Source organism: Ictidomys tridecemlineatus, chromosome 4, assembly GCF_052094955.1.
Source record: "Ictidomys tridecemlineatus isolate mIctTri1 chromosome 4, mIctTri1.hap1, whole genome shotgun sequence".
NCBI lineage: Eukaryota > Metazoa > Chordata > Mammalia > Rodentia > Sciuridae > Ictidomys > Ictidomys tridecemlineatus.
The window spans coordinates 40986231-41058319 of NC_135480.1; positions in this window are offsets into that span (position 1 = coordinate 40986231).

Genomic DNA, 72089 nt, shown 5'->3' on the forward strand with positions numbered 1-72089 from the left:
TATAAAGTCTTTATTATAGTGAATTCTTATCCTTCTATATCTACTTTATGAAGAAATTTTATCATGAGGGTATGCTGAATTTTGTAAAAGATTTTTCTACATCTATTGAGATAATTTGTGATTTTTAACCTTGATTCTATTTCTGTGGTGTATCACATTTAATAATTTGTAAAAATGAACCAAACTTGCAACATTGGAATGAAACCAGTTTGGAGTATAGTCTTTTTAATGAAATGTTGAATTTGATTTGTGAGTAATTTATTGAGGAATTTTGCATCTACTGCTCATCAAGGATATTGGTTTATAGTTTTCTTTTTCTTTTCTTTTGCAGTCCTGTGGATTAAACCCATAATAGTTTTATTTTATTTTTATTGTTGTTGAGTTCCTATCAGGTTTGTGTAGCAGGATAATACTAGCTTTATAGAATAAGTCTGAAAGAATTCTTTAACTTTCTACTTTAAGAAGTAGTTTGAGAAATAACAGTACTAGTTCTTCTTTAAAGGCTGGGTGAAATCCACAATGAATCTAATGGTATTGGACTTTCCTTTGTTAAAAGCTTTTTTTTTTTTTACTTCTTCAATTCACATTGCTTGTTATTTATCTATTTAGACTCTTTATATCCTTTTGATTTAATTTGAGTAGGCTATATGTGCCTAGAAATTTTCTCATTTCTGCCAGATTTACCAATTTATTTTCATATAATTTTTCAAAGTATTCCCTAATGTTTTTGCAGCTACTGAATGAAATATTCTGCAATGTATTCTGTATTTCAGCAGTATCTGCTAAAACCACCTTTTGCATCTGTTATGTTATTTATTTGAGTTTTCTGTTTTCTTATTTTAGTTAGTTTGGCTAATGGTTTGTCAATTTTGTTTACTTTTTTCAGAGAACCAACTCTGTTTCATTGATAATTTGCATTTATGTTTTAGTGTTTATTTATTTCTGCTCTGATCTTTATTATTTCTTTATTCTACTGATTTTGAGTTTGGTTTGTTCCTGATATTCTAAGGCCTTGCGATGCATCATTATTTTTTTGAGATCTCTCTGTTCTCCTAATATGGACATACAAAGTTATAAACTCTCCTCTTGTAACATTTTCACTGTGTCAAAAATGTTCTGCTTGGTTCTGTTTTTAGTTTCATTTGATTTGGGGGATTTTTAAATTTCCCCCCTGATTAATTCAGTGATCCACTGTTCACTCAATCATGTATTATTTTGTTTGTATATTTTCTGCAGATTTTTTGCATTATGGCATAAATTGATCTATTTAGGAGATAAATCTATGAGATGATTTTAAAAAATGTTTTTTCAGCTAATGAATGAAATATTCTGCAATGCCCGTTAAGTAAATTTGATCAATAGTGCAGTTTAACTTTGAAGTTTCTGTGTTGATTTTTTTGTCTGAAAAATCTATCATCAAGAGTCAGGTATCGAATTCATCCACTATTGTTTGGGGGCTATATTTCCCTTTATGTTTTGCACTTTCATAAAAGTGGATACTCTGGAGTTTAGTGTGTTACATCTTACTGTATTACATATTACATTTGGTGTATTACATCATTACATCTTCTTGATGGATTATTCCCCTTTGCAATATATAGTGATCTTCTTTGTCCTTCCTGACCAAATTTAGCTTGAGATCTACTTAATCTAATATAAATATGGCTATTCCTGCTTGCTTTTGAATTCCATTTGAATGAAATATAATTCTCCATTATTTCACTTTCAGTCTGTTTATGTCTTCTTTGGTGAGGTGAGTTTTTCAGATAGAAAACAGTAGGGTCTAGAATTTTTTTTTATCTAATCAGCTTGTCCCTGTCTATTTATTTATTTATTACCAGGGATTGAACTCAGGGGCACTTGGTCACTGAGCCACATCCCCAGCCCTATTTAGTATTTTATCTAGAGACAGGGTCTCAATGAGTTGCTTAGTGCCTTGCTTTTGCTGAGACTGGCTTTGAACTTAAGATCCTCCTGCCTCAGCCTCCCATGCTGCTGAGATTACAGGTGTGTTCCACCATGCCCAACTATGTCTTTTAATTGGAAAATTCAGAGTTTATTAAAGGTTATTATTGAATGCCATCTATTATTTTCTGTCATTTTTTTTTCTTTTTCTTTTTTGGGGGGATTATCTGTGCTTTTTCACCATTAGAGATTTGATGGTTTACTAAATGACTCATGTTTTATTCCAACTCTTATTTAGTAGTCCAATCTTCTACTAGTATTTGTTCTTGCCCATGCTTTCATTATTGTGTATTTCTTGCTTCCTCTTGTGTGTGTAGGATTTTTTTAAGTTTATTGCATATGTTGGTTTAATGCTCATGAATGCTGGGTTAGTATTTACAAATTTTTGTAGATTTATTTATTTTAGAATTAAATATATTTCACCCTCAATTCCGAAGGATAACATTGGTGGGTGTAGTAATCTAGTTTGGCAGTTGTAATAATTCAGGGAATGAAATACACCATCCCATACACATCCGGCCTTTAAAGTTTCTGCTATAGAATCTGATATTCTGAGTAGTTTCCCTCTATCAATGACTTGGAGATTCTTTTCTGCAGCTTCCAATATTCTTGATTTATTTTGTACTTTGTGCAGTATAACAATAATATGAAACGGAGAGGCTCTTTTATGTTCATGTCCATTTGAGATTCTAAATGCCTCCTGCACCTGGATGTCCACATCTTTCCCAAGACTTGAGAAATTTGCTGCTCTTATTCATTGGATAAGCTTTCTCTGCCTTTAGCCTGTATCTTGGCTTCTTCCTCCAAACTAATTATTCATAGGTTTGGTCTTTTAATTTTGTCCTATATAGGTCTTGTATATTCTGTTTGGTATTTTTTTCTTTTTTGCTATCAGAATATAATAATCCATCAATCTTTTGTTCAAGTGTTGATGTTCTTTCTTCCACTTGACAGAGTCTATTGATGAGGTTGTTTTTTTTTTTTTTTTTGGTGGTGCTGAGCATTGAACCCAGAGCCTTGTGCATGCAAGGCTAGCACTCTACAACTGAGCTATCTCCCCAGCCCTATTGATGAGGTTTTCAACTGAGTTTTTTATTTGACTTATTGGGATAAGATTTTCATTGTCAAGATCTCTGTTTGATACTTTTTTGAATCTCTGTTGCTTTACTGAATTGCTTTCACATCCTGTATTGTCTTCTGTCATTCATTCAGTTGTTTATTTCTATCCTTTTTGAAGTCATTGATTGCTTTTTAAAATCAATTATTTGAATTCTTTGTTCAGCATTTCATCCCATTTGGTATCCTTGGATTCAGTTACTGAAGGATATCAAAGTTTGGAAAAGTCATGTTGCCTTGTTGCCTTGTTTTTCCTTATCTCTTGTCTTTCTGTGTGAAGACTTGCACATCCATTGGGATGAATCTTGGTTCCATTTTCATGTAAGGATCTTCCAGTGAGCATGTTTCTCTTTAGGGTTTGAGCCCCAGTACCTCTCATAGAGGAAGAAAATAATAAGATTGGGGGAAGTCTTGGTGATACCCTCCTCAGCTAACATCACTGTGAACAACCAATTTTTCTTTTCCCTATAGGTAGTTTTTTTTTATAAAAATAATATCTGATGTTGGATCTTATTCACTGTAGATTATCAATGACTTTCATTTTAGCTTAATCATCCATCTATGGTACTAACTCACTAAATGTTTAAAAAAAAGCATCAATTTTCATCAGTTTTTTAGACCTTGTCTTTGAAACAGGTGTACTTTTTTAAAATAGAAAATTAATTATCTCGTGATTTTATTAGTGTCACTTTACACCAATAATATAAATCATAACAGTAAGCAATTCCAATCCACTTATCTGCAGAGCATCAGGTATGCAGGTATTTAGTGTCTACTTCACACATAAACACTAACCATTAGGAAAATAAATTGGCTTTTTACTCCTTCCTTTTTATTCTCTTCTTCTAAGTGCCAGTACTGTAACAATTCTGTCAAAACAAGATGCATAATTATTGCACCTATGCTTTGGGAGGAGGTTATAAATGCAGACAAAACTGTTGACACATTGTAGCTAAGACTCAGCAAATGAAAAGTTTAATCAGCTGTAAAAATATCAAAGAACTGCATCTCAAATATGATGGGCTATCAGGAAAATGATTATTGATATAATTCTGAAAAAAAAAGGTCTTAGATGAGGAATCTTGCTGACTAAGGGAATGTCAGCTTACAACATTCTGTCTTAAAGGAGAGCAACTGGCTATAAAAATATTGGCTTGATGTTCATCTCCTCATAGAAATCATTTGATACTATGCCATGAATGGCAAGTTTGCAAAATGCACAGCGCGAACAAACACATCATAGCCTCTTGCCAGGAGCAGGATCAGAGCCAGAACTCAAAATTTGATGAAAGATAACCAAATGTTATATATCCATGGAGTACAATCAGTTATCATTTTGGACTACGTCCTCTTAAATTTATCATTATGCCAATAATGTGTGCTTGACACTTTTTCTTGCATCAGGGTTTTTTGCTCTTGATGCTGCTTCGGTGTGTGTGTGTGTGTGTGTGTGTGTGTGTGTGTGTGTGTGTTAATATATTCACATACATATTCTCTGTATCATTTGGATCTCATTTCCAATGTCATTTTCCCAGAGAAGGATTCTGTGACTGCTTGCTCTAGTCACACTAGAGCACATTACCTTGTTTCTCCTTTAGTTTATATTTGTCAATATTTGCCATTGCTATTCTTCTGGTGAATTGTTTACTGTCTTTCTTCTACAAAAGTGTAAACTAACACACACAGGAGGTTTGTCTTCCATATCTACTCTTCTGCTGCCATTGCTGCAATGATGACTGATCTAGAGCAGTTAATCCACCAATATCAAAGTGCAAATGCATGGACCTTATTTTGTATATCATCTTTCCCCAGTATTGTAATATCACTTTTCAGCTCATTAAGAAAGATCAATAATACATCAGCCATTTGCCTGCTGAGAAAATGACATGGAAAGATTCACTGTAAGTTTGCTCACAATATCGACTGAGAAATTTGACTGAGTTATCACATTTTTGGAAGGGAAAGGAACAAAGAAGAAGGTCAGAAATTGTCATTTATTGGAAGTATACCACATGCCAAGTAGAACATAAGAAGCTTCAGTTACACTGTTCATCATAAAACCATATTAATGATAAGAACCAAATGGATTGAACACCTACTGTGTGCTAAATGTTTAACTTTACTGCATTTTCCTCACTAACACAACTAACTTACAATTGTCGCGACCCCTTGCCTGCAAGGAAGACGCAACTCGGGTATCTTCTTTCAGCGGTTTATTCAGGCCCTTGATATTTCTTCTACTCTGCCCTCGGATGCCCCTCCCAGCCTTAATAAAGCATCTCAAGCCCCAATGCGAAGCTGCCACGTGGAACTTTTTCATAGGGTGCTGAAAAACCATGCGCCAACTCTCCCAAATAAGGAGTTGTTTGTCACATACTACAGCGGAGCCAGCGCCATCTTGTAATGGCGACCATAGTCTGCATAAGCGGCAGAGGCGGCTCACCACATACAATGTAGGTACTAATATTATCTTCATTTTACCATTCAGCAAGTGACTTCTTGTCAGGTATTAGTTTCTTAATTAAGACTGAAAAAACAAAGTTAAAAGTAATTTTTTCAAGGCAATAATAGTAAATAACAAAACTTGGATTTGAACCTAGATGTTCTACAATTTAAACTTTGGTTGTTCAATGACAGATTTTGTGTATGCCACATACTTGATTCAGGTCCACCTTCAGTCCAGGATTCTTCCTCGTCCTTCAAAGGCAAGTAGTGGAAAAATTATTCAATTAATGAAAAAAACAAAAAAACTGATCATTCTCTGAGTGTCTATCCATGTGCTGAAACCAAGTTTATTTTCTAGGAGTATACAAATGACATAAAAGATGGTATGAGCCACAAAGGGTTCAGTATTAAATGGAAGATTATGCTAAGAAATTATTAAAGAATAGGAATTGAATGTGGCATTGATTTTTAGGCATGCATACAAATTCAGGAAATTAGGGAGGCGACATTGCAGGTGAACATAACTTGGTTTGGATGGGTAAGAGCAAGAAAATCAAAAATAGAGAAATAGGGGAGATAGGGAAGAGGTGTGGTTGTGTTAAATAAAGGTAGAGAATTTTAAAGGAGAAAGGAACTGAGCAAGTTTCATGAGGACATAAGGGAGAAGGGAGAGGTTGACTGGGTTGGAACTGAGAATCTGACTCAGAAGGTGTAGTTCACACAGTTAAATAGGAGCAGATTATGGCTATTAAAATGCACACTTTCTTTCCTCCTTCTTTTCTACTGGCATCTTGACATAGGTGCTCTAGGGATGTGTAAAAAGAAAGAGTCTGAGGGGCAACTGTCTCCTTCTCTTGTAAAAATTGCAAATTTGACAATGGGAATATTAAAAAATAACCACTACCAGTAGTTTGATAAAAATGACACTTGCCTGGAGATGTGCATTATAGCTAAGAGCAGAATGGGTTTCTGCAGGGTGGAAAGGGAAATCTGCCATTCCAATTGTGCTTCTGATTGTTTTTCTGTTTATGGTGACAACTAAGTTCACTCTTAAAATGTAATTATGCATTTGCAAGAAAAATCAGGACAAGGGTAAGGGATACCCTTACCCCAGGAAATAGCATGTATGAACATGCAGAGATTTCATTAAAACCATGAGGAAAAAAATCTCACCTTTGCAAAAGCATGTGGAAAACAACCATCTCTGTAGTCATTCATAAATTCTCTCTTGGGTAATTAGCTTTCTGGAATATTGCCAAGCAACAGCAAAAGCAAATTTTCCTTTTTCAGCACTCCTGGGAATATCTGAAAGCAGGACAAATATTTGCATCACCAAACAATGTTAACGTACTTAATTTGCATGAGACTGCATGTAGCAACACCCACATTAAATGTTAAGCAAGTTGATTGCTTCCAGACACTAATTTGTGGGAATTTTCATTTTGAAGAACTTGCTAGCCTTATCCATAAATCTATTTTTTTTTTCCTTTTCTGAAAAAGCATTTGAGGCATAGGAGTAACTTACCCCTATTTGCCCTAAAGCATGAAAGACCAGAAAGTTTCTTTGTTCAAATATTCTTCTCAAGTAAAGTACCTCTTCTGGTTGCATCATGATTTTATTTCTTCCTCTCGAGTATCCAAAGAAGACGGCCTCACAGTTATTATATCCATTGACTTGTCAACCCTTCTTCCTCTTTTCAATTTTTTAAATTTATTCTAATTAGTTATACATGACTGTAGATTGCATTTTATCATATCATACATAAATATCACCCATACCGCTTCTCCTCCCTTTACTCCCCTCTCTCTAGTCTAAAATGCCTCTATCCCCACACTCCCTTATACAACATCCACATATAAGACAAAATATCCAGCCTTTGGTTCTTTGGACTTGGCATAATATTCTCCAGTTCCATCCATTTACCAGCAAGTGGCATAATTTCATTCCTCTTTAAGGCTGAGTGATATTCCATTATATACATATACCACAGTTTCTTTATCCATTTATCTGTTGAAGGCCATCTAGGTTGGTTACACAGTTTACCTATTGTGAATTGAGCTGCTACAAACATTGATGTGGCTGTGTCACTGTAGTATGCTGATTTTAAGTCCTTTGGGTATAAACCTCAGAGTGGGATGACTGGGTCAAATGGTGGTTCCATTCCAAGTTTTCTGAGGAATCTCCATACTGCTTTCCACTGTGGTTGCACCAATTTGCAGTCCCGTCAGCAATGTGTGAATGCACCTTTTCCCCCACATTGTTGCCAACATTTAATATTGTATTCTTGATGATTGCCATTCTAACTGGAGTGAGATGGAATCTCAGTGTAGTTTTGATTCGTATTTCTCTTGGATAGGCAGAATTAACATTGTCAAAATAGCCGTAATAACAAAAGCATTATATATATTTAATGTAATTCCTATTAAAATCCCAATGACATTCTTCATAGAAATAGAAAAAGCAACCAAGAAATTCATTTGGAAAAATAAGAGACTCAGAATAGCCAAAACAATCATTAGCAAGAAAAGTGAAGCAGGAGGCATCACATATTAGACCTTAAATTATACTACAAAACCATAATAAAGAAAATGACATAGTATTGGAACCAAAAGTGATATGTAGACTAATGGTACAGAATAGAAGACACGGAGACATACCCACATAAACACAGTTATCTCATATTAGACAAGGCGCCAAAAACATACATAGGAGAAAAGATAGCCTCTTCAACAAATAGTGCTGGGAAAACTGGAAATGTATATGTAGTAATATGAAATTAAAGCCCTATCTCCCACCCTACACAAAACTCAACACAAGGTGGATCAAAGACCTAGGTATTAGACAAGAAATCCTACAACTAGTAGAAGAAAACATAGGCCCAACTCTCCATCATGTCACCTTAGGATCTAATTTCCTCTGTGATAGTAGAAGCAAATGTGACTCCATTTTGTTTTATGACTTCATCCTGTAAAACAACCATGCCAAATAAAAGGGTCAAGACCGGGGCAAGATATTCTTTTCCTTTTGCTATAGAAACCTTTAAGAACACAAAACTACCTAATGGGGGGTATTGTTTCTGTAACTAGGGTAACAGGGCTCTGTTTCTGTAACTGGGTTGATTGGGATAACTGTAATTGGTTAGGCTTCCTGCCACTTGACTGCACTCTCCTGCTTCTGTAACCTGGCTTGCTTGCATTAGCTAGACCCCCGAATGTCCCTTTTGTGGTTTTCAGGCTTATAAGGAGTGCCCTTGCAATTGTTTGGGGCTTATCAGCTGTTTATGTTTATGTTGTTTATGTTCTGGTCAGCTTCCACTAGTGTGCTTCAATAAAGGCTTGATTTGATTATACGTGAGTGGTCTGGAAGTCAGTTTATGAAACCCTGGGATGAAACTTTAACTATAACGCCTCAACAAGACTACTACAGTGCAAGAAGTAAAATAAAAAATTAATAAATGGGATGATATCAAAGTAGAAAGCTTCCTCACAGCAAAGGAAACAAGAGCATGAAGAGAGAGCCAGGAAATGGGAGACTATCTGTGCCACCTTTACCACATATAGAGCATTAATCTTCAGGATATATAAAGAAGTCAAAAAACTTACCACCAAAAAAAACAAATAATCCAATCAGTAAATGAGCAAAAGAACTGAACAGACACTTCACAGAAGAAGAAATGCACACATCAGTGTTTATAGCAGCATAATTCACAAATAGCTAAATTGTGGAGCCAACCTAGATACCCTTCAGTGGATGAATGGATAAAAAAAATGTGGCATATATACACAGTGGAATTTTACTCAGCAATAAAAGAGAATAAAATTATAGCATTTGCAGGTAAATGGATGGCTTTGGAGAATATAATGCTAAGTGAAGTTAGCCAATCCCCAAAAAACAAATGTTTTCTCTGATATAAGGAGGCTGACTCATAGTGAGATAGGAAGGGAGAACATGGGAGGAATGGATGAATTCTAGATAGGGAAGTGGGGTGGGAGGGAAAGGGAGGAGGCAGGGGATTAGCAAGGATGGTGGAATGTGATGGACATCATTATCCAAAGTACATGTATGAAGACATGAATTGGTGTGAACATACTTTATATACAAACAGAGGTATGAAAAATTGTTGTATATGTGTAATAAGAATTGTAATGCATTCCGCTGTCATGTATTTAAAAAATAAAACCCATTAAAAAAAGAAGAAATACAAATGGCCAACAAATATATATTAAAAAAAAAAAAAACATTGAATCCTTTCTTAGGGAAAAAGCCCAGTTTTAGAAACCCCAAGAGCCATTATTGTAAGAGGAAGACCTTTGACTTCATTCTGTTGGTCTCCATGTCTTTTCCATTGACATTTCTTAAATTAGCTACAGTGTCACTGAATCCTCCAGGAATCTGTCTATTCATCCCTGTGCAGCTACCCTTAGACAAACACATCACACAGGAATCCTCCTGAGCTGGTACAGATGTGTTCAGCAGGTGGCACACCTGCTGTCAAAAACAGGTTTCTAGAACAATAGCAAGGGTCTCATCCCTGTGGAAAGCACAAGAGAAAACTTCTGCATTGCATTAATCACCTCTGACTGCCTTATTCTGTTTGATCCCCACAATGAACAGACAAGTCTCAATTTAGACAAGATTGAGGTTTTCCAAACATTCCTGTCGGGCTGCTTCATTTGGCTCCCTCCTTGAGAAGTTTTGGGTTTGCTTCTCCCCTTTTAAAATATTTTCAGTGACCAGGATGGTTGAGACAAACTTCTTACCATGACTATGGAAGCTGCAGACAACTTCAGGGATTGTCTGCTGACCTCAGCTTCTGAGCTGCTCTGGATCTCCTTGGGAATGCCTTGCGTACTTGATAAACCCTGTTGCAAACAAAGAGCTGTGGTGTATCACAAACTCACAGTTCTAGAAAAATACCAAAGTGAAGGTAAACAAGAATTTGGAAGAGCAACATGATGGGCTATAGAGTCTAGTAGAGAGAGATTCAAGTTCTAGTTCCAGTCTTACTAATTCTTGGACTTTAGAAAAATTACGAATGGCAACTGAAGAATCAGGTCTAGTTCATTGAAGCCTTTATTCTTTATTTTATCCTAAAGAAAGAATTAACTGTGGAGGAGAAGGTGACAGCTATCATGTACTGAGAACTCATTTTGTGATGTCGCATATTTTAATAGTAATCACTATCACTTGGCATATATTAACCCATTTAATTGTCAAAACTCATGTGTGAGGAAAACATTTTCATTGCATCTATACTATAGATGAGGAAATTGATGCACAGGGAGATTGGAGAAAAAAACCCATTTGCTGGCATAAGAGGAAACAGATTTTTCCTTACCTGGAATGCACTTCTCTCCTGCCCTGCCCCTACCTGCTCACTGGAGTTGCTCCTAGGGTGGCTGGGCAGATGGGCCAGTGAACTTTCTGAAAGTGGAAGTGGTACTCAGTACCTTCTTAAATACCAGTTAGGACCTACTGGTGTCCCTAAATTGTGCTCTGGAGAGCCAGATAAGGGCATATGCTGTATGCAATGAAAAAAAATATTTAAATTGAGATGTATTAGTCAAGTCAAGAAACATGAATTCCCTTTTGAACATAATTACCATTCAATGATACATTTATTATTTTCTCAAAATTAAGGTTAACAAAAATCAAGTATAAAAGTTCTCATGAAGGGACAAGTATGTATTCTCAGTACCTAGGAGTTTTTTTAATAGGTGGATTCTTAGTCTATGTTTTAATCTGGATCATTTTTGCCCTTAAAATTACATTATAAAGCCATGCTCAAGTGTTATCTCAGAGACTGGGGAGGGTGAGGCAGGAGGATTAAAGCCAGTCTCAAAAATTTAGTGAGGCTAAACAATTTAGTAAGGCTCTGTCTCCAAATAATAAAATGAAAAACTTTCGGGATGTTGCTCAATGGGTAGGCATATTTGGTTTAATTCTTGGTACAAAAAAAAAAAAGATACATTATAATCCATTAAAAGCAAATCAACTTTAGATGCAAGCATATACACACATATGCTTACTAGTTTTTACAAACACATACTTCACTGCAAAATGATCAGTGACTGTTTTTGCCCAAATATAAAGCCTTATTTATGTATTATTCAAAAGACTTTTTTGCTAAATCCAGATTATCAGGATTAAAAGCAAAATATAACAACCAAAACACAAAAGTGTTCCCAAATCTATCCCTATTTTTCCTTTCCTAAACCCAAAGTTAAGTTCCTCAAGACCCTATGTTTCAAATATAGATTTGATGGATTCTCTTTTTATTTTTTATTTTTAATTTAGAAGGTGTGAAGGTGTGTGTCACATTTGTGTTTACAATACACATCGTGTTTGTGTTGTCAGTGGGTGGTGGTGGTTGTTGTTGTTGTTATTATTATTATTATTTTGTACCAGAGATTGAGCCCAGAGGCATTTGACCACTGTGTCACATCCCCTACCCTTTTTATTTTTTATTTGGAGAAACAGAATCTCACTAAATTGTTTAGGACCTCACTAAGTTGCTGAGGCTGGGTTTGAATTTTTGATGCTCTTGCCTCGGCCTCCCAGGTTGTTGGGATTATAGGAGTGCTCCAACATGCCCAGTCAGTAGGTTCATTCTAAAGCAATATTAACAACTCAAGATGACTTTGGAGCATACTATATCTGGGCTGGGACCAGTGGTCTATTTGCAGAAAAATGACCCTCATTTAGTAGGCAGAGACCTTTATCTTTGTCTATGACAAAGTGATAACTTTTGCTGGGGTTTCAACTTGGTTTGTGGCAAGTATAACTTAACAGGTACTATAGAGGGGAGCTCAAGGCAGTGAAATAAAGTGTTTGCTGACCATAAATTAAAAGTGAGCTTTGGGAGTCCTAGGCCACTGAACAATTGCTTCACAGTCACAGTAGTGGGATCTGTACAATGATTACTGCTACAGCTGACAGTGGTTGGCTTAAACACAGCCCAGAGGCTTGGGGCTGGAATTGAATTGTTTTTCTTATTGCTAGCATTCCAGCATCTCCCTTTGCACTGTGTGAGGGTCACCTCTATTAGAGTATGTTTATTCCCAGCAACTGCAATGAAAGGTTATAGCTCTGTTTGTCTGATCTCTGTCTCTATTTCCAGCTTCTTTGGGCTGATGACATTATATTTCATGTCAGCCTTAACTTGGTCAATCAAAGGGTCAAAATAAAATAAATGCCTAAAGTCACAGATGCCCAGAACAGTTCTACTTGTATAAAACTGCCAGTAGTCCTTAGGACCTTATCCCAAATATTTATCAATTACTAATGCCAATATACTTCACCTGAGAAACTTTTTCAAATATATAAATGTATGAAGTATCAAGAGAGATGACTTTATTGCTTCTCCCTTGGGCACTAAAACAGAAGGTGGATTTTAATTTTTATTGCCAATATCTTCGTTTATCTGCTAGTAGAGGGATAGTAATTGATCCTTTGGTCCACACTCTTAATGCTAATTACATTGACTTACTTTATATATCATGATGTCATGTAACTAGAAACAGAGAGTAGGAGGACAAGGTAGAAGTGAAAGCTGAAAGAATATTTCATCCTACTATTATGAGGTAGCCTTTTAAATTTTTCCCTAGCTTTTATACTTAAGACTTCAGGCTTCCATATTTTCATCTTGGAGTCAAGGCCATTAATTATGTCCAATAGAAATAAATGATAGTTATTCATTCAAGTGTGTCAGAAGACAGTTCTATTTAAACAGACCATGCAAAGAAAACTTTCAAGGTTCATAGATCCACAAAAGGAAGGAGAAAAATTCAGAAAGAGTTCTATAAATAAATGCATAGAGAAACAAATACATAAAGCTAAAATAAGAAGAGGAGAACTGAAGATGGTAAAGAACAGAGAAGGAGGGGCTGGGGTTGTGTCTCAGTGGTAGAGCACTCTCCTAGAACATGCAAGGCCCTGGGTTCAATCCTCAGCACCACATAAAAATAAATAAATATAATAAAGGTATTGTGCCCAATTACAAGTTAAAAATAAATATTAAAAAAAAAGAACAAATAAGGAACCAGACAAAATTTCTGGGCCATAACATTTCAGGAACTAAACAACTGCATTTAATGTGCTGCTCTTAGGCAGCCATATCTCTTTTTAGAAGAACTTACCTGATTTGAATTAAATTCCTGGAGTCTAGAATCTATTTCCTAAGATGACAGCTGATTGGACTAAAGCCGCTTGCATGACAAAGTAGATTGTCAGCCTTGGCTTCACAACATAATCAGCTGGTGAGCTTTACAAACATGAGAAAAGTCCAGACCCTACACCTACCAAATAAATCCAAACACCCAGACTGCTACTCAGTGTAAGCAAATAACATCCTCATCACTAGTAACTGAGCAAGCAGCATCAGGGATTCACTATAAGTTGTTAAAATGCAGATTTTTAGGACCAGCGCTGGGTTTAAAGAATTCTCCAGGGGATTTCCTTGCTTATTAACATTTGGGAAGTGGTGCTATATGTCAAGTGTCAGCAAACTTTTTCCTTTAGAAAGGAAGGATTTTAGACTTTGTGTGCCATGTATAATCTGTTTTTCAAGAAAAGGTGTAAGAAGTGTGAGAGCCATTCGTAGGTTGTGGTACACAAAAGTCAGATCATCACTTAATTTGGCTCACTTCATAGTTTATAAAGCCAATTTAAATTAAGAAATTAAGAGTCAGGGGTTCAAATTTCTCACCCAAGGGAGAATGGTAGAGTGGGAAACTAGAATCCAGAGACTGCCTCTATTCTTCGCACTTTTACATACTGCCCCTCATAACGATTTTCATCTCAGGGATATTTTCATTTTGACTGAGCCCTAAATAGAACAAAGACCAAACACTTAAATAGCAAACAATAACTCCACTTATTTACTGCATGCCACACTGGACTAAGCTTTCAACATTCATTAACTCAAATCTCAATAATCTTCATATCAGTGCTATGTGGAGTCACTATCATGGCCCCAGTTTTCACTTGAAAAATCTGAGGATTGAAAGGTTAACAAGCTTACCCAGATCCACCAAAGAGCACATGCCAAAGTTAGACTGTTAGACTGCAAGGGTCGTGCATGGACCTGCTGCATTGCATTCTCTTTTCCATTATTTTGGAAAGAGGTAAAAACTTGTAAGCACCATCTTCTCAACATACTTCTCTTAAGTGAATTTCAAAATCACCTATGGTGATTCTTTATTATTATTATTATTATTATTTATTTTGAATTAATTTTATTTTTATTTATTTATTTTTTTAATTTATTTTTGTATTAGTTGTTCAAGACAATACAATGATCTTGACATATCATACATTTGATTCAAATAGGGTATGAATTGTCATTTTTCTACATGTACAGATTGCAGGATCACATTGGTTATACATCCATGTGTATACATACAAATATAGACACTCGGGCACTTTTTCTTATGCTATAGGTCTGCATTGAAGCCTAGGCACTATCTGTGCTTTAATGGAACTTCATGAGTGCTTCTGGTGCCCACTGAAATCTGAACATATGAACATTATATTCACCTAAGACTTGATACCTTCACTTCAAGTGTTGAAAAGAGTAGTTTGTTATGTCAAAACACAAGGAGAAAGTCCCAGATGCTGGAGAACATTTAAGAGCATGTCTAAATCTGGTCCAGCTCTGCTGAGGCTCTGACACCTTATCTATACATCATGGGTGTCTGTGGAGAAAAAGACTGGGTTCCTGTTGCCTTGTCATCCCTCCACTGGATGTAGTCCTGCTATGGACAAATGACTTGGAACCACCGAGTTACCATCTGCATCCTGAGGCCTGAGGATGTACTGTTCTCATGTTTGGGACTCTCCACCATGGTGTTCCATCTGGACCACAGGGCACTATATGGACTTGCCAGCTGCTCTGGTGGTTTCTGAAGAGGGTTACTTTCTCCATATCCAAAACCACAGAGTTCCATCTTCTGTTCCTTTTCAAATAACTCACAAGCCTGACTTCAGTAAATAAACCTCCTGACTCACTGCCAGGCTGTGTCCTCATTTCTATGTCTCCGATAACCAGCCTAGCCCACTGAAACTTTATAATCTACTTACCAGTGCTCCAGCACCTCCAAAGTTCCCTCCCAAACTGTAAGTTTGTGCAGCCAACCTTTCTACCTCTTGCTCTGAGGTATTAGTTTTGATTGTCTCTGGGTTGTCCTGCAGACTTCTCCCAGCCAATCTCTTCCTGCCCAGGGAGTTAAGCATCATTCTCCTTCCCTTTGCCATGGCTTGTTCAAATGGCAGGGAGCCTGCAAACCACTGGGCTTTCAACCTTCGCTTGCTGGTCTGCAGCACTAAGCTGTTGGCCATGAAATTTATAGAGCAGTTGGTTAAAAGCCCTTAAATCAATCTGGCTGTTTAAAGCTGGAGACTGCCTTTGGCAGCAACATTCTTAAGCATCTTGCTTGGCTGGTATTTTTAATTAACACAGCTAAATGCCTTGTGGTATTAGTCCAGGCCAGCAGGACAAAATTAACAGAGACAAAGGCAGAGATGTTGACAGGGCTAAGGACCAACTTGGGAGGGCTCCGTCTTAATCTTATTGCCAGGTTAAATGAAGTTGCCCTAAATCTTTTAAAGCATTTCCCCCTTTCAGACCCTGAAACTGAAGTTTCTTACCTTTCATGGCAAGGTTCTCTGTAAGAAGTCTATGCAGGCTCTGGGGATTTGGAAGTGAGGGATTAGAGTTAACTTATTGGACACACCTCATAATCAAAGACATTTAGCACCCATTCATGTAACTTTGCCAAAATAACATTATTTTAGACTGATAAAATATTATTAATGCATGAACTTGATTTTATTCCAGGTTTTGAATGGGGAAACTGATACTCAAAAACTTTAAATAATGTTTTTAGGAATTAAAGATATATTAAGTCCTAAAAATGTACAAAAGGTGTAATGAATAAACAGTAGGGTCAAAATTTTACTCAGCCTTTGTGATTTCAAATTCCCTAGTATTATGATATCATGATTTGATTTAGTGAAGATCCTGATAAGCAAATTGCCAGTTGATACCTTGGGAAATATTTCCTCACTAAAGGAACAGAGGCAGCCCTCAGTACCACCCACGTGATCAATCTACCACAGATGCAGTGCAAGGTGCATGCTATCTGTGTGGTCCATTTAAGCAGGCACCAACAGAGACATTGGGAGCTGTAGCTCTTTTTGTTTCTTCCTAGTGAGGATTAACTTGGGTTATGATCCAACTATGTTGAGAAAGTATAGATACCTTTTTGATATACCAATATCATTTCTTGTAGTTGTATACCAGTAGTTGGATGGCTGGATCATATGGCAGTAATAATATTTTTAATTTTTGGAGGAACCTCCAGGCTATTTTTCCATAATGGCTATACTAATTATGTTATCAAAAGATTAATTTGATGATTAATTATGATAGTGTTTTCAAAAAATGTGAAGCTTACAAATTACTATGTAAAAACAGTTGACATTATTTGGCTATTTACTATGCATTAATCTATCATAACCATTATACATAGACAGATACACACACACACACACACACACACGTAATACCTTGGATATATATGAAGACTTTTCTCTTTATAAGAACAACATGAGATAGATAATATTATTTTATGTATGAGGAAAACTAAAACACAAAGGTTTTAAATGTACACAGAAATTGTTACCATTCACTTAATATGTATTTCATACAAACTTTGAGTCAAGTACTTGTCCTTTGTCTTTTTCTTCCCCTTCCTCCTCCCCTCCCTCTTTCTTTGTCTTCTTCTCCTTCCTCTTCCTTCTTCAGACAAGATAGAAAGAAAGCTAGACTCAGAGTGCAAAGACCTGTGCCAAGCCCCAGTGTCAGGGCACTGAGAAAGTCTGCATCTTCTTGATATTATTTTCTTCTACCTTCTAAGGCTGGTGCCGAGGATCAAATAATATGAAATTTGATTCCTCATCAAAAATCTTACACAGAGGTAGGATAGTTACTCTTACTATGACAAGTAGTAGACAATTCCTAAGATCCTCTTTCTCCTCTCACCTAAGGGTCTTTTCCAACTTCAACACAGCACAAAAAATTATGTGTAGGCTGATTACCTAGAGACCTTTTTGGTCTCAGAGAAAGTAGGTCAGTATTCGATTGATCAGAACACAAGAACAGCTAGGCTCCACTTACAGCTGCTGCTAGTCTACACTGAATATGTGCTCATCTATCTGGAAATCTTAGCAGGAACATAGGAGAGAGACTACTGAATATGAAAAGGTATATAAGACTTATGACAGCAATTCATCACATTTAATCAACAGAATTAGGTTATGTTCTCTTATCAACAAAAGAAATTGAAGCTGTCAACTCTGAACGAGCAGAGAATAAGTCAATTAAACTTGTCCTGTGAAGCACTTATCTGTTGAGGTGGTTGTTGAATAAATACTTATTGGTGCTGAGCATGAAGCCCTGCCTCTGGAATTAGAAGAATAGTGGTATACCTTGAAAACAAGGGTCAGAAAATCTTTGTCCATTTTCTAACAGGCTTAACAAATTGGTGGGGGAAAAAAAAGCCCTTGTGTTTTTCATTTAATTTAGCCACAGTTATTAGACCTTGACTTTGTGTCAGGCACAAGTCTGGGAACTGATGGTAGCTATGACAGCTGTTCTCAAAAAACTCTGTACGTTTCATACCAGTTGTCTTTGTTATGGCAGAAAAACAAAGCCCTAAAAGTAGTGGAGTCTGAAAATTAATTGCATAGTTAAAGATCATTGCAACAGAACAAGAAGAGAAACCCAGAAGACCCACAAGGGCCAGGCAGATTCTTGTCTTCTTAAGGTTGAGGTTTCTACAGAAGTAGGTAGCAGAAGGGTTCTTAGGTGGTCATGGTTTTCCAATAATTTAAGCATCTAAGTCTCATCAGTTGGAAGCAGATTTATTTCTAGTGACTCATGCAAGTTTTCCACGCATGTTTACGTATATGAAGAGGAAGGGGATTAAGACCATGTTTCCAAACTAGTACTCACACAATGCCATTATGCAGAAAGTCAATTAGGAGGTCAGAAAGAAAAGGTTCAATGCATATCTAAGTTTGAAAAATGTTATATCCAGGCACCACAGAGCTTCATGAAGACATTAATATGCCACTTTGTGAATTTCTGAAAAGGGAAAATGTGTGGAATCTAGAGTTGACTTACTTACGTTAGCACTGGAACCAGTAATGGGTGGCACAATTACTACTGGAATTGAAAAGGCTGAATAATGCAAGCATTAGGAAGTTAATCTGCAGAGTTATCATGTAATAATGACTACTTAAACCTTCCAAATTCCAAGTCTGATGGTTTAGATCACAATTTCTCTTATTGCATGTGAATCACACTTTGATAACATACACTTATACAATTCCACTTAGTTGTCATGATGTATCTGGTAGCCATCTGAGGAAAATATTAGGAGTTCAGTGTGCACATGGGCATGTGTATGTGTGTGTGTTCTCTTTTCAGAAGACATGTCAGCAGCACAGTTTCCTACCATTGTGTGCATGGTAAATTCCACAGTGCAGAGTCATTTATTGTATTTCAAATTGTTACTGGCATTAATAACTGTGGAAATATGGCTGTATTTGTTGTGTCAGCCAGACATATTCCTGCTATTAACTTTTGGATAACAGCAGCAGCTTGTCTAATGAAAAATAATGACTTAAAAACAAAGAACTCCAAATAATTTGATTCCACAGAAAAGCCAACAGCAGAAAGTCCGGGGATCCTCTCCAAGTTCCCACATTTCCTGCAGCACAAGTTCTGAATGACTTTATTAACCATGTTTCTGTAGCCATGGCAGAGACATAAAAATTAGTCTGAGTATCTTTCCCCTTTCATTCCTAAGGTCTCTGGAGATCTGAACAATGCATTTGAAATAGTTGATTATAACATTCTGCTGGATAAATTAACCTCCTAGTGTGTGATGCTTTAACTCAAAAATGGATCACAGCGTACTACACAAGTCTGATAAGCTGAGGAGGCTGGGCTTTGTGTGTGTCTGTGTGCTCCCACACGTGGAGGAAGATGCAGAGGAAGAGGAGAAAAGATTTCCTATTCTTCTATAGTAAGCTCTAAGAAATAGAAAACACATTCTCTCCCCATAGGAGATTTTGTTTTTGTTGTTGTTGTTGTTGTTGTTTTTGCATACTGCAGTGCCAATTCTAAGTGTGCAGTTGTAAAAACAGCATCCTGGTTCATAATACACACCAGTTTGAGTTGTGGATTATAAAATCATTTCTTTATGCACCCATTTGTATACAGTCTTTATCGCTACAGCATCTGGAAGTCTGACATTACTTAAAAAACACAATTAAATTTGAATACCTCATACTGGAACCTTATTATAAACTTGCTATTTCCCTTCCTTAATTTCATCTCATTACTCCTAATTATAGTTTTCTATCATAAACAGTTCTTCAACTATTTTTTTTTCTGATGGGGAATTTACAACCAGAGATGAAATCTTTCTTCCTTCATTTCACTTTTATTTCAGTCTCCTGAACAGTGGCAATGGGGTCCATACTACTTTCTATTTTTGCAGCATTCTTATAAGAGTGATCCCTTAAAGACCAAAGGTCATGCCTGGATAAATATAATTTATCTATAACTAAATGTAGGGCAAAAACCAAATGACAATGGCAGTGAGCCTGAGTATTATTTTTTGCTGGAGTATAACTAAAGTTGTTCATTATCTAAGACCCTGTTTCCTCATCTGTAAAATAGGCATTAAAAATCTGTTCTACCTATTTAGCAGGATGTTTTTAGGTAATAGCCTGAAGTGTGTTTTTAAACCATGTAGTCTTATTCAAATGTTAGGAAATATTATGACACAGCTAATGTTTATAGAGCTCTTTCTGTGTGCAGCTACATTGCTAAAGAATCCAACTACATTTCTTTATTTTTATCCTTCAATCACCCTTAAGGTATTATTTTAATCTTCCTTTACAGATGAAGAAAATGAGAACCACAGACATAAAATAATATGTCTCATGTGAAAGTAAACAAGCAAACATAAGGAAGTAGGAGGGCTAGAAGTTAATACATATCTTCCTGGCTTCACAATCTGGCTCATAATAGCAGATTGGGAGAATTGATTGAAGGTATGCATTGTCTGTATGGGAGCGTGAGAGGGGAGTCAAAGCAGGAAAATTATCTATACTTGAGTAATGAGAAATATAATGAGAAATGTGCTACTTACCTGCAACTTCAATAGTAGGGTTGACTTTGGAACAAGCAGGGGATCAGCTGTGGGGGGTAGTCACAGATCTGCAAATGATTTAATTTTGTGGCAATACAGGATGTGCAAAGGAGTTAATTGGGAAGTAAGGGAAGCTGGGCTTATGAGAGATCTATGAATGATGAGTTAAGAATTTAGGGTTTTCTTTGTTGGAATAAATCATAAACACATTTTTGAATCAATATTTGAGAAACTAACACAAGAAGAAGAGGAAGAGGTGGAAGGAGGCTACAAAGGGAGAAAGGGTAAGAGAAACAGTGACAACAGCAAGAACCAATATAAAGCTTGACATAAGTGAGGTTTGCTGTGCTGGAGAATAGAAATTCCTTACCCTGCCCACTCCCACCTGCAGCACCACAGTGGAGTACACACAGGTGAACACATGCCTAAGCACCCAAACCCACATAGACACCAAAACCCGATGCTGGGCACTGAGTGCAGAGGAGTGAGCCTCCAATTAGGTGGCACTCCATTTGGAGAAATCATTACTTGGGCATGTTTATTAGGTAGTAAAAATTTCTGAAATCTCATTTAGAAGATTTAAATGGCTCTATGTAATGAAGTACTAGAAATTGTAAGTTTATCTTTTATGAGCAAAGAAAACCGAAGTGATATTTCAAAGCATTCAGAGAAGAGAAGATTTTGGGATGAAAGAAGGAAAAGGAAAAGGCAGACCTCAGAAATGTAATAAGAAGCTATGGTTCACAGAAAGTGATAACTGAAAAACGTCAATTTCCTGGACGTCTGATGTTCAATTTTAATATATTTTTTGATGGTTCCTGTAATTGTACTTTGTTTTCCTGAGTCTTCAGCTAAATTCTTTTTTTGACAAGTAGGTGACTAACATTGAGAAAATACAGTCTGGGAAAGGGGTAGCATACTCAAGTGGAGGTACTGCTAACCAGAGAGAGTTGGAGCAACTCTCAATCAATCCTTGCAGGGTGGCAGGGTGGCAGAACCAGTCTGAGAGGCGCCTGAGCTAGAAACTGGGATTATTCTCAGGGTGGTAAATCAGGGTAAATTTCATCCTTCCCTCACCCTAGGGATTCTCAGAATCCTGACAATGCATTAGACTTTGCACATTTCGTGAGGCTAGGATCTGCAGTTCTTTATTTAGATGCTAAACAAAGTGTTTTTGGAATGCATGATGCTTAGGTCATGCAAATGGTTCTGACTAGTATGTACAGTCCTCCCTGGTCACCATGATTATTCACTTATTTTTCTGTGAATAGGGATTTAAACAGCTTCCTTTATCATCAAAGTATCTTAACTGTTGACTCTTGACTGTTGATGGCAGCATTTCTCTCTTTCAAGTTATTACCAATATCTCCCTCTGTACTAAAATATAGGTTAGGCCATGGGTTACTAGCTTAAAGCTGGAAGTAATCTGCTTCCTCTTACCATAGGAAATTTTGTGTCCTGAAGCTATTCAAAGTCTTGATTCCTTTGTTGATTTTCAAAAGCAATTTGGAAGATTTTGATTGAAGATCCCCCCCCATGAGGTTAATTCTACAGTCTTAATAAACGTGCCATTCTCATGAACAGAAAACATATTTATAGTTTAAATACATTACTGTAAACCCTTGCAGAATGTGGGAGAAAAATTGTTCTTTTCCTGGTTGGTTTTAGGCAAAAAGTCCTGATGGGAGATGCTTAGCCTAGATAGCAAAGGTCTAATTTCACACAAAATACAATATGTACGTGTTGATTTAGACCTTTTGTTATATCCTGTACCTAGTCTTCACACCCTTGTAAAATACCTAATTATTTGGTAAGTGCAGGGTTTGAACAGTCACTGAGACTCATAGCAATTAAAACTAATTTGCTTTTCAGGAGTGTGCTCTCATCCTTCAAGTTTTCTGAAGATAAATCATCTGACCTCAGGCTCACAGAAATGGTTAGTCCAAGAGAAGTATGATTCTGAAAAAGCACAGACTCAGCAAGTGCTGAGTCACAAGAGCTATTTGAGTTCAATGATGGGAACCCAAGATTATATATGTTAAGGAGCTTTCTTAAAGTGCTAATAAGTGGCTGACACATCCAGAGTAAGAATCTTTATCTCTTAACAACTTGGCTATATTTCTACTACAACATTTTGAGCTTTTAATAAGCTCTAAGAGTCAAGCAGGATGATTAGGCAATATGTGTCTAACCTGCCCTACACTAATGCAAAGATCAGCCTCCTTCCCTCAATCCTTCCCTTAAGTAGATGCGTTTCCTGTCTTTTGTCCTTGCTATATTAATTTATGAAAGAAATACTTTTGTATCTTAAAGTTACTTTTCTGTTCATGGTCTTTCATGGTCCCCTCAATATCTACACAGAAAAGTTTCCTAATTTCCTTCTGGTTGTCAGTTTCCTATCGTTTAGCAAGCTGGCAATTCAGCTTCATCTTCCTGTGATAAAAAATAGCACCTTCCGTTTTGGAACACAATATGACTATTGTATCAATTATCTCATTTAACCTTATGAAAAAAGCAGTGTTTTTGTGCTCTGACATACTTGTGACCTGCCCTTTGCTACTTCCATGTTTTTATAGTGGAATCCTATTCTCCAAAGAGAAAGTAACTACTGGCTAGAGTCTCCTTTCAAATCCATCTCAGGTGTCATGTTCCCGATGAATTCTTACCATCGCTGAAGAACTGAGTTCTTCACACTCTCTGCTCTATCACGTTTGATGACTATATTTTGTTTGTTTTACGTACAATTCTCTATTCATAAAATAAGAACATTTTTATTTCATGCATCAAGTAAGATTTTTTTTTGCATCTCAGCCAAAACTGGCATTGTGGTGGAGAAAAAAAATATTTCCCTTTTAAATATTTATAAAGTATTTTACTCTTGCAGTATGTTACATGATACTTTACAATAGCTCTAGTAAACAGGCAAAACAAATATTAGCCTTTGTATAGAGATGAGGGAAACAAGATGAGCTTACCCCATTTCACACAGAAAATGATGTAAACTGAGTTTTCTCATATCAGTGGTGTACCATATATGATTCAGGATGAACCATTAAACAACTAGTATATACCATATAACATCTCAATGTGCCCAACTTGTTCTGTGCAATATAACAATTCAGATTAGTAAAGGGGTCATATAATAAACAAAACACACAGGAAATTAAGTCTCTATTAAGCAATATGATTAGCTATCCCATAAGAGGCCATAATTATATTTTATTAATAATTATATCCATTAAAAAAGAAAACATTAAAACATTATAAGCTGATCCATTGGTTAGAAATTAAATTATGAAAACAGACTAATAAACCTCCCAATCTCCAGCAATAGCTTATTTTTTTTTTTTTTTTTGATCCTGAGAATGATTAGAATGTCCTGATTTCTATTTTGGTAAGTAGGTTTTCAGCAGGGTTCCCATGAGGGGCCAGCAAGCTCAGACAAACACAAGAGCAGCTGCATCTGGAAAAGTGTTAGACACCCAGGAATTGATCTAAATTCCTTTTTCACAGCTATTCTTCAGTTTATTCAACAGCTTTTGGAGACCTAATCCATTAGTAAAATGCCATGATTTCATTTTATTCAATATCTGGGACTTTGTGTTAGAAATAGTGAGCTAAGATATGTTATGGTTTTGATATATGGTATCCCCCAAAAGCTCATGTATGAGACAATGCAAGAAAGTTTAGAGGCGAAAAGATTGGGTTATGAGAGCCTTAACCTAGTCAGTGCATTAATCCTCTGACAGGGATTAACTGAGTTGTGACTTTAGGCAGATGGGATGTGGTGAGAGGAGATAAATCATTTGGGGCATGCCTTTGGGGTGTATATTTTATGAGCTGAGCTTAGACCCACTCTCTGCTTTCTGGTGCCACGTCCCCAGCAGCTTCCCGGTGCCACACTCTTCTGCCATGGTGTCCTGCCTCACCTAAAACCCCAAGGCATAGAGCCAGGTGTCTATGGACTGAGATATATGAAACCATCCGCCTCAAAATAATTTTCTCCTCTTTTAATTGTTCTTGTCAGGTCTTTTGGTCACAGCAGCAAGAAAAGCTGACTAAAACAGAATTCTTCATCACCCACAGGGTGTATGATGAAGATTTCATTTGATAATGCTTTCTTTTTTTAAAAAAATATATATAATTTTTCATTGTTGATGGACCTTTATTTTATTTACTTATTTATATGTGGTGCTGAGAATCGAACCCAGTGCCTCACACATGCCAGGCAAGTGCTGTACCACTGAGTCACGAACCCAGCCCCACAATAATGCTTTCTTAATTCAAATCTAATCATAGACACTTTGACTTACAGAAGAATATAGATATGGGTGTTTCAGGAAAAAGTTACATTCACTCAAGTACATAGTAATTAATTTTAGGGATTGGTAACAGTATGAAAGTGGAGAAAGAAAAACCTACTCTTTATACTGCAGAAGCTTTTCTCTTCAACCATCTAGTAGAAACTCTAGACTTTATCATGGCTGGGTCCCTGGGGAGCAGGAATATTAATTGATACCCCTTATATCTTGTGCCAGTTAGGAATCCGTTTATTTTAATCAATAAGAATACTAGTTTAAAAAGCAATAAAATACATGTTATCTCACGTAATGGGAATATAAGAGACAGTGTGATCTTCAAAATAGTGTTTTTGTTCCGTGCAGAGAGCCATTAAAGACCCTGGTTCTTTCTGTATTTTTAATTCCATTGTTGGGAGGCTGCCTACTCAACCTGTGTAGCAAAATGGTCACAGGTCTTGTAGAAATATATCCAGAGAGGACAATATCCAGATGAAGGATGGAATGGTTTCTTTCTGCATCTATCTTTTTGGAGCAGCAAGAATTTCCTCAGACTAATCACCACCCCTGTGACTTTCCTTCATACTTCATTAGCCAGAAAAGTATTGCATGAACATCCTCTGCATAGGCCAACCACTGGTAAGGATATAAAGAGTGAGGAGTTAATCATAAAGGCCAACAGTTGCCGCATCTAAGGGACTTTCTCTGAATTAGTGTAGCACAACTTTTTATACAAAGTAAAATGGAGCAGATTCAAAAAAGCACAGGCTTACGCTGGGTATGGTGGCTCACAACTGTAATTCCAGCATCTTGGGAGGATAAAAGAGGAGGATTGCAAATTTGTGGCTAGTCTCAGCAACTTAGCAAGAACCTAAGCAACTTAGTGAGACCCTGTCTCAAAACTAATATTAAAAATAATAATAATAAGAGGGCTGGGGATGTGAATCAGTGGTTAAGTGCCTGTGGGTTCAATCTTTGGTACCAAAACAAGCAAAAAAAAAAAAAAGAAAGAGAAAAAAGAAGAAGGATCAGGCTTAGAATAGACCTGCAAGCAGAGCAGGGCCAAAGTAGAACACCTGAGTATGGCCCCCAGAAGCATGCTTGAATCCACAGTAAAGCTGTGGCACCATCTAGGGCAGGTACAGTCCACATGGGTGAAACTCAGAAGTCTAGCCTATCCCTGGGCATTGGTTTATTCATCAACAACTTGCAAAGCCATTTTGATGTCCAACAACATGAGAAGCCATCAATTCTTTCTTTACTTTAGGGTGGAGGCTTCATCTCTTTCAAATCATTTTATCTATAGGGGATAAGGAGCAGCATTACAAAGATCCTTTCTTTGATTCTTTTCAGCTTTGTATGCGTGTGCACCTGTGTGTGTGCATGTCAGTGTAAAGTCCCCCTCATTTAGTGAAAATAAAGTATCCTTAGTTCAACTTTAGAATAAGAAGATGCATCTTTGTCAGACAAACACAAACATAAGCTCTCATTGATAGCAACAAGGAGAGTGACTTACTGCTCTGCCAACTCTACCCACGTCAAATAACACAAAGAAGATCAAGAAAGTGACCTGAGGTTGCTCGTATTCTCTAAAAAATGGACTTACCTGAGACCTGGAATGCTGGTGAGAAAAGTAGCAGGTACAGATGTGGGGGTAAAGTATAATCAGAGATACCAAGCCCAAGATCAGAGGGCTGACACCTCACATAACAAAGTTACTCTCTGCTGAGTGTTCTGGCCACATAAATAAAGAAAATTTTTATGAGCCATCTGGATATCCCTGTCACATCACCAAATTATGTCCACTTAATTCATCGTATGACATGAATTTTTAACTCTTGAACAACTTACTTAAACTCAGCCTGGAATTATCATCATTAACCTGAATTCAGCAGCAAATTTTAAAAGATAAATTACTTTGGGGTGAATTTCATTTTTTTTTCTCAGTTTTAAAGCAAGTAGGACTGTTATAGTCATGATTATTTCAGAACATCTTAATAGAGAATTTAAGGTAAGAATATCCAACAATCATGGCCATCTCTTCTAGAATGATAGAATGTGATTGTGGATATCCATGTGATCGGAAAGCACAAAACTACAACAATGAAGAGTGCAACTATTATCACCATTATCGGATACTTGACTATTGAGTCATTCATCAGTTCTGGGAAGTAAGAAATTCTCCACTCTTATTCCCCAGAATCTTCTCTTAGAGCCCTTAATTATTGAGTCTCTGCTTCCCACTAGTTATCAGCTCTCCATTATGTTGGGGGGTGGAAAAAAAAGCAATAGGGAAGAACTCCACCCTTGAGTTGTTCAGCTTTATTAAGACGGATACAATTTTGGGGTGTGTCAGAGTTAAACAGGAATAAAAAGCAAGTAATGTGTTGAAAGTATTGCACATGTCACTGAGGACCGCCACTTCTTTCCCACTTTGTTTCTGGGATTTCAAGCATTTCCTTAAGGACATGAAGTGTTGTTTCTTTTTTTTTTATCACAAGGTCACATTTCAGAAGGTTTTGGTAGGGGTGGTTGTGCGATTTCATTATATAAGAAGAATGGGGCTGACTGTCTCCTTCTATGAAAGCTCCTGTTTTTACAAGGAGGTTATAGGAGCAAATTGAGACTTCTTTTTCAAGGAGAAAGTACTGAGAACTCCGTGATGATTACCAAAGGTACTACAGAGGAGGATTCAGGAGAGGCCTTCATGACTGATACAAAGCCCAAAGCCGTGGGGGCAACTCCTGTGGAGACACACAGAGCAGTTCAGGGAGGAGGAAACCAGAGAGTGCAGCCTGACAGGTTTTCACTGCCACAGTACAAAGGCACAACAGTAACTCTCAGAAGAGCATCCAATCCAAGAAGCTTCTGGAGTGACCACCAGGATACCTACATCATTTCAGACTCAGCCCATCCAAAACTAAACACTTGATTTGTTCCACCTCCCAAACGGTTTCATCTCTAAGCTTCATTTGAAGCTTGTTATTACAACCCCAAACCCCAGAGGTGCTCTATTTTATTTACTTTTGCATACATTTAAGACTTCATTAAAAACTTTTCTAGACCTGTCTTTAAAATATGCTGCGAATCTGGCCTCTATGAACCACTTCTGCTAATACAGCTAATTGGTGCCAACCATGTGGATATGGTTTGATTGTGTCCCCCCAGAAATTCATGTGCTGAAAGTTTTGTCCCCACCATGGCAATTTTGAGAGGTGGCATAGCCTTTAAGGGGGGTTGGTTAGTGGGAGGTCTTTGTAGACATGATTCTCAGTAAATATTCCTACTGATCCTAATAAATGAGTTAGTTCTCAAAAAGTGAGTTATTATAATACAAGTCACCCTCATATGCTCAATTTATTTATTTATTTATTTATTTATTTATTTATTTTTGTGGATAGGTGCTTATTCCCTTTCTGCTTCTCCACCACGTTGTGACCCAGCCAAGAGTATCCTCATGAGAGGCTGACCAAATAGGGCCACTTGATCTTGGCCATTCAGCTTCCAAAACTGTGAGCTAAATAAACTGCTTTCTTTTATGAATATCCAGCTTCAGGTATTTTGCTATAGCAACAGAAAATAGACTAACATACTGATCTACAACCTTCTCTCACCTGAATTATTTTATCCCCTGAATAACTTCTTTGATTCAATGCTTGCCACTTAGAATCAATTCTCCAAACACAATTTATTTTTTAAAAATGCATATAGGTAATAAGATAATTTCATTATCAGAATCATAATTTACAAAATCATGAGAAAATTATCAGAAGTTCTTAGAGGGCATATATTACTAATTCACTGCAAACAATGAGGGACAATTATATAATTATACCTAGCTCAGAATCCAGTAAAACTCACGGTCATTTACATTCAAAACATTCTTAGGAATGTAAAGAAGGAGGAAATCATCACCCATAATTAGAAGAAGCACCTATAAAAACAAAAATCAGCATATTACAATGATGCAGCCATATCAATCTTTATAGCAATTCAATAATATTTAAGCTCTGGAGCCAATCTTGGTGCTCTTTGACAGATGAATGGATAAATAAATTGTGATGTATGCACATATGGAATATTACTTAACCAATATGAAGAATGATTTCATGCTTTTTTCTGGTAAATGGATGGATCTGGAGACTATCATGCTAAGTGAAACAAGCCAGCTACTAAAAGCCAATGGTGAAATGTTTTCACTGATATGTGGAAGCTAACCCACAATAAAGGAGGGGAATAGAAATTCAGTAGGTTAAACAAAGGGGAATGAAGGAAAGGGAAAAAGATAGGAAGAGGAAAGACAGTAGAATGAATCTGACATAATTTTCCTATGTACATTTATGAATACCTCATGTACATCCACTAAAATGGGCCTTAATTAGAATAAGATATATTCCATTTGTATGTAGATATATTAAAATGGATTCTACTTTCACGTATAACTAAAAAGAACCAATAGTAATAATAAGAAAAAACAGCATGGATGGCATTCATAGATACTTATAATAAAACTGACATCTGTGTCACATGCATTGCTAAGCTAGAGAAAAGATTGAACGTGACATGCTCAGAGATATAAAATAGATATTAAAGAAACAAATAAGACGTTCTAGTGATGGAGATTATAATATCTGAGACTAAAAGTGTACTGGCTAGGATTAATGACACATTAGGCACTCCAGAAAATATATTACTGGTGAATTTGAAGACAGCAAGAACAAATTTCCAAAATAAAACACAGAGAAAGAATAAAAGAAAATAAAAAAAATAAAAACCAGAGCAGCAATGAGCAGTTGGACAACTTAAATCAGCCTAATATACCTTTAATTGAAATCTCTTAAGAAGAGGGAGATGGGGAAATTTGCTAGGTCTATTTGAAGGTATAATGCATGAAAATTCTGTAAATTCAATGAAAGCTATAAATATATAGGCTCAAGAAGTTTAGTGAACCCTTGTCACAAGATAAATGAATACAACTATACCAGGGACATCATATTGCATTTATTAAAACAAAAAAAATAAAGCTAAAATATTAAAAGCAGCCATGGAAAAATGGAAACATTTTATATAAAGGAAAAAGGATAAGAAATATGGAAGTTTTCACTGAAAACAATATAAGCGAGTTGACAGTCAACTTATATAAATCAGGAGCAAAGGAAGGAAACCTGTCAGTAATTCTGTGTAACTTCATTGGAACTGCTGGCCAGCAAAATCAGGTAAGAAAAAAAAAAAGAAGGTGAGCATGGAGGCACACATCCATACCCCAGTAACTCCAGAGGCTGAGGCTGTAGGATCACAGGTTTGAAGTCAGCTTCAGCAACATGAATGAGACCCTCAGCAACTTAGTAAGATCCTGCCTCCAAATAAAAATTAAAAGGGCTGGAGTTGCAGCTCAGTGATAAAGCTCACCTGGTTTCAATCCCCAGAATGAATGAGAGAGGAAGGGAAGGAGGGAAGGAAGACAGAGAAGATAAAGAAATAAAATTTTTTACATTTCAGATTTAAAATCTACAAAACAAAAAGCCACTGAAACAAGTGAGTTTAGCATGTTTGAAGGATATAAAATTGTGTAAAAAAATATTTCTGTTTTTTTATACTAACAAAGAATAATTGGAAACTTAAAAATATCATGACATTTACAATAGCATCATAAATGTGAAATAAATAGAATAAATCTAACAAAAGATGTGTGGAACTTGTATACTGAAACCAGCAAAAATTAGGTGACAGAAATGAAATTGCTTAAACGAAAGGATAGTTATCCATTTTTAAGATGCCAATAATCCCCTAATTAATCCCCTAATTAATTTATAGATTCAATTTAACCTCAGTTAAAATCCAAGCAGTATTATTTAGAAACTGATAAGCTGATTTTAAAATGCATATGAAAATGCAAAACATGTGGAATTTAATTTTTATCTATCTATCTATCCTATGTATCTAGTTATTTATATGCAGTGCTAGGAATCAAACCTGGGACTTTGGGCCTGCAAAATAATCACTCCATCCTTGAGCTACACCTTTAGCCCAAAAAAACAACTTTGAAGGATAAAAATAAAGCCAAAGAACTTATGTTACTGGATTTAAACTTACTATATAATTACTATAATCAAGGTAGTATGATACTGGAATTTAATACTTTGTTCAATGGAATAAAATAGAGTCAGAAATAGACATATATAGTCTATTGGGTTTTCATAAAGTTGCAGATAGTTTTGTTAAAAATATCTTTCAACAAATGGTACTGAAAAATCTGGACACCTCTGTTTAATGGTATGATATTTGACATTCAGCAATTAGCAGAACATAGATAAAACTAATACTTTTGGGAGAAAAACTTTGTGACATTGGATTAGGTAAAATTTCCTAGATATGACATCAGAAGCACTATAAATAAAGAATAAATTAATAAATTTGGCTTCATAAATTAATAATTTCTGTTCTTCAAAAAAATAGCATTAAGGGGCTGGGATGTGGCTCAAGCGGTAGCGCACTCGCCTGGCATGTGTGCGGCCCGGGTTTTATCCTCAGCACCACATACAAACAAAGATGTTGTGTCTGCAGAAAACTAACAAATAAATATTAAAAATTCTCTCTCTCTTTCTCTCTCTCTCTCTCTGTCTCTCTCTCTCTCTTTAAAAAATAAAAAGAAAAAAATAGCATTAAGAAAATGAAAAGTCAAGCCACAAATCCCAGGAGAATATTTGGACATAGTATTTTTGTTTTTTACATTTAGGTCTATGATTTATCTTTTGGAAATTGTACATCTGATGTATTTAGAAAATATCAAGAACTCTTGAAACAAAAATATAAAAATTCATTCAAATGGGCAAAAGTTCTGAATAGACAATAAAAGAAGATAAATGGATGAACACACAGGAACACACTAAATTTCATTTCTAATTAGGGAGATACAACTTAAGACCACAATGTGATATTATTATTACACATTTTTTAGAATAATGAAAATCAAGGACTGACCATACTAAGCATGTATTAGGATGTAGAGCACATAGGATCAGACTATTGTACTTCCAATTCACATTCCAATGTTTCATTCCTAGAATATAAAACTACATTGATCTTTCTATATTGATTTAGTTTCCTGTAATATTTGCTACATTTACTTATTATTTCTAGCAATGTTTTTTATAGATTCCATAAAGTTATCTACCACTACCTAGTATTTTGAAAAGGATTTTGAAGCTTTCTGTAGGCTCACCCGTAAAGAGAATCCTCTCTCATTAGTTATATCTGTCAGAAAAATTCATAAGAGAAGCAACCACTTATATTCCATCCAATTTACCCTAATTTTCCCTTTACATAAATAAGAAACTTAAGCCTCAGAGAGGTGAAGTAATACGTGCAAATGATGTGGTAGGATTAAATCACAACCCATAGATTATTTTTCCATTTAAACATAGGTTTTACTGTGCCTACCACTATCTTCTCATCAGAGCTTATCTGAAATCCCATTTCTTTCAGAAATCATTTATGCCAGATAGAATTCCTTTCTCCTTGCCTTATGGATAAATGGTCCTTAGATAACTATATCATTGCATATATCTTAGCATGTTTTTTACAGTTACTGCAAGATGATCCTCTTAAATGGAAAGTGAATTTACAGACTACTTTACTAGTGACCCCTAAATTTAAAGTTATCTTCCTACAAAGAGAGCCTAGAGGTTTAAAGAAAGTAAAACAGAGCTTAAAGGGTATCCACACACTATCTTATAATGTACTGGTTTTCATATCTTATCTCCACAATCTTTATAATCTCCATTTCTTTGCACTAATTGAAATGATTTAATATTGTATAAGCCTATTTAATACAAAGTTATTCTTAAAACTTTGGATTATACATTCTTTATAGCCAAAGGATTGAACCTCTGATATTAACACCCCCACTCTGAAATAGGCTATGAGGCAAATTTTGGGTCAGAAAGCTTCCCGATGACAGCAAACATGGGGTTTTGCAGATACCCATCTAGTTCACATACTCACAAACCTTTCTACTTCAGATCCTCTTCGCACCATGACTGGCTTGAGGTCTCATGACAAAAATAGACATTAGTCTATAACAGTGATTGTAGTTAAATTATATTAAAGGCACAATAATTAAGTTTATTTAAGGTTTAAGCAAGGGAATCATGCATAGCATAAAAAAGACTAGTAAAACTATATCATAGACCTACATGATCAATTTTACTGGCTTGTGCGGGAGAACTTTTTAATATAAACCAAAATCTATGCAATCAGAAAAAAATAAAAAGCAAGGGAGTATATGAAAGAGACCTTGTTGTATTATGTAAATGAAAAACCACTCAAAACTGACTAAAGACCACATGTTGTTGTACAAGATTACATATGCCTTGTGAAAGTAGAATACCCATCCAGACAAATGACAAAACTATACTCAAGTTGTTGCATTTTTTAAATGCAAGTGGGTGGTGAACTAATCTTTGTGTCAGGATATCTGTGCATTTATTTTTACTAAAGCCAGAAACTGACTTTGTGTGATCGCCTACATAACACTCTCAGAGAAAAATCTAGCTGAAGAATGCCAGTGAAGAGTTATAAAGTGTAGAGATCATTACTTTATCAAGGTTAGCCACCTTCTTCCCTCTCCACTGAGCTCTAGTTGTGCAGTCCTCCTACATAAAACACATGGAAATCAATTCCTCCACAGTTTAACTTGGTAGAAGGAAGATGGGTTTTGTTAATAACCAATATCTAAAGTCTAGTCTTGGGCTCACTGGCTTAATTAATACCTATGACCTGAACAAGTGACTTCTCTGCCTTCCTTATAAGTAAATTGTAGGTGACAGTATCTGTTTTGCATTCATTATGAACTTTATATAAATAATACAGATAAAAACCCCTGATGCTGGTGAACAAAAATAATAATACTGTAAGTTTTGTGCCTATGAGAACTAATGGAATGTTTCTAAAAGTCACCTGGAGAATAAGTATTTCATTGTGATTGCTATTTTACTCTCCCCTCTATGCCCTCAAATGCTACAGCATTTGATACTATTGGCCTTTGAATGGATGTGCAGTGTATGGTGCTGGCCTACTACAATGTTTGTGAGTTTTCAGTTACAGTGTAAATTTGCTCTTTTATAATGCAGGTGTCAATGTACAAGGTCAATGACCACATTACAAACTCCCTATATGAACACTATTGAACTATACTATCCATCACTGGGTACAGTAGGAAATGATTTTACCTTTACTTAAATAGTAGTTACTGGATCAAATTATTTTTCCATCTGAAAATAATCATGGATCTTAGATACCCATTTAAGATGCTGCCTCCTGAATTCACACCAATCTTTCATGCTCCTGTTGCTGCTACTGGTAATTCTATGGAGCAGCACATGCGGTGTGCAAAAGAAGAATGTGGTAAATTTAAACTCTGGATTTTTTTCTGTCTCACTAACTGTGTGGTGTCTGTTAAATTATTTCATTATACCTCAATATTACTATGATATTCAAAGAAAATAATATATTTTAACAATACTTTTGTTCAGTTTGCCTTAATGTGAAAAGAGGCTTGGAAGTCATCACTCCAAGTCTTTGCCACTAGAAAAATGAAACAAATTGAAATTAATCACTTTTGGGGGGAACCCATTAGAGAATATGTTTCTGGGTAAATTGGAAGACATGGGAATTCCAGAAAGACACAACTGGGAAATGCTTACCTGGAGCAGAACCAAGAGAGAACATTAAGAAATTCTCTGGGAAAATGGAAGAGTAATTATTGTGAAATATATGCAGAGGATTTTCTATCACAAAGACATATTTTCCAGTTAATACTGCAGCCAGGGAAGGGAGTTGAGAAGTGGGCAAGGGAATCTGTATTACTGAAGGAAAACATGTAAAGGTCACAGTGCTAAGACATAACCCCTAGAAGTCTGAGAATTGAGTGGAAAATTATAGAAACATCTCTCTCCTACATACTTAGAAGTACACAAAAAATTCTCCAGTAAAAATTACAGTGAATTATGGCTAAAAAAGATGAGATCACATAGGTATAATATTTAGGAATAAACAAAGCCAAGAGGAGATATATATATATATATATATATATATATATATATATATATATATATGACACTAAAAGATTCTGAAGCCTCTGGTATCTATGTCTACAAAAACCACAATAAATGCAGCCTGATACCTTGCCAGATTAACATCTTTCCTGACATTGAATTATCTACAGCAAGTCTTTTTTACCCATTATATTACAAAGCATGTCAAAGGTAGTGGTGGTGGTGGTGGTGGTAGTGAGGAGATCTAGAGAGACAAAGCAATTATTAGAGCACAATGCAGAACACCCAAATTAGAATTTTAAATAACTGTAAAAAAAAGAGTAAGGACTAGAATTGAAAAATTAAGTGACACATAGAGCAAAGGAATTATATAAGCAGAGAAAATTGTTAAGAACCAGTAGGAATGCTATTCCTTTATAATAAAATGAAAAATAGTATGAGAGAAACAAAGAATGTCTTGGACAGACTCAGCAGTAGATTGGTCAATACCTGGAAATATTCACCAAGCTTGAAGATAAGTCAATGTACACTTTCAAATTGAAATGAAAAGTGGAAAATATGAAAACAGAAAAGAATGTCCAAGAACTATGGAGAGATATCAAAATATGGAATGCACACCTAACTGGAATACCAGGATAAGAAAAAGATTAAGCATGAGAAATTTTAAGGTAACTATGGTGGAAATTTTCAAAAATTAATGATAGGTACCAAACTACAGATCTAGGAATATCAGAGAAAAACAAGTAACATAAATAAAACGCACACAGAAAGATAGGTAGACATACAAACACACACACACACACAGACAATGAGCCACATCATATTCAACCATAAAAACTAATGGAAAAGAGAAATTTTAAAAAGAAACCAGAGTTTGGGGTATGGGAATCTTTCCTATAAATGAACAAGGACAAGGATTACAATGGAATTATCAGAACCCATGTGAGAAAATTCAGAATGCAATGAGATATATAAAACATTGGGGGTGGAGAGAATCCCTGCCCATACTAGAATGACATAGTTAAATAAAGTCCAGGGGTATAATTCAATGGTAAAGAACTTGCCTAACATGCACAAGGCCCTGGGTTCAATCTCCAACATCATGCACATGAGCGCATGTATACTCACACGTACACACACACATACAAACACAAAGTTAAGTAAAGACTTCCTCAGAGAAAAGATTCACCAGTGAGAGACCTAACTTGCAAGAAATGTTAAAAGTTCATGATCAATGCTTTTCATGAACATAAATGCAAAAATCTTCAAGAAGACATTACTGAATTGAATGCAAAAATATATAAACTGAATTCTATACCACATGTAGAGTTTATCCCAAGTGTGCAATGCTGTTTTCATAGGCAAATATCCATGAATATAATCCATCAATTCAGGCTAAAAGAAGAAGAACTATATGATCATACAAACAGATGCAGAAAAAGCATTTGATAAATTTCAATAGCTACTCATGATAAAAACTAGGAATAGAGGAGAACATCCTCAATTGATGAGGAATATCTACAAATCAACCTACATGTAATATTGTACTTCATGGGGAATTTTCATGCGAACGCTTATTCCCAGAGATCAGGAGAAAAAAAGTGAAAATATCCTGTCTAACAATTTCTACTCAAAATTGCACTATTAATCCTACTTAATAGTCCTAGACAATTTTATTGTTAAAAACTTAAATATAGAATGGTTTCAGGATGCAAGGTTAATACATAAAATAAGTGATTTCAACAATGACTACAGTAGCTTCCTTATTTGTGGTTTAGCTTTTTGGAGTTTCAATTATTTTCAGTCAATGTGTTCCAAAAATGTTAAATTATAGAAATAAAGAATTAATAAGTTTTAATTTTCTCACTGTTCTGAGTATCATAATAAAAACTTGTGCCATCCTGCCTCATGCTGCCCAGGACACACATGATCCCTTTCTTTGCCCAGTGTATCCATGCTGATTATGCTACCTGCCCCTTATCTATAGCCACCTATGTTGTCAGATCAACTGTCATGGTGTTATGGTTTAAATATGTATTTCTCATAAACTGATGTAAGACAATGTAAGATAGTTGAGAGGTGAAATGATTGAGTTATGAGAGCCTTAACCCAATCAGTGAATTAGCTCTTGGATAGGAATTAACTGAGTGGTAATTGTAGGCAGATAGGATGTGGCTGAAGGAGGTGAGTCAATGGGGACTTGCCTTTAGGGTACATATTTTGTATCTGGAGAGTGGAGTGTTCCCTCTATCCCCCACCCTCTTCTCTGCTTCTTGGTGCAATGCCCTGAGCTGCTTTCCTCCTCCACAATCTTCTGCTATGATGTTATGCCTCTCCTTGGGCCCTGAGGAATGGAGTTTCCCATCTGTTATGGTTTGGATGTGAGTTGTTCTCCAAAGCTCATGTGTGAGAAAATGCAAGAAGATTTAGAGAGAAGTGATTGGGTTGTGGAAGTCTTAACCCAATCAGTGAATCATTCCCCCATAGGGATTACTGAGTGGTAAATGAAGTGGTAGGGTATGGCTGGAGGAGGTAGGAATTGGGGCGTGGCTTTGGGGTATATATTTGTTTCTGGCAAGTGGAAACGCTCTCTCTCTCTGCTTCCTGAGCACCATGATGTGAGCTTCTCTCCACCACACTCCTCTGCCATGATGTTCAGCCTCACCTCGAACCCCGAGGAATGCAGCCGGCCTTCTACAGACTAAAACCTCTCAAACTGTGAACCCTTAAAATAAACTTTTGCTCCTCTACAGTTGTTCTGATCAGATTCTTTAGTCACAGCAGGAAAAAGGCTGATTAAAACACCATTTGTGCAATGAGACCTCTGACACCATGAGCCCCCAAATAAACTTTTCCACCTAAAAGTTATTCTTGTCAGGTCTTTTGGTCAAAACAGAAAAAAAAAAAAACCTGACACAAAATGAATTATCACAGTACTTGTGTTCAAGTAAACCTTATTTAAAGTCCAAGAGCAGTGGATTCTGGTAATTAAGATATGCCAAAGAGAAGTCATGAAGTGCTTCCTTTAATTTAATGCTCAAAATTTATTTTACTATTTTACTAGTGCATTATAATTACACAAAATAGTGGGGCTCATAGCGACATTTTTTATATGCACATAACAACTTGCTTCATTTCAATCCTAAGTATTTTTCATTTACTCCCTCCTCCTTCCACCTACCACTCTTCCTCTACCCTACTGGTCTTCTATTCATTTTTTAAAAATTTTTGCATTATAATTATACATAAAGTGGGATTTATTGTGATATATTCTTAAATGTACTCAGCATCATTTGGTCAGTTTCAGTGTGCTGTTCCTCCCCTTTCCCTCCCCTCCTTCTTCTTCTTCCCCTAGATCTCCTTACTCCACTCGACACTTCTTTCATGTATTTGCAAGAGATCCTCTTTTTAAAATTACTTATTTCTCTCTAGCTTCTATTTCCATATATAAATTTTACCTAAATGATAAAATTTGTTGAGTTACTAAGAAAAAACATTAATTGAATGCTGAGGTTGCTAAGATCTATGATAAGTTACTGCTGTTAATTTCTTAGGGTACTTAGTGTTTAAATTAAACTTTATCAAAAGTATGTAAATGTAGGAAAAATCCGATATTTAGTATTATCTACAGATTTTGGGTTTATTCTGGAGATCATAAAGCTTATCCCCCATTGATAAGGGGAATTTGACATTTAAAATAATATAACTTACATTATAACCAAAATTACATAGATATAAATCTAAGAAAACATTAAAAGCTATGTGATGAAAACTCAAAGATATTTTAAAATTTGATCAAGATAGTAAATGGACAGATATTCCATTTAATAAAGTATAGTATGAAGACTCAATATTGCTAAGATGTCAATTCTCCTCAACTTGATCTATAGTAATAAAACAACCTTAATTAAAATGCCGGCATGTAATTTTGTGGACGTGGAGAAAATTTCTCAAGCAACTTTATTCACAATTACCAATATTGTTAGTATCCAAAATATTCTTCAATAGGTGAATGGATAAGCAAACTATGGTACATCCATATAGTGAATTATTTTTCAACAACAAATGAAGTGAAGTATGAACTCACAACAATACATGAGAAACTTTAAATCATATTGTAAAGTGCAAGAAGCCAGCCTGAAAGTCTGCATACTGTATAATTTCCTCTTTGTGGCATTCTGGAAAAGGAAAGCATATAAAGACAATGAAAACATAAGAGAAATCTGGAGCAAATTGTCATGGGGGGAATGACAGTGTAACTATCTGTATGATAACTACAATGATGGATGCTAGCTATCAAACATTTGTCAAAGCTCACAAAACTGTATGAAAGAGAATGTGAACCTAATTTAAACTATGGGTCTTGTTAATAATACTGAATTAATATGTTAATTAATTGTGACAAATGAACTATACTAATATGTTAATAACAGGGGAAATGAGGTGTGGATTTTGTGGGGATTCTCTATGCTATCTTTACAACTTTTCTGTAAATATAAACCACTCTAAATTATGATGTTTATTTAAAAATACCTGGCATGTAGTGGGTTTTCCAAAAGTATTAGTGCCTCTTCACGCTATTACCCATATAACACAGGGGCTAAATTCAGTTGTGTTCATTTGCTATTGTATGGGATGTTTTTGGAAGTGAATTTTCTACAAAATTAAATATAAAATTTAATAAAGTGTAGTCATGTAGTATAAAGAGATAACAGATTAAAGTTTAATAATGGACTCTTAAACAAATCTCTGTTGAGCACAGTTCAATTTCTTGATGATTCAGATGCCACCTGAGAAGCTTTGAAACATTCTGTTATCATAATGAAGATCAATTATTTCTGTAAGCATGACAAGAAGAATTCCACTAATAGAGTCCTCTTATGGGAATGCCAATTTTAATTAGTTTAAGAATATGGATTCATAAAGATCATCCCAGATTTTTTGAATTATACCAATCAGCACAAAAACAAAAATAAAGGTTGCTTCTAGGATACTCATTGGGAAGTTAACTATATTAGCATTTTTCTATATTAGTCAGTTGCCAGACAAAAAGAGCTGAACATAGGACTTCAGACCTGGAGACAGAAAAAAAAAAAAAAAAAAGGAATGCCATCCTTGTTACCTTTTATTTTTTTTATTTTTTTGAAACCTAATGATATTTTTTTATTGGTTGTTCACAACATTACAAAGCTCTTGACATATCATATTTCATACATTAGATTGAAGTGGGTTATGAACTCTCAATTTTTACCCCAAATGCAGATTGCAGAATCACGTCGGTTACACATCCACAATTTTACATAATGCCCTATTAGTAACTGTTGTATTCTGCTACCTTTCCTATCCCCTAATATCCCCCCTCCTCCCTTGTTACCTTTTATATAAGGATACATTTACCTGCAGATTTTGCCTAAGTTAAAACATACTAAATCATGAGGATGTTCTTTCCATTGCAAATAACAGTAGGATTCCTTTGAATAGCTCAATTGGTGGGGTAAGAATGCACTTTGAACTTTAGTTTCCTAGGATGTCTTGCTACTCCATGCAATAACCTAGCAAATCCCTGCTATAATGTAGGAGCTCATATATTTTTCCAAAGAAGATATTCTGCCCCCAGGTCCACCCCTGCATCCTCCTTTCTGGATATTGCAAGTGGAAAAAAAAAACAAGCAAAACAGAGCTAAAATAACAACAACAACAACAACAACAACAAAAGATTCGGAGATGGGTGACAAAACCAACTGAATAAGCATCAGGAATTAAGACCATGTAAGAGCTATCAGGACTGCATCTGCTGCTTTCTTTCAGACTTCCAAAATCCACAGGCATTTTCTTGGTGGGTTTAGGAGTGAGATTTCAGTTTAAAGGAAAACTGTCATAGAATTTTGCAAGACTAGGGGTGGGAAGGTTCAGGAAATATCTGAGATTGTGCAGATTTAACAGGACTTCTGTCAATTATAAAACCTTAATCCAGTTTACTAACTTCAATGCATTTGACCAAATATACTGATCCTGTAAAATGATGCTAGTTTCTCTTGTGTGTACCCCACCTCCCATCAGAAATTCCATTAAACGAAAACAAACTATTTCATAGCTCTGAATCAAATATTTTTAGTCCTTTAAGTTGCCCATTTAAGTGTGAAAGTGTCAGAGGAGGTAGTCAGGGAATGACCCTCTTCCAAAATCTTTTATTAGAAGACAGCTGCATTTCTTTCAATTAAAAAAATAAAAGAAAGACAGCAAAGAATAGTGCAGAGTACCTCCCCCTTCAGCTATGGGGAGATTCTGTAATAGTTAACATTCCTTTTTGCTCTGGATTGTTTTTATACTTATCTCTTGCTATCAGGAGCAAGAAAATAACTTGTAGACATTTTGATGGGAAAGCATTTCACCATAAAATCTATTTGGACACACAATTAAAAATATGAAGTCTTTTTAGCTCAAAGGCAGATAAGCTACTCACCATAAAACCAATGCTCTATGAACCCACAGACACTAAAAATAATTATTTCCTAGCCACTAAGCCAATATTTAAAACTGTTAATAGATCTTTCTTAGACTCCCTTGCCATTTTAGATGAGATCTGTGTCTTCATCCAAATTAATGTTGCAGATGCTAGTTAGATCAACAAATTACCAAGACCCATTTTTACTGGTCTAGTTAGGAATTTGACCTGTTTATGTTTTGAAACCATTTGCAATAATACAAAAATAATTTTAAAATCTTCATATTTGTACAGTGAGATTATCTTTTTCTATTTTACTTGGATAGTAATCTGAAATGCTCTGAAAATTTAGTATCATTTGATATACTTGGCAGATGCATTTCCTGCATAATGTATAATAGGCCCCCTGATTTTATTTTATTTTGGGATTCTCCATTATGGAATATCTATACCAAAAGAAAGAATATTTTATAGTGGTAGAAGCAGAAATTGGGGTTTGAGTGGGTGGGTTTAATTACTGGTTTAATTACTGGTGGGTTTAATTACTGCTTAAGCTCTTAGACTTTGGGGAAGGATGTCTCCTCATCCACAAAGTTGTGATAGTATCAATAATGTCCATACCTCCCTCAAAGGATGAACATGAGGATGAGCTGAGTTTATGCATCATGTTTGCCAACACCTGACATGGCAGACACATCCAGTAGATGGCAGTCATTAATCCACTCCAGGCAGGAATGATATTTGAAATATTTCACATTCGAAGGATATAGGCATGCTTCCCTTGGTGTGAGTACTGACCTAAAACAACAGGGACAAGAGACTGAGCTTTGCCATACTGAATGTCAGTTCCAAGTAATAGGAAGTCGAAGGGAATAAAATTGAAAGAGACAATTGGGAGAGAGTTGAGGAAAGCCACACTTCATCCTAGGAGTGTTTAAGAGAACTGCCTGTCACTACAAGCTGAAGTGCAGAAACCTGCAAATCAGCAAGCAGCCTCTACCAGAGGTTCCCAGACCACCAGTTTTATTTGAAACCACAAAAGAGTGATGCAGTTCCCATAGGAAAGCAAAAGTCATATTTAAGATCCATGAAATACATTAGTATAAACTGATCTCCTATCTGATCTCCTAAATTTTTAATTTCTGAACTTTCAGTATAACTCAGCAATGTGGAGGGTATTTTTCTATTTTAAATATAAGGAAGCTAAGGCTCAAAAAGATAAAGCGACTTCCCCAACTTGAGAACTGGATTGGAAAACCAGGTCTATCAGACTCTCAAAACTTAGCCCTGTCTACAGCATGGTGAATATTAACTTGTTTGTAAGCTCCAGCTTGTGGGATGGTACCTTCAGTTTCCTGGTCTAATGGTTTTCAAAACTATGTTGCTTGAAGCACTAGGTTTCTTGGGCATGACTAAAGTTTTAGTACAGAGGTATAATGGAAGCTGAGAGGACTGAGCTTAGCTCTTTTTCTGGTCACGGTCCTTGCTTAGCTATAGCGTTTGGAACTGAACAAGCTGTATGTCTATGACTAAACCACCCTAACACACTCTCCAAGAACATTTGGGAGGCTTTTTAAAAGTGTAACAAATGAATCCTTGATTGTAATACCACAAACTTTGCACTGAAATCCCTAGACAGTGTTTTTCTTGGCTTTTCACATTGGTTCCTTGAATTATGACCATTTTATTGTCTTTCTTTATTATCCATCCAAATCAACACTCTATTTTCTGTTTCCCTATTCCTCAGATTCATGTCCTCTTGGCACAACTAGAAAGGTAACCCATTGATGTGTTCATAAATGTTTCTTAATTCAGGTAATGATGCATTCTACTCACAAATGTACCTATGGTCTTACACTATAATAAAATTCAATATGGTACTGAGATTTAAAATGATCATGTAAAAGTCAATACTCTTCATGAATACAAATAAAAACTACTTAGAGTTAATAGCAACAACATTTTTAAACATTTAGTAATTAGCCACATAAAAATGTATAAAACTTGGAAGGGGAATTTTTTTTTTCCAGAAAACACAAATCATGAGCAAATTAAAAAAAAATCACTCTTTCTTGAACATGCTGGTTTAACATTTTAAAGAGACAGTTTGTCCTACTTTTATCTAAAAGTTTGATGCAACTCAAATAGAATTCCAATAAGATTTCTCCTAGAGCTACAGAAGTTGGTTCTAAAGTTTATACAAACAAAATAAAAACATACAAATAAAAATATGGTAAAATAATGGAATAGAATCAATCTTGAGTGGACCAACATGATCAAATGGAGTTCAACCCAGGGATGCAAGGTTGGTTCAACATATAGAAATCTCTAAATGTACTCCATCACATGAATAGACTTAAAGACAAGAATCATATGATCATCTCAACAGATGCAGAAAAAGCATTCCACAAAATACAGCATCCCTTTATCTTCAAAACTAGAAAAACTAAGGATAGCAAGAAAACATCTCAACATTATAAAAGCTATATATGCCAAGCCCAAGGCCAACATCATTCCAAATGGAGAAAAATTAAAAGCATTCTCTTTAAAAACTGGAAAAGACAGGGATGCCCTCTTTCATCATTTTTATTTAACATAGTCTTGGAAACTCTATGCAGAGCAATTAGATAGAAGAAACAAATGAAAGGAATACAAATAGGAAAAGAAGAACTCAAACAATCCCTATTTGCTGATGACATGATTCTATATTTAGAAGAACTAAAATCTCCACCAGAAAACTTCTCAAACTAATAAATGAATTCAGCAAAGTATTGGGATATAAAATTGACATCCATAAAACAGTTGCATTCTTATATATAAGTGATGAATCAACTGAAAAAGAAATTAGGAAAACAACCCTATTCAAAATAGCCTCAAAGAAAATAAAATATTTGGGAATGAATTGAACAAAAGAGGTGAAAGACCTCTACAATGAAAACTACAGGACACTAAAGAAAGATATTGAAGAAGACTTTAGAAGAAGGAAAGACCTTCCATGTTCGTCGAATTAATATTATCAAAATGGTGGAATTAATATTATCAAAATGGCCATACTACAAAAAGCACTATACAGATTTAATGAAATTAATATTTAGGTTCTGATGATGTTCTTCACAGAATTAGAAAAAACAATCATGAAAGTCATTTGGAACAATAAAAGGCCAAGAATCTCCAAAGCAATCCTCAGCAAGAAAAGTGAAGCAGGAGGTATCACAATGCCTTAAATTACACTACAGAGATATAGTAACAAAAATGGAATGGTATTTCCACCAAAGCAGACATGAAGACTAATGGAACAAAATAGAAGACACAGAGATGAAGCCACATCAGTAGTTATCTCATACTAGACAAAGGTTCCATAAATATACATTAGATAAAAGATAGCCTTTTCAATAGTGTGCTGGGAAAAGTGGAAATTGATATGTAATAAAATAAAATTAGATCCCCATCTCTCACTCTGCACCAACAACTCAAAGTGTATCAAAGACCTACAGAGATAAGATCAGAGACCCTGAGCCTACTGGAAGAAAAAGTAAACACAAGTCTCCATCATATCAGCTTAGTAACTTTTTCAATAAGACTCCTAAAACACAAGAAGCAAAATCAAGAATCATTAAATGAGATTGTATCAAATTATAAAGCTTCTTCACAGAAAAGGAAACAATCGAGAACAAGAACAGAGATCCTACACAATGGGAGAAAATCTTTGCCATCTGCACCTCAAATAGAGCCTTAATTTCGAGTATATATAAAGAATTAAAAAAACTTAACACCCAATAAACAAACAACCCAAAAAAATAAATAGATAAAGGAACTGAACAGACACTTCACAGAACAAATATGAATGGTCAACAAATATATGAAAAAATGTTCAACACCACTAGCAATTAGAGAATGTAAATTAAACCTACACTGAGATTTCATCTCACTCTAGTCACAATGGCAATTATCAAGAATACAAGTAAATGTTGGCAAGGATGTGGGGAGAGAGGTACCCTCATACATTGGTGCAACCACTCTGGAGAACAGTGTGGATATTACTCAGAAAACTGGTAATGGAAGCACCATTTGACCCAGTTACACCACTCCTTGGTTTACATCCAAAGGACTTAAAATAAGCATGCTACAGTGATGTGGCCACATTAATGTTCATAGCAACTCATTTCACAATAGTTAAGCTATGGAACCAACCTAGGTGCTTTTAAATAAATGAATGAATAAAGAAAATATGGTAAGTATGCACAATGCAATATTACTCAGCCATAAAGAAAAATGAAATTATGGCTTTTTCTGGTAAATGGATGGAACTGAAGACTATAATGCTAAGTGAAATAAGCCAAACCCCCCAAACCAAAGGCCAAATGTTCTCTCTGATATATGGATGCTAACTCATAAGAAGAGGCAGGGAGGGAAGAGTGCAGCTCTACTGGATTGGAAGAGGGGAGTGGGGGGGGGGAGTCAGAAGGAATGAGAATGGGAAAGATAGTACAATGAATCAGACATAACTTGCCTATGTTCACATATTAATACATGACCAATGTAACTCCACATCATGTAAAACCACAAAAATTGGAAGTTATATTCCATGTATTTACTTGTCAAAATACATGCTTCTGTCATGTAAAACTATAAAGAACAACAACAACAACAAAAGAATAGTATCAAGACAACCTGGTAGTCATTGGAAATGGATAGTTACAACCATACCTCATGCCATGTACAAGAATAAAGTTCAAACATCAGAAATATAACTGTAAAAGAAATGGAAACGCCAGAAGAAAATATGATATATTTTTCTGTGGAGGGAAAAATATTTTCCAGTTATGACTCAAACTTCATCAAAAAGATCAATAAAGGTTAACTATATTTTAAACTTTACAAAACTTCTACAATATACTTTTTAAAAAGCAACAGATGACAACTGGAAAAAATATTTGCAATATATAGCACAAATAAAGAGCCAATATTCTTACACTGTACATCAAATTTCCAAAATGTGCTAAAACTCTCTTGAGAAATACTTGATTCCAGGACTGAAGCATGAGGCCTCCTAAATGAGCTTGACATAGCTTTTATATGCCAGAAGTTAAGGAATTACTAAAACAATATTAGGTGTGTGTCAGAAAAACAGAGAAGCTACTTGGCTGGACCCACAATGTCCAAAGCCCGAATAATTTAATCACCAAAAACTAAGACAGTAATAGATTATAATCTACTGAGAAAACAATAATATACAAGTCTATTGAATAGAAAACTGACTTGAGTTGAAAATGAAAGTTTTCTTTGCATTATTTTTCCTACAAATAAATAAAGAACAAATAATAGTGTTAGACAGCAGTCATCAATGGGTGCTAAAAAAAATGGGTGAAAGTGTGATGTGGAACAGAATTCTTTGTGTTTTCAAAGTATTCCTCCAATTTGTATGGATTGGGGAGGAGAACATAGACTTACTTTGGAAAAACTGGGAAGATATTATGTTACCAAAGCAGTCACAGGTAATAGGAAATCCCAGGTTAAATTGATATCAAGTTCCTCTTAATGTAAGGCTTAATAATGGGTTCAGACCCACTTTGCAGTATTCTTGCCAAGAATGTATAATCTTCATCTAAGAATGAGATCAAATTGAGAAATATTTCCTAAGATATTGTTCTTATGAACTTCAAAAATTTTTGTCTATTTATATCTTACTCAGAGCCATTTGTTCATTTTTCAACTTTCTATGCTATAATTTTTATTTGTTTCTTTTCCATAATTTTCAGGAGATTCCCCATCTCTTCTTTCATGTGACTGAATTTATATTTAGATTTTTGAATATATAATATGTACTTTAATCTTCTTGTCACTAGTTCCAATATATATGTTAGCTCTGTTTCTTTTTTCTGTTGACAGTTTATTCTCTTAGTTATCAGCCACATCTTTTCATTTCTTAGTATGTCAAGTATATTTAAATTTATACTGGACATAGCACACAGCACACTAAGAGGAGATTTTATTTTATTTGTTTAGGGAATGTTGAGTTGGCAACCTGTTACCTTACTAGAAGATAAGCTTTATGCTTTTTAGGCATGGGTTTGGTGTTTATTAGGGGACAGGTGGTCTAGTATTCTATGAATAATATAGTACTAATATTAAGATGTGATACTTCTAAGGTATCAACTGAATAATGCCTAGGTGTCAGTGAATCTCTCCACTCTTCATGCTAGCTAATCATAGCACTGTGCTACTCACAATTTTTGTTCAGCCTATAAGTTCTGAGTAGCTGTTCCTTGCCATGTCATGTATTTTCATACTGTGTATGTTTAATATTTGGTTCATGGCTCAAAACCACTGCCATGCAGGTTTCTGGAACTTCTTTTATATACAAAATTCTCTTCCATATCTAGTACTCAATTTTGCAATTTCTAGCTGCCTGACCATGTGGAGCCCTAACTATGATCTGCTTTCACAGTCAAATGAGATCACCATGCTGTCTGATTGGACTCCACTCTCCTGTTAAGCATTTTAGAAAGTAGTTATGACTTTATGTGTTTTCTTCTCCAAAGCATCCCTGTGCTATTGTTTAACACTATATAACTATTATTTAATTTTTATACTTTTAAAAAGTTGTTTTTGGTGGTAAGTTATCTTCTTGAAGACTTTCCTTTTTTCTTTCCATTAAACTAGATAAATATTTCTAGTTGATTTTCTGTATCCCTCTCAGGTAAATTGGGGGTGGGGGGTACTGGAGATTGAACCAGGGGTGCTTTGACACTGAGATACACTCCAAGTCCTTTTAAGTTTGTTTTTCACTTTGAGACAAGGTCCCACTATGTCACTGAGGGCCTCTTCAAGTTTTGAGACTGACCTCAAACTTGTGATCCTCTTGCCACTGTTTTCTTAATTGCCGGGATTACATACAGATGAGCCTCATTTTGCCTGGCTTTGGTGGAGTGTCTTATAGTCATGACTAAGGGTCTAGGTATACCAATTAAAAATTTTTAAATAACAAATCTTGCATTTAAAATCAGAAGTTTGACAACTGCATGTCTACAAAATTTGGATGCTAGTTTGGGTCCCAGAAAATCAAGATGACACAATGTCTAAGTGTGCTCTTTTTCACAAATATAATAAGTATCTTAATCTTTGCAACATTACACGTGCTGCCTATTATTCTTTGAACTGTGAATCTCCAAAATATGCTGAAGTCCTAGCCTTCTAGTACTTGTGAACACGACCATTTGGGTTGGAGTTAAAATATAAGTAAAGTTTAGGACACTGAAATCCTAGAAGAGGGTAGGCCCTTCATGCAGAATGACTGTTCTCCTTATAAAAAGAAGCAAAACACAGGCAGACACGGGGTTATGATATAGAGGTGGAGACTGGAAGGATGGATCTGCAAAGCCAGGAATAAAAAAGAATTGCTATACAGCCCCAATGTGAAAGTCTAACATCTGAAATGCTATAAAATTTAAACTAAATTTTGAGTATTAACCTAACACCTCAGGAGGAAAGAAATCCCACTTTTGATAGTACATGATGGGTCAGAGTCAAAATGAAGATGCACTAAAATCATTGTCTAAAAATCTGTCCAGGCTACATGTACACAGGTGCATATAAAACATAAATGGACTTGTATTTAGGTTTGGTTTGCATCCCCAATTTATCTCAAAACAAAATGAATTGCTATAATACTGGAGGCTAATGGAAAGGCAGAACAGATTCTCCCACAGAGACTTCAGAGGGACGTGACCATCTCAGCACCTTGATGGTGTAATTTCTGTTTCCAGAATTATGAATGTATAGATTTTTGTCATTTAAATCTCTCCCCCAAAAGATGATTCTGGAAAGAATATGCACTGAAATCCTTCCCTGTTACTGAACACTAATGGGACAGAATTTCTGTGATTAAATTTGGGCAAAAAAAGAAAACCTTGAAAAGTGCTTGACAAAACCTCCTGCAGTTTCCCTTGACTTTAGATGTATAACAGTTTCCACACTTCAATGAACAAACTTTGATTTGGACTTTTTGTTGTTTTTTTAGTTATCCAAGGATCTTCAAGAGTTCACAATTTTCAGGTACTCCAAAATTTCACCCCATGCCCTTATTACAATTATTTGTTTACAAGTTGCCTCTCCAGACCCTTAAGATCCCCAATAAATGTTACCTGAGCAGAACTGAACTTGCATGGCCTGAAGGATTTTGGGGCAGTTTAAGAACTTCCATGCATAACTAATGACACTGACCAGGAAATCTAGCTTACCAAGTCTTCAAAATAAGTGTTCTCAGAATGTGGAGGTGTCAATAAAATGTTATGTTTTAAAACAAGATGCTCCTTTCTCAAGTACTTTATAAAATACTTGATTTATCATTTAATCATTTAATCATTAAGAAAGCACTGTATTTTCACTGGATAAAACTATTTTTGTAATGCAGCTTCTGCAAAAGTCAACACCAGTTTTTCAAAGTAATGTGTGCAATTTAAGCAATCGGCAGGACAGACACTCCCCCAAAGTGGAGAATGGTATTGCTTATTGCAATTCTAATAGCAACTCTGCTAAGCTTTGCCGTATAAAATGCTCACTTCAATCATGGTGAATCTCACTCTTCCCTGTTTAAACCACAAGTACAGTTTGATATGACTGTAACTCACAAGATGAAATATATATTCAGTGCAGCCTTTTAACTTTTGGTACAATTAATTTGGAAGATGAGCCAATGAGGTAACTAATTTGCCTTTATTCCCTTTTCTTCTTTCTTGACTTTCTTTTTCTATGATAGAGAACTTGGGGTTGATAGTATATCCTTTTATACCCAGTAAACAAATTTGGCACCTAAAGAAAATAGAAGATATTGGGTGTGGCTTTTTTAATTGATACTTATTGACACTTGTTAAGAATAAAGTACAAAACAATGTTATGAAATCATTGTATGCTGAGACTAACTTCATCCCTGTGTCAATTCATGAAGCACTCATTTAAAATTGGAGTGGACATATCACTATTTTATAGTTTATATTTATGTATCAGTCAGAGTTTGACCAAATACATGGAATAAACAAGAGGTATATACTAAGATTTATTGGAAGGTATTGGATTATGGAATAGTGAGTCTATCAAGGCATGTCTTAAATCTGCAGGACAGGCTAGAATCCTTTGGAACAAGCTAAAGTTACTACCAGTGGCAGAATTCCTTCCTTCTCTAGGAAACCTTAGCCCTGGGCTCAAGGCCTTTCCATGAATTGCATCAAAAATCCAAGGTTATGCCAGACACAGTGGTGCATGCCTGTAATACTACCAGCTTGGTAGGCTGAGACATGGAGGATGGCAAATTCTAAGACAGTCTCAGCAATTTAGGGAGGTCCGAAGCAACTTTCTGAGACACTGACTTAAAATAAAATAAAGAAGTAAAAAGGACTGAGATGTGCCTCCTGGGTTCAATCCTTTATATCAATGCTCCCCCCCCCAAAAAAAACCCCACAACAACAAAAGAAAATCAGGTTATATGGGATAATATCTCTTACTTAAACCCAAAAGAATTTTCATTACAGTTTACAAAATACTTTCACAACAGCATTGCACGAAAATTTGATAGAATAAATGTATATTGTTGTTAAAATCATGGTGATACATAAAATGACCATTACCATTTGTATTATAACATTCTTTATTGTTTCATACTAGTTTAATGGTAATGGATACCTATATCTTTTTAGTAAAATAAAAATAGAAAAATACTAAATTGCTATAAAAATTTCTCTGAAATTTCCACTGGTCCTAGAAAGCCAAAAATCTAGAAACCACTGAAGAAGTACAATATTCTTCCCCAACATTTTTGTTTTACAGAGGCCTACAGAGAAGCTTTATGAATAAATCATGGGTAATATGTAGCCATTATTCTTGGTGGGTTAAAATTCCTCAAATATTTATTTACTTTGTTGCCTTTTAGGTTAAATTCAACTATATCAGTTTTCTATTGTTGCATAGCAAATTATGACAAGATGATGATATTAAAGTTTCTGTGGGTAGGGTCTGGGCAGTACCCCCAAAATTTTATCTGGGCTTTAGTATCATTTTATTTCCAGAGTTCTCTCATATAGTTACTTATTGCATATATTTACTTGTTGGCGGAATTTAGTTCCTCTTGGCTGTTGGAGTGAAGTCTTTGGCTTTGGAGTGGTTCACCATTGATTCTCTGTGATGTGGATTTTCTAAAAGGTAGACTGCTTCTTTAGAGCCAACATAATAGAAATTCCTTGCTACTTCAGAGTATCCTCAGATCTTCTATCTCTGTCCTCTAAACCATCCCTTAAAGTTATCATCTGATTATGTCAGGCCTACCAAGTATAATTTCTTCTTTTATTAATTAAAAATTAAGAGAAGAGAGACCTTAAAATGCATGCATCTTTAAAACACCTTCACCTTTGACACATAACATAGACCAATCAAGGGAATAATATCCTGTCATCCTCACAGGCTTTTCCCACCTTCAAGTGTCTGGGTTATACAGTGTCCACATTCAAGGGGACTGGAATCTTGGGAGACATTTTAGAACACTCTCTACTACATAGATTCAATTATGTTTTCAACACCATCTTATTCTTTACTTTAACCTGGGGCAAGTATAAAGAGGAAATTTAATTCACTTCATGTAACAGTGCATTTGGGGAGGCACTGAACTGAGTAAAATAGGTTAAAATTGGGTTTATAAAAGCAATAATCACCAAGCCTTATTATGTAATAGATTTTGTTCATCTCAATCAATGTGAAATAGAGCCTAAATAGGATTACACTGGAAAAAGTACCGTGGTTTTTGCAAGCTTTAGACATAATCATAAGAAAATGGGCTATAGATCATGGATTGACATTTTTGCATCGTCTCGGGCTATGAAACTGGGCAGATGGATTTGCTAAAGAATATGGTTTCTTCTCATTTGGCTGTCTTTCAAACACCCAGTTGTTCATCAGGTAACAAATGTTTAGTACAATAAGGGGGCATCCTGACAAGGACAGAGCAACACTCAGAATCTGGGTGAGTTCTGTACTGCACTCAGGGCTACAAGTTTCGCAGCCCACGGTTACTTCATATGTGCCCTGGATTTTACTTTTCTCTCCAGAAGTAACTTTACTATGAGACTAAAGAAGGCTAAACATCAGAGCTCTTTGCCTGTCCCTTTCAAGATCTAGAGAATTTCATGACAAGTTTGCAAAGTTATATATTTTCATAAAGTATTCACAATAAAACATTTTAATGGCACATGTTAAGAGTACTTACTCTTTTCGGTCTAACTTACCTTCTATTATACTTTCCTTTGAGTTGGGTGACATTGGAGAAGATATGAGCATTCTTTGGATACTGTGAGGTAGAATTTGAATTGGGACATCCTCCTTGAGGTTCGGGGTGATGTCATTCAACATTACTGTGCATAATTAATATAAACATTAGTTATTACAAATCATCCTGGTATAGCAATAACTTCCAAGTATACCTTTAACACCTAGTCAGCCAACTCACCTGGGCATACAAAAACAAGACTTCAACAGCCAACTATTGATAGCAAAAATATTGAAATTTCCTAAATTTCAATAAAATTTCATTTTAATTCCCAATTTCATTACATATCTTTATACATGGATATATATGCATATATGTATATGCATATAGATCTTATAAGTTTTAGGCTTATAAGAATATGCATTACCCCCCAGCTCTTCTACTTTGTTATCCCAAAGAATAATTTTTATAGCAGTTTATAACCACTCTCTAGTGTCTTTTGATATTTGATCATATTTTATATTTTTATGACCATGTAAAATCTGTTATCATATTCTCAACTTTGCTGAGGTTTAACTTCTGTGAGTTTCAATTTCTCTAGTGGTGAAATTGACATCCAATTGCATGTTTCACATGATGGGCTCCAAATATACCTGTCATTGTTTTTGTTAGTATTGCTTTTAACATTGCTATTACTCTTGTAAATTGCTAGTTTTTTAAATGAAAATTTTTACTTATACTTTAAGCAGTATAGAGAAATAAATATTAGTGCAAAAATGGACTAGCATAGCCTATATGATGCACTAGGTTCCATCCCAAGCACTTCAAAATACAGAAAAATAAAACAAAATAAAAAGTAAATAAAGAAAAATAAACTAGCAAACAAAAGCAAAATTAAAGAAATATGTCCTTAATGAATTAGGCATGCAGATACCTGCACCTCAGATACAGCATTAATTTCTAAATATTTTAAAAAACTCAAAACACTAACACCAAAAAAATAATTAAACCAATTAATAACTGGGCAAAGGAACTGAACAGATACTTCACAGAACAAGAAAGATGAGTGGTCAATAAATATATGAAAAAATGTTCAACATCTCTAGCAATTAAAGAAACACAAATTAAAACTACACTGAGATTTCATCTCACTCTAGTCAGAATGGCAATTATCAAGAATACAAGTAACAATAAATATTGGTGAGGATGTGGAGAAAAAGTTGCACTCATACATTGCTGGTAGAACTGCAAATTGGTGTAACCACTATGGAAAGCAGTATGGAGATTCCTCAGAATGGAACCACCATTTGACCCAGCTCTCCCACTTCTCAGCATATGCCCAAAGTACTTAAAATCAGCACACTACAGTGAAATAGCAATATCAATGTTTACAGCAACTCAATTCACAATAACTAAACTATGGACCCAACCTCGGTGCCCTCCAATAGATGAATGGATAAAGAAAATGTGGTATATGAATACAATAAAATACTACTTAGTCATAAAGAGAAATGAAATTATGGCATGTTAATGGATGGTTAATGGATGGAAATGGAGACTATCATGCTAAGTGAAATAAGCCAATCCCCACAAAACTAAAGGCCAAATGTCCTCTCTGATATGTGTATGCTAACTCAAAATCAGTAGGGAAGGTAGAGAAGAATAGAAGTACTTTGGATTAGTCAAGGGGGAATGAAGGGAGGGGAGGGGGAATAGCAACAGGAAATATAGTAGAATGAATTGGACGTTACTCTCCTATGTGCATATATAATTATACAACCAATGTAATTCTACATTATGTACAACCAGAAGAATGAGAAGTTATACTTCTATATGTATAATATGTCAAAATACCTTCAACTATCAGGTAGAACTAATAAAAAGAAATAAAAGTTTTAAAAAGAAGACAATCAAGATAATTTGACCAAGATGATTTGACTCTAAACATGAATTACAGTTATTCTCTCTAGTGCTTTTCCCTAACGTGATTTACCTAAGAGGAGAGTCCCTCACCCATACAGCATAGGCATGCTGAGTGAATTCATATCCTTAATACTGTTGAATCCCTTGAACTCTCCTTACAATCACAGGCATTGGCTTGGTGAACCATGTACCTGACTTAGCACCAGGATTGGTAAAGTTGTCGGTGGAAGAGTGGGATATGTACACAGAGTCTTTGCTTCATACTTTGAAAAGAAGATGGACTTAGTAATTTCCTCTGCGACTTCAGAGGGAGAAAGGACTAAAAAATAAAACCACCTAAAAAGAGAATTCACAGGAAAGTTAGACTTATAGCTGAAAACCTACTTATAATTAGCAAATGACAATTTATACTTTTAAAATTTCTTTCACATCCATGATGCCATGTAGTGCCTCCTGAAAAAAATAAAGTCAGGATGACGATAGAGCCACCAGGATACATTTAGTGACTATTCAAGTAACTGCAAGTCAACTAGGGTGGGGACCCTTTCCAACTACTGCTAATTGAGTGGGCTCTTTATGGAAGACTGTCACTCATTATCTCTTATATGAAATTAGAAAAGAAAAAGGAAAAGGGAGAGATTCAAGAGGCAGTAGGTTCCAGTGAGAGTTGAACATAAAATTTGTATTTCAGAGCTTGCTACCTATGGCAGAGCATCTTTTCCTGGCCACTCTTATGGAGGATTTGCTCTGGGTTTGACAGATGCGCCGTGTCAGGTTAGGAGGGTTATGCTGTTAAATTGAAACAACTGAAGTGTTTGCGAGAGGTGACTCACAGTACAACTTGGAGAAAATCAAAATAGCTATGGAGAGGAGGCAAGGCCTGAGGTTGTAGCTAGGAGAATGGTGAAGCATGTAAAGTCCAAAGGGCAAGTCAAGACATTAAATATTAAGGGTGTCTCAGAAAATCAGCAACAGGTTGAAATCACCTCTGAAGAAAAGAGAAGGGACAAAGTTCAGATATCTGGCTATTGAGGTGAGAACGTGCTTGCACTGGCCTTTTATACTGTGCCCAGAAAATGTAGTAGATAGTAAAGTAGCTTAAAAACACATTGCAGCTCCGGCAATAACTAAATATTTCTTTAGATCAATAGTTTTCTGACTTCTCTTTTGAGTAGCATAACCCCTTCTTAAAATGATTCAGTGCAGAAATCTAATATATAAACGGATAAAAGGAGAACTGATCTTATTTAGGTAGAGATAGAATCCAGAGTTGTACTGCTAGTCACCCAGGTGGGCCCCTCAGGCCTTTGGGATTTCCTGTATATTTTTCCTGAGTATTAGGGCTTGTGTGGTTTGAAAATGAATTTTCTTATAAGCTTTCTTTGAAGATTTGTCCTTATATCAAGTCAGATAACCAGAAAGCTCTATATTTGGACTTTATTAAATTGATTCCCACTATAGCACTGAAAAATAATTTAATATGCCCTGAGTTTTTAATAAAGTATCAGCATAAGAAGCAACTATGAGAAATCTTTCCTCATCTTCACAGCATTGCATTTGAAAGGTTTGTCCATTTCTGCATAATTTCACTGAAAACATTTCATGGGAAAATTTTCTCTGGGAATGTGACTGGGGCATGGCTAGACCTCATTTTTTTCACAGTTGCAACAAAAAAAAATCGATTTGATGGACTGAAAGTAGCCTATAATTTCTTAAATTTTATAATTACAATTGACTATGGGTTAATAAAATTTTACCTTTTAAACACAATATTTATGAAATTACCTTGGAGAAATTCTGTTCTCTAAGGTCAGTAGGAGGTCTATGAAAGCAATTGTGAATTTGATTGACTCCACCATTTCCCCTGTCCGTCACTCTGCTTCCGTCTCCAGTCCCTCTGCTCTTCCACATTCCAAACTCAATTCTTCATCAGACCTTCCACGTTAGTCTTTTTCACCAGCAGAGACTCACTGATGGGCTCCTCTTCATCCTTTGGGTTTTGTTTCAGGTATGTGAGGACCCTTCGATGCTCTCTATATAAAGTTGCTTTTTTCCAGCACCTTTGCTTTATATCACTTTATAGCTTGCCACAGAGCAGATACTCAATAAATGTGTCTCAAGGAAGCAAAAATATAAATTTGAAAATGAAGACTCATTCTCTAACACCAAGAGACCACTGCATTGAGTAAAGATAAACCTGTAAGAATAATGATGATATTTTAGTCTTATAATAAAGATTTGTGCTAAGGGCTAGGGATACATAGAAGAAGAAATATGTATGCTCATGAATTCTAAGCAAAAACAATGACTTGGAGCTGGGTTTCCATGGATGAATGAAAAATCACCAAACCGAAAAATAAGAGTATTCCAGGAAAGAGGGAAATGTGTTCCAAAATACAAAGCTGGGAATGATTATAGGGAGAAGTTTAGGGGAGTAAAGTGGCTTCAGGTTTTCAGAGGCAATTCTAAGAAGTGTGAACTTTATTTTGTAACTAAGGATTTTTTAAAAAATATGCTTTATTTGCCTGAATATTGGTCATAATATTCAAGAATAAAAATATCTTTAATGGCTTGAAGGTTCCAACTTTAGGCAAAGGAAAAACTTGGCAAATGCTTAATTGAGAAAAATCAGTGGGAACAAACAAAAAGAAATCCTAAGTTCCTAAATATCTAAGAAAATAATTCTCAACAAGTTTAAAAACAAGAACCAAACAACAAATCCAGACAACATAATTACTATAGTTAAAATGGTAAAATGAGGTCTCTAATTTATAAAAAGGTTTTCTGAATTTAAGGCAAGTAGGAACCAAATGGTTTTAGGTTCTCCTACCCAGGTAACTATGCCAGGCAGTCAATCATTTTCTTCTAGATCCACTACCATGGCAAGTTCCAGGTTTAAGCTTAGGGTTCTGATGGAAACTCAGACAAGATGTGATGTGTGCATTCACTACAACGTTCTGAACCATTTTCTTAGTCTTCAATGGCATTTAAACTGTTTATCATGTAGAGAACGATCCCTTTCCCTGCCTGCCACTACCCAAGAGATGCTCTCAGCTTCTAATTACCCCTCAATATTTACCTAATGGATAATCATCATCAGATTAACTTTCAGTCATGCACTGTATAATTAAAAATCTAAATCAATAAAATGCAATTGTAACTGGCTACATTAACACTTTTAAAAACATAAATGAGTCATTTTTTTTAATTTAACACAATTGTGATTTTTTTCTCAGAAAAGCTATAACAATTGAGTTGAACTGGCTGATCAAAGTCTCACGCAATAATTACTTTTATATGAAAGAAATTGTGTATAAAATAGCTCTCCATGTTTAGTTAAATTCCTGAGGTTTGGGGCAGCTGATTGCAACCGTGGCTTGAACATAGGTTAAGACCTTCCCTAAGGCTGTTTCCATCTGTTCATTCTTCTTGTCTGAATGACAGTTCGCTCTTGGTTTAGGTCAAGGTTTCTGGAATTTACTCAAGTAGCTACTACTAGTCTTCCTACTTCTATTCTTGCCTCCCAACACCAATATTCTTTTTGCTGCAGAGGACCCAAAGTAATATTTTTGGAAACATAAATCAGTTCTAGTAAATGTCTTGCTGAAATATTAACCCATGTCTTCCCATTCTATTCAGCATAATATCCAATGTCTGTAAAAACAACAGTCTCAATATGTTGGGTATTTTGAAATTACAGATGGGTATTATGCTTTTCAAAGAATTATTCAGCCTCCATAAAAATGGTCATGCATCAATCTATCAATATAGTATGTCATAGTAATAAATTTCTTGACAATAAACAAATACCACATTCTTCTAGTGAAACTCACTAGATCATGGGTTATTTTCTTCTTGTGATCTTGACTTATGTTAAATGTGTTCTATTATATGTTTATGTAAGTGATATCAGACTGTACATTTCTTTAAAACTGCAGTCTTTATCAGGCTTCCCTATGATTATTAAATAGGAGTTTGAAATTTTCATTTTCTAGGCTCTTGTGTGTGTCACTGGGACGGTTAGATCTTTGGAGATTTGACAGATCTCCCTGTGATACTAGCTAGGCCTCATGTTTATCAGTTACTCCTTGATATCCTTCTCTGCTTCTCCAGTGAAAATGGACATAGTTAAGCTTTCATCTCTGCTGTGTTCACAGAAGTGTTTCATAGCCTTCAAAATGTGTCCTGTTTCAATGGGTGTTTTTTCCATTTACACCTTATGCTGTATATGGGTGTTTCATTTCACCCTTAAGTTAACTAGTAGCTTGTCTCCTTTGTTAATTTGAAAGCAGTATTCTGATTTATTAAATTATCTCCATTTTTCTATGACATAGTTCAATAATTATGCTTCTAACTTAATCATTTTTGCATTCCTTTTTAAAAAATTATTGTTTTCTTCTAGCATTTTAGTTGAGTACTTAATTCACTTATTTTCTTTAATGGACATGGAATTTATGTTTATTTCAACTCTTCTTTGATCATTTTTCAAGAATGTCCCTTTGATTCTCATGCACCATGCTGGTCGTGTGTCCTTTTTTTTAAATGAATTTTTTAATTTATATATGACAGCAAAATGCATTACAATTCTTATTATACATAAAAAGCACAATTTTTCATATCTCTGATTGTATACAAAGTATATTCACACCAATTCCTATCTTTATACATGTACTTTGGATAATAAGGTCCATCACATTCCACCATAATTTCTAACCCCCTGCCCTCTGCCTTCCCCTCCACCCCTCTGCTCTATCTAGAGTTCATCTATTCCTCCTATGCTCCCTCTCTCTACCCCAATATGAATCAGCCTCCTTATCTCAGATAAAACATTCGGCATTTAGTTTTTTGGGGATTGGCTAACTTCACTTAGCATTTTCTTCTCTAATTTCATCCATTTTGTTCTTTATTATCAGGATGTACACTCTGACATGTAGCTGGAAGCTTGTGTTTATTGACTATATTGTTCAGCCCCTCTGTGTTCTTATTTTTTGGGCCACTTGATATGTCTTGCATAGAGAGTAGATGCAAGTTTTCTCTTATTAATTGATGTATTAATGTATTAGAATCTTTGTATCCTTGTGTCTCTAGTAGTGTTTGCTTTATAAAGACGGTTAATTTCAATTATGAATATATGTTCATAACTCTTATGTAATCATTCTGAATTTGTAGATTTTAACACTAGTAAAATTGTACTTCATTATAGAATTTAATACTTTAGTGTAAACTCTACAGTAAAATCAATATAGCTGTATCTGTTTTATTTTTTCCACTTGCTTAGTATATGTTTGTGCACATAGTCTTTTATTTCTAGTGTTTCTGAATTAATTTTAGATATATTTTGTATATAGATTACAGTTGATTCTTTCTGTGCTAGACAAATTGAAATTAACTTTCTTTTAAATAGGTGATTTAAATTTATTCACTTTGATGCTTATGTAAGTGATATATTGTTGTGTTTTAAATCTTCATGTTATAAAAGAACTTAGTGATCATGTAACTAAAATACCTAGTAGAGGTTTTAATCTGTTTAAACTAATATAAATTTAGAGATGAAATTAGACTTTCTTCTGAACCTCCGAAAACCTAAAATAGGATATTAGAACACTTTATACCTTGGTGAGTAAGTGTGTGTGTTTGTGTGTATGTGTGTGTGTCTATATGTGTATGATATTTTCATATGCATCTTTTGAACTGACCTCCACAATTTCTCCCTTCAATAACATGAGATACTTGTTGTTATGCACAACCTCCTTCCCACCGTCCCTCATTCTGCTGTCACGTACATAAAATCATCCCTAGTGTGCCAGGCACATGGTAGGTGCTCGATAAATATTTGCTGAATTAATTAATACATGAATAACTCAAGAGGGAAGAAAGACTCTTGAAAGTAAATTATATTTATTGAATTATGTGCATTCATTGTTCCTTTTGCCTGCAGAGTAAAATTACAGATGAAAGTCTTTTATCTTTCTGGTTCGGGCAGAAGATAGTCAATTGTTTTAATGTGTTCTGCTTCCCTGTAGTTGTTTTTGTCTGTGACAGTCCTTAAGATCACACACCTCGTCAGTGTCTATCTCTAAATCCACATTGGTTAAACTGTACTTCTTGTGCCTTTAACTTTATCCCCAAACCATGTCATTGGAAACAATTTTACACTATTGTCCTGGATCTTTAATAGATGCATTTGCATAGCATGTGGCAGATGGTTGAGACCTCAGCCCCAGCCCTACTATTTGACAAACATAATTACTTTTTTCCTTCTTTTTAATGAGAATTTGAAATAATGTTGATCTATTGGTTCCTTAGCAGAGCCTTGGTACTAGTGACTTTTACTGCCACTTTTGGCATGGTTTCTCTGAGCTTTTGGTGTTCAGCTTTTATTTCCAGAAAGAAATATAGAGGTTTAACTTTTATTTTGGATCATTAATTTCACTAAGTCATTGGACAGCAGGGTACTTATAGCTTCCTCAGCAATTTGGATGAAAGAAGTCTTTGAAAGTGCTTCAGTTGAATGCTTCTTATTCTGAGTTGAAGGCATTAGAAATAGACTGTACTGTCCATGGAAGATTTATGAGTATGTGATTGAACCAGGAATGACAGAATGATGATATGGGAAGCTCTCACAAATGCACAGGTGAAGAGACAGTCATTTTCAGAGTGTCTTGGATGATAATTTTCAATTTAATTAAAATTAAAAAAAATAAACTATTGGAAGGTATGTAGTATTCTAGTTGGGTGTTTCTATCAAAAATTGGGGGAATTAAAAGTTATAAAGCAATGATTGAAAAGTACCTGAGTTAATATTTTAGAAAATAATTAAAATCATTTTACTATTAATGATAAATACTATTTCATTGTTTAAAATATTTATAAAATATTGATCAGTAGAAGAAAGGGGAAAGTGCCCTGGCTGATACAATTCTAGTATTTACAACCTTCTAGAAATTTTTAATGTCTATATTAGCCTCTTTTAAGTGAAAGTACCTATATTGATTTTCATATAGATGAATGTGTTTTATATTTGACTGTACAATATCAAGACATTTTCCCTCACTTTCCAAAGGATCCCTTACCTGCCTAAAGAGGGAGAGAATTTCACAGGAGATTCCTGCCTTTCAAGGGTTGCTGAATGGCTGAACTTACTTTTGCTTATTAAGCTAAAGCCACTCTCTTCCTTTCCCAGATTCCCTGCCAGCAAGTTTATAGGAGTGTACAGGAACTCAGCTAATTACAGTGTATCTGGAGTTTCTGACAGAAGAGGTAATTCTTCCTTGCAATAACAGTGGAAACAGCAGTTTCTTCTATTGTCCACTGATTAAATGGTCACAATCCAAGCTACATTGTACAACTTTGATAAACTGTTTCAATACTACTAGCTTCAATCTGTACTTTGAAAACAGAGTTCCAAAATCTGGGATGAAAACTGGACAGAATTGAAGTGAGAAATATACGATAGTTCCTGGAGAATTTAATGCTTTGGATTTAATAATGGGTAGAAGAAGCATGAAGACCAATCAGATCCATATGGTGTTGTCTTGAACAAAATCTGTTTTCAGGTGCTTATACTTTTATAATTGCTGCAATTCCCAATAGATTGCTTCGTGAATGTAAAAGGCCTCTCTTAACATCTAGTAACAAAGAAAAGTGCATTTGTCTAAGATTACTATGTCTACTCCAGCTCTTGTTCAGCTACTGCATTATGATACATCTTCTGACTTTTAGTTTCAACCTGTATGTGTTTTTGAATCCAAAGTATATTTTTATAGATAGTATATCATTGGGATACTTTTGTAGGTCTATTGTGCTAATAGAACCTTTTCAGTAATGGCTACATGCAGGGTTTGTTGTTGTTTGTCAGGATGAATTCAACTACCGTATATGACTATAAAGCTCTAATAAAAAAAAATCCTCAGCTAGATGACTACCAGAGATCCTTAGTTTATATAAAGTAGACTGTTTTCGTCTATTACATTAGGTTAAAAAAAAATCCGGATGAAGCAGTTTGCTTGTCTGTCTGTATCCCTCACAGTGCGGCTTCTATCTGCACTCCTTAGAAAGCACAGTTTGGGGTACATGAACAGTGTTCTGTTGGTATAATATCCAGTTGTTAGACTCAACTAATTGATGGCTTATTTATCTAGTGTTTTCAACCATACCTAGGGACACAAATTTCTCTGTTGTCTAGTACAATTAATTTCAGGTCCCTCTGCAGGGGTAGTTTTTGAGATCAATATTGGAGACCTTTCCTGACTCCAGGAATGTTCTGTTTATAGCTGTTGTTTTCCATAATAATCTCAAGTAAACAAACTGTCCATCAGGTTAACTCATTACTTTAATTGAACTTCCAGTATCCTCTTCATTGCTTACTACCAAAAGTATTATTTTTGAAACCATCTTTATATAACCTTGAACTTCCGCACACCTGCAAAATAGTTGTTTCTCTTGGAGATAAATTTGGATCATATATATAAGTATATAGATAGATAGATATAGAGACAGAGATAGAGATAGAGATAGATAGATAGATAGATAGATAGATAGATAGATAGATAGATAGATTTTTTTCCTATACCAGCAATTGAACCAAAGGGCACTTAGCCACTAAGCCACATCCCCAGCTCATTTTATTTATTTATTTTTTTGAGACAAGGTCTTGCTAAGTTGCTTAGGACCTTGCTAATTTGCTGAGGCTGGCTTTGAACTTGTGATCCTCCTGCCTCTACCTCCTGAGTTACTGGGATTATAGTCACCATTGCACCCAGCCAGGAGCTATCTATTCTTATGATCTGTTTCTCCTCTTTGGGCTAGGCTTCCTTGCCACTGTTTCAGAATTGTGATGAATTCAGTTGACTGCTTCTTTCAGTGATATTTCTGATTTTTAGGAATACAGCTGGGTAGGATAGCTGTTTCTCATTTCCTCATCTTGCCTTACTGTGCAGGAAACGTTCACTTTACTAGTGACATGGGGTCTGGGCAATGGGGGATTCAGCATTCTCAACTTTTTATTTCTGACATAGAAACTTTGCCTTATGAGCAAGTGCTGTGCAGAAAAGTAGAGCCCCTGACATCTCAGCTATATTTGATTTTAGTCTCTGCAACATCAAAATTGGGGAGATGAGAAAACTCTATTTTTCTTCAAGAAAGCATTACAATTACTGAAAGGAAACATAGGAGAGAGGGTCCCTGTGGTTATTTTTAGTTGTTGATTTGTTTTTTTTTATTTGTTTGTTTTTTGTTTTTGGCCTCACCTACCAGGGATAGAAGTTACATCATTCTGCGCTGCATTGGGCAGAAAAAGTCATGACTCAGTACCACAAATCACAATTCTTCTGATATTTAGTAGTTGTTTTTCTGTTGCTGTTTTATTTTTTTGAGTGCCGGGTATTGAACTCAGGTGCACTTGACCACTGGGCCACATCCCCACCCCTATTTTTTGTAGTTTATTTAGAGACAAAGTCTCATTGAGTTGCTTAGTGCCTCACTTTTGCCCAGGCTGGCTTTGGTCTCTCTATCCTCCTGCCTCAGCCTCCTGAGCCACTAGGATTACAGGTGTGCACCACCATGCCCAGCCTCATAGATGTTTTTGATTAAATGTTTCTATCTTTGTTATATGTCTTTAGGGAAATTTACAAAGAGTAATTTTTAAATATATGTGTGTATGACCACACGCATGTATATATATGCATATTTAATTTTTTAGAACTATACCCATGAGGGAGTAGAGCGGATCCATGGATCATCCAAGCCATCATTCTGGAAGTTGTCTTCTAGCTTATTTCCTTTTTTTAAAAAAACGCCCTTTCTGCTTAAATTAGAATTAAAATTGGCTTTTACCTATTGTGTCTAACAAAATTTACTCATGCCCCTCACAGAAAGGGAAAATTACCAGAGTGAAAGCTAAGATTATTTTATATTCATTTCTCTTAAAATGCATACCCTTTGGTAAAAAGTAATAGAGTTGTTTTTGTTCCTTTGTTTAGAAAGTACATAACTGAGCGTTTTTGTTTGTATCAAAAAGGCTTAAGAAAGGAAGTAGTGAACTTCTGACAAAATAAGTCAAATTTTATGATATAGTTTGTGTCCTTTAGTAACAGGCAGAAGGCTTATGCTGTTTAATGGATTTTAAGAGATCACAAAAATATAAAATTTTATATGAACACATATACTTAAATTAGCAAGTAATAACACCATGTATAAACATATTCTGATTTTTTTTCAGTTAATATGTTGTAGAACTTTTATAATTCAGTTGTCATTAATGTTGACTTTTTCTTAACTTAATATTCTTAAATGCAATTTGGGAAATACTTGAAAATTGTGGCTGTTTTTTTCCAAACTCTAGGTATGAATTAAAGTAAGTCCATGTTCATCATGGAAGTAGAGTGTTCTTGAGAGTTGTTCCTTTAATTCTTAAGCAATCTGTTATTTCAAATGTCTAAGAATTATAACACATGAATTATTAAAATAGCTGAATAGTATTTCCTTTATTGACACATGGTTATTTTACCAATTTCTTAAGAAGAGACCAAGCTTAATTCTTATTCTTACTCTTTTAATTAATGTTGTAATACACAACCACTCTTTGGCTAGATTTTGAACACATATTCCTTAAAATTAGTACCAAAGATCAGGATTGCCTACAGAAAAGCATATATGCATTTTAAGGGTATTGGTATGTGTTACTAGATGATCCTCTGCAACAGTCTTTATCAGCTCTGTTGCATGAAAATCTTACTATCTAATTTGGTAACATGGCATTTGTAGTCACAAGATAAAAACTGGCTACCCCAATTAAACCTATTCTATCCTTTTCTTGCTATGAATATGATGCATAAACTCTTACCATTACACTTCTTCACCTTTGATACTAGTAGAAAGGATCTCTTAATAATAAAAGCCAGCCACATTCATTCCAGTGCTTACCTGCTGTGAATCCATGCAGAGTGGAGTCTGCCCTCATCATCCTGAGAATTTCTCATGATACACTCCTTGAGACAGTAGTGTCTTCCCAGTACCACAGAACACATGCATTTACAACTTTGGTAGGCAACCCATGGCTTTCGCCTGCTGCTGGGATACAAACACTTCTATACTATCTCAGATCCTCTGCTGTGACACAAATGTTGTCAGATAAATGAAAAAGTCACGTTGTGGCTTTACTACCTGACTGTGCGATATGTGGATATCAACAGGAAACATTTGTAGGCCTCCGGAACTATCTTTTGGTGCAAGTTGCAAAAATTTTTCCCATGTAATAGTCATCTTTATGAAAATTGAAAAGAACCAAATTGATAACTTATAGTCATTCACAGTTTGAAAGTGATCTGCAGGTTTTCTTTCTGTGTGGACATGAGAATTTCCTATCTGAAATACTTTGGACCAGAAGAAGTTCAGATTTCAGAGTTTATTGGATTTGGGGACATTTCCATATACATAACGAGGTATCTTGGGGCTAGAACCCTAGTTTAAACACAAAATTCATAGATGTATTATGTAAACCTTATATACCTAGCATGCCTGCATTTTGCCTATAATTCTTTAAGTATGAAGTCAGGAGTACAATTTACCACTTAAGGCACTATTCAGGTATTCCAAAAATTTCAAATTTTGAAACATTTTGAACATTGAATTTTCAGATCAGGTGTGCTCAATTTGTAAAGTCTGTTGTTGACATTTTGCAAGTGACAGTTTCTTGTCTTGAGAATTTTTAGTTTATGGGGTTTCCAATTCAACATCTGAGAACATCAGTATTATCAATGACAGAGTTTTGGAAACTAAGACTCTCTTTACCATATAATTCTGTTTTTCTCTTTTCCTTCAATTTTGTACTTCCAAAACCTCTCTGTCAAGTCCATTCCATGTGAGATGAAATAACAGAAATTACTATTTTGGGGACTCTTATTATAGACATATTTTAGAATATGTCAGTAGGAATAATGATTGAAAGCAATATATTTGCATCATTAGGAGTCTATGTTTCCCTGTATGAACTGAAAGTCAGCCATAATCTTCATTGTCAATTATGCCTAGACTTTTCTTATGTTGTCTGCAAGATGCAAGTTTAAGTTTTGTTTAATATTTTTATTAATTTATTTTTTTAAGTGTAGATGGACACAACACAATGTCTTTATTTTTATGTGGTGCTGAGGATCAAACCCATGCTAGGCGAGCGCTCTACCACTGAGCCACAATCCTAGCCCACAAGTTTAATTTTAAAAATGTTTTCATTTACATATAATACTTGTACATATTTATAAGATACAATGTGACATTTTGATTCATGTACACATTGTTTAGTAATCAACTCTGGGTAAGTAACATATCTAACACCTTAGACTTTTATCAATTTTTTTTAAATGGTGAACACATTCCAATTTTTCTTTCTAGCTATTTTGAGATATAGATACAAAATTAGATAGATATGTATCCACTCTGCTAAGCCAGTAAAACAGCAGAACTTATTCTTTCTGTCAAACAATAACAGTATACCCACTGATCACTCGTCTCCTCCTTTTTTCCCTTTCTCCCCAGATTCTGATAACCAATATTATCTCAACTTGTATGAGATCAATATTTTCAGCTTCTACTTATAAATAAGCCCATGCAGTGTTTGGCTTTGTGTGATTTATTTCACTTAATATAATGTAATCTAGGTCTGTACATGTTGTCACAATTGACAGAACTGCATGAATTTTATAGCTAAAAATATTCTATTATGTAGATGTACCACATTTCTTTATCTTGTAGGTTCTTGTTGTATATTTAGGTTGATTCCATATCCTTGCTATTGTGACTAGTGCCTCAATAAACAAGGAAATGCAGGCGTTTTGTTGTTGTTGTTGTTGTTGTTTTTTACATGATGATTTAATTTCCTTTGTGTGTATTCCCAGAAGAGAAATGCTATATCCCCGGGAGTTCTAATTTTGTTTTTTAGGAAACCTCCATACTGTTCTCCTTAATGACCATATTGATTTATATTCCTACTATCAGTGCACAAGTGGTCTTCTTTCTCCACATCTCACCAGCTCTTGTTATTGTGGGGTTTTTTTTTTTTGTTGTTGTTGTTTTTGACAACAGCTATTCTCTCTGGGATGAGATAGCATATCATTATGGTTTGGATTTGCATTTTCCTAGTGATTAATGACACTGAGCAATTTTTTGTATGTCCATTAGTCTTTTGTATGTCTTCTTTTGAAAATGTCTATTTAGATCTTTAGCTTATTTCTTAAATTAGTTTTGTTTATTCACTTATTTGAGTCACTTATGTATTCTGAATATTAACGCTTGTCAGACATACAGTTTGCAAATTGCACCCCCCCACACACCATTCTGTAATTTATTTCTTTGCTCATGGTTGTTTTTCTTGTTGTTGTTGTACATAAGATTTTTAGTTTGAGGTAGTACCATTAGTCAAATTTTTTGTCTAGTTGCCTGAGCATTTTAGCTTAAATGCAGAAATTCATTGCATAGACCAATGTCCTGAAGCATTTCTCCATGTTTTCTTCTAGCAGTTTTATAGTTTCCAGTATTATATTTAAGCATTTCAGTTTTAATGTAATTTAGGATGGATTTTGTACATAGTGAGAGCCAGAAATCTAGTTTCATTCTTATTGCATATACACTTTAAATTCCTCTTTCCTTATACATATTTGTCATAAAAGGCTACTGTAAGAAAAAGACAAAAAAGAAATTAATCTTTAATGCTTTCCAGTTTTGTGCTAAACTCTAGTTTTCACTCTCCCTTAATTTTCCTTAAACATTTATGAGGTACTATCATCTTATGGAAACTGAGGGAAAAGGGGGCAAAACTTGCCCAAAGACATATATCTGTTTTGTGGGGGGGGCAAGGATTTACTGGGAATTGAACTCAGGGGCACTGGACCACAGAACCACATCCACAGCCCTATTTTGTATTCTATTTAGAGACAGTTGTTTAGTGCCTTGCTGTTGCTGAGGCTGGCTTTGAATTCAAGATCCTTCTGCCCCAGCCTCCAGAGCCATTGGGATTAAAGGCATGTGCCACCATGCCCAGCTATTTTGGTTTTGAATCAGGGTTAGAATCTAGATTGGTCGAAATATGAGCTTCATAATTAGTCTAAGACTATTTGGTTTCTCTTAAGTTCTTCCTGGGTTTCTCATGACCTGAAAAGAATAGGATATTGATTTTTATGAAAACATTTGGTTATGCATCTTAGCAGTACACTTTGAGTAGCGTTATATCAAACACTGCCTTCCTTAACAACAAGGGGAATAAATAATACATTTTCTCTGGCCCCTATAACATATGCAGAGATGGAAGCTAAAGTGCTCACAGTCTCATTCTCCTGCTAACAGCTTTGCAGATAATTTACCCCTCATTCTTCTAATCAACCTCCAAAGCAAGGGGCTTGGTATTAAAATAGCAAAAATATTTAGAGCCCCAGGAGAAGTTTGAAATAATAATTTTTTTGGTTGGTAATATATTGCTTTATGTGACCACTGAAAATACCAAGATTTTCTAGCAAAATAAGACAAAGAGAAAAGCTAACAAGTACAAATTCCAACACAGATGTTTCCCAAGGGTGAGAGGTTTAAAACCTTTGAGTCTCCCCATTGTTCAGAGGACAAAATCCATATTCATGGTTCTCTACCATGTACTCAAAACTCCCTTTCTTAGCTAATAATCCTTGGGGCAAAATAGGAACACCCAATTTGATGGAAATTTAATTTGATAGAAATTAACAAATCTCATGCAAAAAATAAAGAGAAGGAAAACTTTTATTTTCCTTGAATGGATTGATAAAGTGAGATTTTTATAAGACACATAAAGCACAACTATAAGTAACTAAAATCAAAGATAGAGCATAAAGAGAGTGGTATTAATAAATGGTATGACTTTGAGGTGTATGTTTGATATCACTGACAGAAGTCTCCCTGCAGAATCAGTTTCACCTGTTCATGCTAGTAGTGGATTGTTTTTAATGTTCCCTTTATTGGCATATATGCTTCCCCTGTTTTATTCTCTTACTTTTTTACTGCCATTTTCTGTATCTCTCAAATAATTGAGTTTGGAGTTGAATCTTTTTCTCAAAGTCCACTTCTGGGGAAAACAGACTTAAGCCTAAAGCCAAGGTAAACAAGATAATCTGCAATAAGAAAGCTTACCCTGGAAGAAGTCAACTGAGGATGAAATTTGAGCACACATGACTGAGTTTTGGACGGCAATGAGAGCCTCCATTAAGTCTTGATTCTATGTGTCTCTGGGGACATTCAGTGATGAGAGCCAATAATTTTTTTTTTCTTTTCTGTTTTAAGTGATTTTCAGAAAAAGTTTTCTGTTGCTTCCTTCTGTGTTTTAGAGGACTGGAAAGCAAAACTGGGGCTTCACACGTAGTAGGTAAGCATTCTACCAGTGAGCTACATGCCCCATCCTCTTTTGAATTGCCCCTGAAAGAATTCTGATATATTTTAACTGATGCACTGGCTGTAGTTCAAACCAAGGAACAAACAAACAAATACCATATATTGGATCCAAGAAGATGGTCGCGAATAGAGTGCATCACACCCCGTGTACTGCGCCACTGCGAGGGTGAATAACGAGTTAGAACGACAAAAAAACTATCTTGTTAGGAACTTACAGCAAAATGGGGGTGCACCGAAACCTAGAGGAAGAATTTCCAGCACTGAGGTCCGGTAATTGAGTCTCATACACGATCCAACTGTGCGACTGGAGATCCAGGCTGACTGATCCGCGCGGCCCGCCCTGCGCTACAGACGGCGGGGAGCCACCGAGAAGCAACCAGAAAGCAGGGAGAAACATTGCTGTAGATTCTGTGGAATCCTGCCACCTAAGCACTCACGGAGCCCCGGGCTGATTTCAGATGGGGAAGGAAGCAGTACAGTTCTATCCCCCACAACAGAAACTCCACCAAGGAAACCAGCGGCCACCATCTTGGAGAGCTGAAGTAACCACCGCCACTCTCCAACAGATTGCAACAATAAAACAGGTGCGTGTTACTCAGCACATCTCCCATACAGGGGGGAATTCGCATAAAATCTCTCCTAGGAGGGATTATCAGAGCAAGCCTGCATAAAGACGTGGGGAAAACTAGAGACACCCGACCTTCAACTCCCCCTCCCATCAGCGGGGAAAACGAAACCTGTATTGCCAGTGCAGGAGGAGGGGCAAGTGGAAAAAAATCAAAACAATAGAGTGCCGGGGTTCTCAAGAGCCACCCTGCATACCAACAAACAGCAGGCCCAGAGTACAGATTAAAGTGCCGAGAGGCATCACTCAGGGGAAATCTGGTCTAGCAGGCGAAACCAGGGGACTCGAGGCCAGGCCCTGGCGACTGGGTGGCTGGAGAACGCACACCTGCCGGCGAAACTCCACCCGCTGCCCGCATGACTGGGCGGCTGGAGTCCACTCCCCCGACATCGACCGACCGGGCGACTGGGCGGCTAGAGATTGCCCGCCCACCAGCAACAGCTAGCCCATTGCCCCTGCGACAGGGCGGCTAGAGATCTCCTGCCCACCAGCAACAGCAGGCCCATTGCCCCTGCGACTGAGCTACTGGAGACCGCATGCCCGCCGGTGACCGATAGCCTGCTGGCTGCCCGCACAACTGGGCAGCTAGAGACCGCCTGCCCACTGGCAACCGACCGACCACACGATTGGGCGGCTAGAGATCGCCCGCCCACCAGCGACAGCCGGCCCGTTGCCGCTGCGACTGGGTGGCTGGAGACCACCCTCCCGCTGGCGACCGACCCTGTGACTGGGCGGCTAGAGATCACCCACCCGCCGGCGACAGCCTACCTGCTGTCCGCGTGACTGGGCGGTTGGAGACCGCCCACCCGCCGGCAACCGATGGCCTGCCGGCTGCCTGCGCAACTGGAGACTGCCCGGCTATCGGCATCCGGGAGCTGAAACCAACCAGAGACAGTCCAGTCCCACCCCCCATTCGGACACCCCGGCAAGGAGCCTGGGGCCCGCCATAGTATAGAGGTGACATCACTGGAGCTTGGCCGTCGGAATTCCTTCCCAGCAGAATCCACTTTAGCAGGCATAGTCTACCAACACAAAGGAGAGACAACAGAGATATAAAAAACAAAAACAAATTTATAGAAGAGAGCAGAAACACAGCAATCAAATAGAGCTGGAAAGTAGTGTGAACATCATGAAAAAACAAGGGAAATAAGGAGTACAAACAATGCAAGACAACTTAAATCTACAGGAGGACCTAGAAGCATAATAAACATGGATAGGGAAAGAACTCAAGGCATACCTAACTCAGATGGAAAGGAATATTAGAGAAGACATGAGACAGCAAGTCGAAGCAATAAAAGTATATTTTGAAAACGAATTAAAAAAACAAATTCAAATG